General features: G+C 47.4%; 4 protein-coding genes and 1 long non-coding RNA gene across 5 annotated transcripts; 3 read left to right on the top strand and 2 right to left on the bottom strand.

Moving 5' to 3' along the window:
- The first annotated feature begins 3,996 nt into the window (after positions 1–3,996).
- On the top strand, positions 3,997–4,374 carry LOC135804586 (uncharacterized). Its single transcript, XM_065318487.1, has one exon. It carries the CDS (start codon positions 3,997–3,999, stop codon positions 4,372–4,374), a length of 378 nt encoding a protein of 125 aa, XP_065174559.1.
- A 2,205-nt stretch (positions 4,375–6,579) lies between these two features.
- Positions 6,580–12,655, top strand: LOC135806991 (uncharacterized). The gene is made up of 3 exons (XR_010551404.1): positions 6,580–7,430; positions 8,465–8,986; positions 12,199–12,655. It is a non-coding gene; the product is annotated as an uncharacterized LOC135806991 (long non-coding RNA).
- A 16,057-nt stretch (positions 12,656–28,712) lies between these two features.
- LOC135825151 (transitional endoplasmic reticulum ATPase-like) lies at positions 28,713–45,144 on the bottom strand. Its single transcript, XM_065337883.1, has 27 exons — positions 44,952–45,144; positions 44,756–44,858; positions 44,601–44,672; positions 44,120–44,223; positions 42,618–42,698; positions 41,530–41,597; positions 41,187–41,317; positions 40,834–40,911; positions 39,747–39,800; positions 39,446–39,504; positions 39,213–39,256; positions 38,353–38,622; positions 37,813–37,925; positions 37,088–37,159; positions 36,753–36,845; positions 36,472–36,594; positions 36,095–36,149; positions 34,576–34,667; positions 34,263–34,328; positions 33,942–34,026; positions 33,323–33,416; positions 32,429–32,507; positions 32,118–32,168; positions 31,672–31,746; positions 31,353–31,433; positions 30,595–30,749; positions 28,713–29,631 (listed from the first exon to the last, which is right to left on the bottom strand). Exons 1-27 carry the CDS (start codon positions 44,978–44,980, stop codon positions 29,472–29,474), a joined length of 2,487 nt encoding a protein of 828 aa, XP_065193955.1. The 5' UTR covers positions 44,981–45,144; the 3' UTR covers positions 28,713–29,471.
- Positions 45,145–45,829: 685 nt separating this feature from the next.
- On the top strand, positions 45,830–48,028 carry LOC135825141 (MAP3K12-binding inhibitory protein 1-like). The gene has a single exon (XM_065337876.1). The coding sequence runs from the start codon at positions 46,076–46,078 to the stop codon at positions 47,132–47,134; it is 1,059 nt and encodes a 352-aa protein (XP_065193948.1). The 5' UTR covers positions 45,830–46,075; the 3' UTR covers positions 47,135–48,028.
- Positions 48,029–48,684: 656 nt separating this feature from the next.
- On the bottom strand, positions 48,685–63,592 carry LOC135825133 (N-acetylglucosamine-1-phosphotransferase subunit gamma-like). The gene is made up of 11 exons (XM_065337868.1): positions 63,398–63,592; positions 61,558–61,627; positions 61,137–61,164; positions 60,731–60,822; positions 60,068–60,151; positions 59,273–59,372; positions 58,740–58,854; positions 57,739–57,821; positions 55,916–55,985; positions 51,713–51,807; positions 48,685–49,626 (listed from the first exon to the last, which is right to left on the bottom strand). Exons 1-11 carry the CDS (start codon positions 63,465–63,467, stop codon positions 49,270–49,272), a joined length of 1,164 nt encoding a protein of 387 aa, XP_065193940.1. The 5' UTR covers positions 63,468–63,592; the 3' UTR covers positions 48,685–49,269.
- Between the last annotated feature and the right edge of the window lie 7,710 nt (positions 63,593–71,302).

Genomic DNA, 71,302 nt, shown 5'->3' with positions numbered 1-71,302 from the left:
TGGGTTGGAATAGCAAACTGTGCATATGTGGATGCATCATGGTGTACTTCATCTTATGACATCATTGTGTTGGTTATCCACTGCTCTTCAATCCGTTCTCTTTACGTTCCTCTGTCTACTGCAAAAATGATGCCTTTAGGTAACATTTGCTACTGTTGCCCGAAACTGTGCGCTCTGGTGTGTGCATGTGTGTATAGTAAGTCAGGCCGTACCCTGCATGCTTTCTATATTCACTTGCCCCTCAACCTTCCTTTTCCCTATCTTTACTTATAAAGAAGAGGCACCTGTGACGTGTGTCTGTGTGTGTGTGTGTCACGCTCCTTATAAAGAAGAGGCACCTGTGACGTGTGTTTTTGTGTCACGCTGAAGCGCTGCGGAGCAGCGCTGCCCTGAGCACGCGAAGCGTGCGAACAGTGTAGCACAGTGTAGCTAGCGGCCGCAGAAGCACTGAGCACGCGAAGCGTGCGAATCGTGTAGCTAGCGGATCGCGGAAGCAGCCACAGAAGCACTGAGCACGCGAAGCGTGCGAATCGTGTAGCCACCACCACGTGCTGAGCACGCGAAGCGTGCGAACAGTGTAGGTGGTAGCAGACACGATCAGTACGAGTAGCAGTAGCAGCCGCGCGCAGAAGCACTGAGCACGCGAAGCGTGCGAATCATGTAGCCACCTAGCCTAGGTACTAGGTAGCACTAGCAGCCGCACAAGCGCTGCGGACCACGTGAACCGTTCTCTGCAAATAGAAACATCTGCAACAAAAGGATACAAAAGATCTGCACTGACTGCACTCTGCATCTGATCTGCAGTGAAGAGCGCATCGCACTTTTGTTCGTGAGTTAATGAATTTTTTGAGCCGCTTCATCCGCCACCAGGTGATGGACAACCCTGACCAGCCTCCCGAAGGCGTAACAGACGTCCCTCCTTCTCCTTCCAACCATGAAGAACCTTCCTTAACCAGGACTTCAGCGGCCTGGCCACCACCACGTGCTGAGCAAGTGTGCTGTTCATGTACTTGCTTCACCCGCATGCCACATTCGGCCAGGCAACGCTGGCCTGGGGTGCTGCTAGTAGTGCACGAAAGGCAACCGGGTTGACTAGGGAAACCAAACACCACAGTTGCGCCACAAACTCGCATTGCGCCACATTTTGCTGAGAAGTGTGTTGACGATAACTCTCCCGTGATGTTTGAAACCTGTGAGATATGGAGATGAATGGATCGAGATTGATGTAGCAAGGGTGCCGTTTTGTTGAGGTGGAAGGACATCTATGTTCTTTTCTTCTTTTTCTTTTTTGGACAAGCCCAAAGATGAACAGGAATTTTTGAAGACTTCCCTTGAGGCTCATTTGCTAAACTTGTTTTCAAGTTCTACTTTCTCGTTTCCAATTCTATGATGTCTAACTTGTTTGTGTCTATGTGTGATTTGTATGTTGTCCCATGCAGGATATTGACACAGATCAAGTACAGCTTGGCCCACTTGTATGCATTTGATTTGGTATCACGTACATGCTTTTTAGGAAATAAATTCTTATTGCGTATGGCTTTTGAGTTGGTTTGTGTGTCCCCTGCGGTACGTAATGCTCCACCACATCGCAATCTGGATGATCCGGCTTTCATCAGTTTACTGATTCCTGGCCGAGAAAAATGGGCTGAATCTGGTTCCGACCATATCCTCACTATAAATAGGATACTGCACAATGACCTGGTTGTATTGTTCGGATTGTGTCCTTGTTTAAGTGACGGGTTTCGATTTGTTCTGGTATGCATACTTTCTGTTTAGGTTCCAATTCACGGTATAATTCTGTAACATGCTATTCCTCCCACTACCAAGATATGCATGCTAGCTTGTCGGGGTCTTGCACCCTGTTTTCCTACCTCAATGTGGCACCTCTGGCACCTGGAGATCTTGGCAATTGTGCGGTGTGTGTGTGTGTGTGTGTGTGTGTGTGTGTGTGTGTGTGTGTGTGTGTGTGTGTGTGTGTGTGTGTGTGTGTGTGTGTGTGGGCTCTCTGTCTTCCACCACCGATGCATCCGCTCAATCATGGGAGTGTCTCGCCAAGAATGCTGGGATGACCACATCACCAATCACCAACTACGTGTAAGGTGGGGTGATCCCGACACCATCCGCACGAAGGTGGAGCACCGCCGCCTTGAATGACTCGGGCATGTTGCTCGGATGGAGGACCACCGGCTGCCGAAGCAAGTTCTCTTTGGCACGCTTCCGTCGCGTCGCCCAGCTCATGGCCCTCGTCGGCGCTGGAAGGATTGTATCATGTCTGACCTTCGTTCTCGCGGCCTCGAGGGGGATTGGCGAGTTGAATGCGAGTCGCGTTCCACCTGGCGCTCGGCGTACTCATCACCGGTAGATGCCCAGCATCCCCCTCCCGTCACCTGCTACACCTGCGACCGACAGTTTGCACGCTCCAGTGATCGCGCACGCCACAAGTGTAAGGCTGAGCGTGCGAAGCCGGTTGCGGAGCAGAAAGGTGCATGCCAGTGTGGAGAGTGTGGCCGTTGGCTGAAGTCCCGTGGAGGTCTGGCAAGGCACAAGTGTACTTACCCCCAGTCAGCAGTTGGTGCGCCACTGCCGCTGCCTGCTTCTCCGCTGTGCTGCGTCGCTCACTGCCAGGCTTGTGACCGCTGCTTTGCGTCTACACGTGGCCGCGCCCGTCATCGCTGCTCACGGACTTGTAGTCGTCCGACCGTTTAGGACCGTCAGGGTTTCACGGGTGTTGCGCCTGCTCCCGCCGATTTCGCTTACCGCATCACCTGGATCGTCACAGGGCTGTGTGCTCCTCCTCTCCTCTCACTCAGCTGCCCCTTCGGGGCCCACGTAACCTTCATGGCAGTGGCTCAACAGGACAGGACAGGTGTGTGTGTGTGTGTGCCAGCTAGTTCGGTTGGTGGGTACACTTATGCCTGATTGTGTTGGGTCTGTTGCCAACGGGCTCGGCTGCTTGAAGGTGTAATGTTGTACTTGCCAACTTTGTTGGTTCCAGGGTTCATATACTTTCTTTGAAGTATACATACCTGTTAACCATGGACTGCTTCTGGCTAGATTAACTCTTGTGTAATCGATGGTGTTTGTGATGTCTAAATCAGATCCAGCCTGATTTAGCCACCCGCACTAGTAGCAAGTATTACCTTTCACTGGGGGAAGGGGTAACTGCAGTTGGATCCCAGGACGGATACCCTGATGCCGTCAATCCTTTTTCTGCACCTTGTCCTCACCCACTTACTGAGGTGCGGTGAGCCCATAAGTGGGATCATTTTCAAGTCCACCCAGCGTTTTGGGGATTTCAGGGGGTGTCGGCCATTGGGCGGTTCAATAGCCAATTTTTCCAAGATTCCTTTTGAGTCTCTCTCCCCTCTCCCGGGGAGACCCACGTAACCAGTTTTGGCAGTGAGCAACAAGTACAAGTGTGTGTGTGTGTGTGTGTGTGTGTGTGTGTGTGTGTGTGTGTGTGTGTGTGTGTGTGTGTGTGTGTGTGCATAATAAAAAAGACCAAAAAGTAGGGATTCACTGGCCAGAAAAAGCCACTTCATAGCTGTGTGGTATAGACCAGGCTAGATAGTGGCGGTCAATTCTTCAGCCTTGCAAGCTGTTGAATGGTGCAATCCCAGCACAAGTTGCTATGGCTGTAGCATCGCTATCATCGCCTCCGGCGATGGGCGTCCAATGGTCCAATGGTGTGTGTGTGTGTGTGCGTGCGTGCGTGCGTGCATGCATGCGTGTGTGTGTGTGTGTGTGTGTGTGTGTGTGTGTGTGTGCATGCATGTGTGTGTGTGTGCATGCATGTGTGTGTGTGTGTGTGTGTGTGTGTGTGTGTGTGTGTGTGTGTGTGTGTGTGTGTGTGTGTCAGACCATCACTGTGTCTGTGTGTGTAAAACTGCATGTGCACAGTGTGTTTATCACACTCCAATGTTTCTTCAAACATGCAGGAAAACTTACTACATGCAAGCTTGCATCAGCCATGGTCATCAGCCATGGTCATCAGCCATGGTCATTAGCCATGGTCATCAGCCATGGTCATCAGCCATGGTCATCAGCCATGGTCATCAGCCATGGTCATCAGCCATGGTCATTAGCCATGGTCATCAGCCATGGTCATCAGCCATGGTCATTAGCCATGGTCATCAGCCATGGTCATCAGCCATGGTCATCAGCCATGGTCATCAGCCATGGTCATCGGCCATGGTCATCGGCCATGGTCATCGGCCATGGTCATCGGCCATGGTCATCAGCCATGGTCATCAGCCATGGTCATCAGCCATGGTCATCGGCCATGGTCATCGGCCATGGTCATCGGCCATGGTCATCGGCCATGGTCATCGGCCATGGTCATCAGCGTCAGCTCGCTTGACAACTATTGGTTAGCTGTATTATGAGTTTGTGGGATAGGTGTGCGCACGTGCGGGGGGGGATTGTTTAACTGGCAGTACCTCTTGGGATGGTGTCGACCAGGGCCTAGGTTACTGTGGCATGCCCATAGTGTGTACTGATGCTTTGTTCCACGCCATCAAGGACTACACTTGTGCACTGTTCGAAATTTGCCAGGAGGTGAATTTGGCCATATTCAATGGATCTGCCATCACTGAGGTGCACAACAGCATATCGTAATGCTTAACACTAATTTTGGCTTGTTAAACGCATTAATGAATCCAACAATATTCACACCTCATTGCTTCTGTAGGCAGGCATAGAGGAATGGTCTAGGACCATGATTGAGAAACAGAGGGTACCAGGTTCAAGTCCTGCTTAGAAGCGGAAGGATTTTTCCAGCCGTGCTGCGACCCACAGTTAATTGGGAACTTGTGGCCTGGCACGAGGAAAACATGGATGCAGTTAATGGGATTTTCGGTCTTTGACTACTTGCTGGTGAGCTGATCTACTCACCTCCCACCGCTATAGGAGCTGCATCTGCACCTGGATCCTTGAACGGTGGTGGCGTTCCTACGGATGCGGAAAACTCGGCCTCTAGCCGAGTCTGACACGAACGGTCATTTTTTTGCTTCTGTATACTCCAGCTGATTGTTGTGTGGCCTGCATGAACTAAACATTCACTGTGACGCGTTCAAGTGAAGTTGGACAAAAAGGTAAGCTGCTGCATATTGTACTGATATAGAGAGCACACATCTATTTCCAGTGTACAACGTACAATGTGCCAAGGCATTCAACTGCTATTATTATACTTATCTTAACTCCCTCCTCTTCCTCCTTCACCTTCTCCTCTTTTTTTCTCCTCCATCAAAATGGTTGTATGCAAACCAAGATGCTAATGTAAGTTTCCCGGCCTCTTCTTTCTTCTCGTGGAATGTGCGATGTGTATGCGTCTACTCCTGGTGGCCACAAATGTGTAGAGATACAACATACATGCATCATTATTTTGTACAGAATGATGTCAATGCTGAGTTCGAGGATCAAAATAGTAAGGAATCCATGGTCAATATCCAGTTCACTTCATTTTTGCCACACCATTACCAGGATAACTGACAATAAGCTGCTGCCAATGGAAAGTTCTCTGATTTGATAGAGCCACTCCAGTGACCACTATGAGTACTTAGCAGCAGAGCGCTTGTCTAACGGTACTTATGGTTGTTGGGCGCTGTGTGCAGTGCGACTGTGCATGTGCTGGATGTGGTGTCTGCATGGCTGTGTGTTTGGTGCATTTGCTTCTGTTTATCACCTGGTTGTGTGTTTGGGTGCATTTGCTTGTGTTTATCACCTGGCTGCTTTGATATGACGCATCTGGGCAAGTGAATCGCAACACTGCACTGGTAAGGGCAATAGTCATCCAGTGTGAGTGTGAGAGTAGCAAGACACTCGAACTGGGCGGTTGGGCTTTTTGCTCCTCCATTACTCTCTAATTTTCTACTCAAGTGTTCAATTCAATCGGTTTCAAACCTTTTTATTACTTTTCTTGTGGCATGTGGAGTAGATTCGAATAGTTTGCTTCCTTCTGGGCTCGCGCAGTCCGCCAGTCCTTCTTCCAGCTGGCAAATCGGCCATTATAGCCCTTGGTCCATGCTGGGCACATTTGAGCATGACAGACCTTGGGCCCTGGTTGAGCTTGCTTGCTGTGCATACTTTGCGGTTTGGCCCTGTCCTGTCTGGTTGGTGGCACAGTGCCGCGCTCTGGATGCAGTCACCTGGTCACCGTGCCTGCATGGTACAACTTACAGCCTGTTAGGGCGACTTCCTGTCACTCGAGTTTAAAACCTGTGCGATAGTTCAAATTGAGTTGAAGCCTGCAGGCACGGTGACTGGTGTACGCATGAGCGAGTGGACCATCTATTCAACCATGTTCTTTTGGGAATAAGGGCCGAACGCTGCATCGCAGCCTTCTCGTAACAAAACCAGTCGACTCGGCGTCCAAAAGACTAGAACATATGGGCCAATCGCGGTCATCCGTGCTGTTATAAGAATGAAATGGCTCTTTTAGTGACATTTTGCATGCAAATCCCCATGTAGTAGGGCGCAGTCACCCAGTTTCGGTGGAAGTGGCGAGTTCGATTGGGAATAAAGGAGGAAGGGAGCGTCTCGGCTTCTCGGACCAAGACCACTCGACTCAGCACCCCGAAGGCTACAACTGGTGAAAAATTGATTTTAACCTTTACTTCACCATTAAATATGGCAAAGGAGGCTGCCTGGCAGCATGCTGCTGGAAGCGAATTCCACCTGTCAGCGGCCTGATAGGGTAAAGCGTAGAAACCATACCGTGAAGAGGCATTAGATAGGGCTAAATCAAGGGCTGACTGTCCCCTGGTCAAGGCATCCGTATGGTTGCTATTCGATGTAAGTACAAATAGCTCGGCTTGTGGCGGTGACAAATGATGGCTGTTGGGTGGCATGGTGGGTAGCCAAATAGCCTCAGGCTACGCTTGAAGCATCGAATGAGTTTGTTGTATCGGGTTGCTGATATGGTGTGATCGTAGCAGCTACTAGCGTACTCCATGGTGGATTTGAAGATGCTTGGGTAGAAGGAACGTTGTGCCTGGGCAGTGATGTGATGACCTGTTCAGCATTAGCGTGATGTGAGTTTAAGCTGAGACCAATCTATCAAACTGTAGAAAGAAGTCAATCATTCCTCCTTGACCTATCTTCCGTCTCCTTCCTATGGCATGTCATCACTGAATGAGTGTGTATACGAGTGTTTTTAGGTGACACGAAATCCTAATCGCTTTCCGTGTGCGCGTGTGTGTATGTCTGTCTGTGTGTCTCTGCTAATGTATGTATGTATGTGTGCATGTATGTCTGTGTATCTCTGTATGTCTGTGTGTGTCTGTATGTATGTCTGTGTGTATGTGTATCTGTGCGTCTCTGTGCGTCTCTGTATGTCTGTGTGTGTGTGTGTTTCTGCTATCTGGCCATGAGGGTATAATTATGTGTATGTGCAGCACACACCAAGATTCCTTCTGCCTGACACTTGCATGGTAAGAAAGTTGCCGTGATGACGTTTATTCTCTGTATATACACTCTCGTCTCCTGATATAACGAAACCATTGTGCAAGAGAAGTAGCAGTTCTCTATAGCCGAAGTTTTTTTTATACCCGGAGTGCACTCACACCATACAAGCAAGAGTATATAACCCCCCAAGAGTGTGCAACTCTGCATATGGCTCCGACGGCGAAAACTCACATCACGTGTCTCAGATATGTTCGTACTACGTACAAACGAAGGATAGCGTGCGCGCAATCCGCCATGATCATGCTGGGGATTTGCATACGCGCAGTGAGTTTCTGTCAGAGAGTGCTTTTTTTTATTACTCCGCTGCTCGCTAAAAACGGGCTGGAAACGTACAACTGAGACACTGCACCACGTGATGTGAGTTTTCGCCGTCGGTGTACCCCATAGAAAGGGTATCAAGAGTTGCACACTCTTGGGGGGAGGGGGGGGGGGGGTTATATACTCTTGATACAAGCAACATGCCATGCCTTATATGTGGCCCATGACAATAGAATTGCACGTAGTTGACATGCAGCCCTACAAGATATGGTGTGTTACCGTGACACAAAAACTGAGGTGTGCGTTTGGATGGGAACCAGTAACTGTGTGTGTGTGTGTGTGTGTGTTTGTGTGTGTGTGTGTGTGTGGGTGTGGGTGTGGATGTGGGTGTGGGTGTGTTTGGCGTGCATGTTTGCTTTGTGTTACTGATTTACCAACGTGGATTCCTCGCTGGACTGAACAAAGTCTGTATCCCCATATGTGGAAGATAAGCACAGCTATTCAGAGCGCATTCATGTCAGTTCAACCTAAGAGTAATGGCATTATTATGCCATGCAATGCAACTGTATGTTCTCCTTCTGTTTGCACCCCATCCTACCCGCTAGCTAGTAGAGTACTGCCGTGTGAGTGGTATCTGACTGAGTCTCCTCTATCTTGCTTTCTCTGATTATGTGCCAGTGTATGCAACTTCTGGTGGCTGTGTCATTTTATGCGTGAATTTGCACACATATTATGTCCTCAGGTTAAAGCTAACGGCCGAAATCATAATCAGTAACAGGAATGCGGTAAGAACTACAAGAGCTTTTTAAAAAGATTTTACTATGTTGTATTAATGTTCTGTTGTAAACTTGCTGTTCATAAAAATTGCAACAATGTTCTTGTCAGACCACATGTACAGTGCTACTCTATGAAATCCAGTCGCGTCACTCAAGTACGCGCCAGGCGTTGCACAGCCCTAGACCTACGAACACTGAGCTGCAAAGTGGTACAAGGAAAACCCGAGCCAGTGACAAATGCAGCACTGTAGTTGTGGCTGCATTTGTTCCTCTGCTCATCGTGGTTCTGTGTGCTTGATGTATGTTTGTGTGTATGTATGTGTGTGTGTGTGTGTGTGTGTGTGTCAGTGTGGTTTTTGTGTTGTCCGTGCATGCCGGGGTGGTTGTTGCATTCTTCTATCCACGTTTGCTTGCATTTACTGCCAACATGGGTGTTCCTTTCCAAACCATCGGGACACTTGGACAATCCTCCGTCATCCTGAGCTAAGGTAAGCAACATCATTCAGTGCAAGGTCCTTTCAAAATGATGTGGATTGGAAGAAAGTATTGAAAGTGATATCCCAACTTAGTACAGTTGCATGCTGTGCATTTCAGTCCACCCAACTGTCCTAGGGTTAGAAGGTTCTGCAAGCAGAGCGGCAATAGGGCGGCACAACGCAGAAAGAATGTGTGGAAAATGCAAAGCAATGTAAAAAGAAGGTGCGGTGGATAATATAGAAACACAAAGCAATGCAAGAGAAAATTTGAACGCAATGGTGGAAAAAGTGAACGCAATGGTGAAGGTGGATAAAATGTGAATTGTGAAAAAAGGTGAGACTGTCCAAGGAAGATGTGGTTATAAGCTTATTTCGGTACTATTAAAGGAGTACCTCATCAGACCAATGGAGTCTAAAGTGGTGGAGCAGTCTCTTATCAATATAATTTTGGTGTGTGGGTGAAAACAACAAGGGGTGTAAAAAAAGACAGCTGGGTAGGTGCGATTCTCAGACATGTTTGTGTTTGAGATGGCTAGCCAGGCTTTTCGTCTTTTTCCAGGCGATAAATGGTGCCTGGCCTAGGATGGTGTCAAGTCTGTGTTTAGTCCACAGGGTTTTTAACACCTTGTTTAGATCTGTAAGACCTGGATGATAGGGGAGTATGAGTGGCGGTGTGGTGTTGTTTTAAGAGTGAGTGGGTCATTTGCGGTGTGTAGAGGAGAGAGCTGCGCTAACTACTGACCTGGAGTAACCACGTTCGATTAGTTTAGCTGCTAAAAAAGAACGAGTACCTAAAGAAGTGGCTTCATTCGTAGATCCTCTACCCGCTCTGATCATCTCTCCAAGTGCCACTGCCTTCCAAGTATGGGAGGGGTGGGATGATCTAGCCGGGGAGATATATTGAAATTTGTTTCGTTTAAAGTTGATTTTGGATTCAATTGCGTTATTATGGATACTAAGTTTGAGATCGAGCATAATAATTTCTATCTTACTCGTTTCATGTGTGAACCTAACCGGACAATTAGTTCGGATGGGTTCATCAACTATTTGCTTAATCCGTTCCTTTATTGTGATGGCGAATAGGTCATCAATGTATCTTTTTGCCAGAAGAGAGGAGGCAAAGAAGGTCGTTAGGTGGTATTTCTCCATCCGAAACATCCGAAACATAACAAATGTTGGCGTAAGCCACTGCTGCTGGGCTACCCATTGCTGTGCCCTGGAGTTGGTGGTAGGTGGAACCATTAAACATAAAGTAATTATTCATAAGAATTATACGAATGATTTTAATTACAACTACTCGCCACGGACCGGGTATGTCTTGCTGACGGAGGTGCCAGGCAAGGGCTTGGAGACCATGAATGTGTCCATGGTATAAGTATTGAATTGTGTGTTAGAGGCAGGTTCCGTGTGTTGGTGAGTAGATCCGTGGAATTAATAAGTGTGGATGGGTGTTTAATAATTGTGGGCCAGAGGGTGAAGTGGATAAAGAGGGCCCAATAGTAAGTGGGTGATAGGATGGAAGATACAATAGGTCGAATTTTGAGTGGGTTCTTGTGGAGTTTAGGTAGGCCGTAGAAGTTAGGAGTACGGGTACCGGGCGTGCGGAGCTGTTTAGTGAGACGTTTATGTAAATCATCCTCGTTAGGAAGCAAGGCTGCTTCGAGGGCCGGTTGGGTATCCGGGATGGAATCAACGATCTCATATGTGTCCTTATTTAGAAGGTGTTCCAAACATAGGGTTTTGTAGTTGTCTGTTGTCATAACAACAGTAGTGGAACCTTTATCCGCTCTACATACCACAAGATTAGAGTTACGAAGAGTATTGAGGGCTTTTAGTTCGGGTGGTGTGAGATTGTTTTTAATGGGTTTGGGTTGATAGTGTTGTAGAGTAGTGTCAATGTCCATGCTGAGCTGAACTCAATGAGTTCCATAGGGATGGAATTGGGTGGTGGTGTCCAGTTAGATTTGGCAAGATCTTGATTTTTAGTGCTTGGTTGCATTGCATGGCATAATAATGCCATTACTCTTAGGTTGAACTGACATGAATGCGCTCTGAATAGCTGTGCTTATCTTCCACATATGGGGAAACAGCCGCCCTCAGCCAATCACAGTTCAGCAGTGTTTTCTTCTTGACCTGCTGATCATGATGGCTGAACTCTGGTTGTTTCTGCATGAGGAAGGAGAAACAAGCCGGAAAATCATACCGGAGAAGAAAATCTAAAATAATTCTGCCATATAAAATTCTCTGTTGAAGCAATAATTGATTCTCCACCTTGCTCTTTTCACCTGGCACCTGTGCAGTGGTCTTTTAAGACAAATGGGCAATATTCACTCATTACATGTAGAGGGACGGTTTCAAATAGGAACGGTTTGACAGAAAACTTTTGTAGACCCAAACCGATCATCAGCGTGGATTGTTCACTCGAAATATGTTTGTGGAAGGAAACTGGCATGTTGAAGATTCTGAGGCTGAGCCACTCCTTTGGGTTGGCCCGTTGCCTCCAAGTTGCCCCGTTTTTCGTTTCAAATTGAGGTGACTCGGAAAGGTTTTGGAGTGCACGTCAAGTTCACTTGAGTTCTGGAATTAGATACTCAGTAATCGCTACCGCTCCACGAAGGCCAGTACAGTGCAACAATCCTCGTGTGTGCTTCCATTAGTTTTCATTGGTATACGACGGTGCTTTATTGGCGAGAGGCGAGCCGCTGCTGGTTTACCTGCGACAAGAAGTTGCCATGATTTTTAAAAAGACGTAAAACTCAAGCCTCAGTGCGAAGCAACACGTCAAAAACTCACCCCTTGGCATGGCGCTTCTGGTCATCGCAGAGCCATGAAATTTGGGCTCGGAGTAAAACACATTGTAGTCTCACTGTGACATTATGTCTTCTAATGAAAATACCAAGAGAGGAAATGAATATTGAACCCTTTCCGGTTTGCAACCTATTTCCTATTTGAAACCGTCTCCAGCGGGCCATCACCTTCACTGAATCCAAGCTGTCTGCATTACCAGATATGATGCCAGGCAACAATGTTTTTGAAGGACAGTGCTGCTCAACGAAATCCGATTGCACAAGTCGAGTGCCCCACACTCGTTTGCTTACCAGTGTTTGCAGGTCTAGGTGTGCACGGCGCACATCGTGTACTCGACTCGCACAATTGGTTTTCATTGAGCAGCACTGTAGTTGTCCCAGTATTCAAACTCTGTTCATTTCCTCTTCTGCTTACAGTTGACATTGTATATTCAACTGAACTCGGCTTTCACTGCACTGGCAGCATCGGCAGGTACAATGCACGTTGGTCACCTGTACTCTTAACCCATTTCCACCATACTTAAGTCATGGTGGCCGGGCTCCATTGGTATTTGGCACTATCATTGCATCTGGCTTTGTTGTGCATGCCCTATACCCAGTGAATTCTGTACTGTATACCGTCTGTCTAATTTTGTATTTATCCCCATTGATCAATCCCACCTCCCCTCTACTATCCACTCTCTCCTGCCATGTCCTTGCCTCTCTACTCCTCTCCTTCTTTTGATCCCCCCCCCCTACTTTCCTCCAGACTTTCTCTACTGCTTTAAAAGTCTCTCCTCCTATTCTTGTCCCATGTTATTATTCTGACAATATACCTCTCTCCATTCTTCCACCCACACCTTGCTCTTACTTCCAAGCGCCTTTCTGCCCCCCCCCCCCCACACACACTCTTCTCCAGGCTCCAAAAACGTTTCCCACTCTACTCCAGTCTTCTCCTCACGTTTCTGTGCCATGTTATTATTCTGATAATGTACATGGCAATTCACATTACTTTCTAGCCGTAACCTGGCGTGTACCTCCTCTCTCCATACCAAGTTTAGTTACGCAAGAGAGAGTTTGGAAGCTTTGTTACAACTCTGAGTTTCACGTATTACTACGATCATCAGGCAACAAGTTGCCTGATGATCGTAGTAATACGAGTTGTAACAAAGCTTCCAAACTCTCTCTTGTGTACAAGACAGGACAGTGAAGCACACCACTTAAGTTTAGTTAGTTAACAGTTTCGAACCATGCACAGCACATGATTCATTCTTTTCTTATTTTGTGTACTCATAGAGAGAGATTCCCATGATCCATTTACTACTTTTATTTCTATACCCTCACTTTGCAAACTAGATATAGATGGTAGTTGGTTCAAGCTGATGATTTCCTGAGGTCATATTTGTTGCCTTCAGCCAATAAAAATATTGCCGCTATATTTCTGAATACCGGCGGCAGTGAGATGATTATCGCCGTAAAACTTGGTCCGGGACTGAGTATTACTGCCCGACCTCTTCGGTGTGCCCAGGCTTGGTGTATTCTTCTACACGTTACGCGCGGCTTGGTGGACTGTAGAATTGTATTATCTATACATTTTTTTATTTATATTTCCAATAATCATGCCAGAAGTTGTGTGCCAAATTGTATTATTGTAAGGTGTCAGTAGGTTCTACTCAGAAGTTGACAAGAGTGCTAGTATTATCACTTGACTAGGACTAAGGTGTGTGATCAAGGGGCGTGTGTGTGTGTGTGGTGGGGGGGGGGGGGTAATACCGAGATGATGGTACAGATTGAAAACGTACCGCGGATACTGTAGTATGAAACGTGGGACTGAATTGATGTCACACTGCATGCAGTACAGCTTCAAGGGGAAGTGCATCGATTTTTCGAGTAGGGTCCAGAAGATAGACAATTTGATATCGGTTCGAATGGCATATCTGTCCAGAAGATAGACAATTTGATATCGGTTCGAATGGCATATCTCTCGCTTCCATACAATAAGCCAAACTTGCCAAATCGCCACTTGTATACTCACGTTGCCATAGCGACCAGTGCAGTGATGACGTATGAAAGGCTTAGCTCCACCACAGAGAAGGCCGATCACTGCAGAAATTGGTGATTTTCAATTGTCTTATTGTATTCACGATGTGAAAGAAGTGCTGTGTTCAATGCTGTTAGTGCCGTGAACTGTTTATCGGCCTTCTCCTGCATTTCCCTAGGCTGACTGTGCCTAGGAAATGTTTTCCTCTAGGAGAAGATGCTTGGTATTCCCCTTCTCTCCGGAGACATTTTCAGCAAACGTTCAAACCTATGACATTATTTCATTCATCAATCTCCACCACCCGTCGTCTCACCTGGCTTCAGAAGATGTTATGAGAGATAGGAAGCATCACATCCATCTTCAGGAAGTGGAAAGAGCAAACGGCATGGTCCTTGGTTGGGGTAAATGCTGAACGTCTGATTTGTCCCAAGCAAGATTTCAGCATTTTGTTCGTCACTATTTTCGCTTGTCTGCTGATGTCTCCGCACTCCAGCTTTCTCCTGCCGGTGTCACGTCCCAGTACACAACCGAGAGGACTAATATTAACAAACAGTTCACTGCACTAACAGCACTGAACACAGCCCTTCTTTCACTTCGTGAATACAATAAACCAATTGAAAATGACCAATTTCTGCATGTTGAGCTAAGCCTTTCATACGTCATCACTGCGCTGGTCGCTATGGCAATGCGAGTAGTATACGATTTGGCAAGTTTGACTTATCGTATGGAAGCGAGAGATGTGCCATTCGAACTGATATCAAATCGTCTTTCTTCTGGACCCTACTCGAAAAATCGATGCACTTCCCCTTTAACCTATGGCATTGTTTGTCAGCTAAACAGAGGGCCACGTGAAAAGCATAATAGTATAAATAGTCGAGAACATGATTGTACTACTATTGTGCTCCTGACTACAGTACTGTCAGGAGCTGAAGAACTGAGGGAGGGGGTCAGGGGTCAGGGTTTTCTAGCCTAGCCCGTTCTTATTTTTAGCGAACACAGCAGTTTCGTTCATAATTCGATGGTACAGTATTACATGTACATTTATGCAGAGTTATACGTCTGAGTGTACATTATAGTGTAGATTACGGTTTCCGTTCTTATCTGCAATAAATCCAGCCTACACCGTTCTTATAAACTGTGAATTTCTAGCCTGGCCGTTCTTCGGTGCCCGACACTGGCGACAGTACTGATTGGCCCATGTGTTGTTGTCTTTTGGACACCGAGTCGACTGGTTTTGGTCCAAGAAGGCTGAAAAATCTAGTATAGAGATTTTTTGGAATATGAGATTTTTCAGCCTTCTCGGACCAAAACCAGTCGACTCGGTGTCCAAAAGACAACAACACATGGGCCAATCTCAGTCATCCGTGCTTTATAAGAACGAAATGGCACTTTTAGTGACATTTTGCATACAAAATTACAAATCCCCTTCTAACTGTTAGTAGGGCGCAGTCACCCAGTTTCGGTGGAAAGCGGATTTTGGTACTGTACTGCTGGAAGTAGAGAGTTCGATTGGGAACCGATAGAGGAATGGAGCGTCTCAGCTTCCTGGGCCCAAGACCATTCGACTGGGCACCCTGAAGTCTACGAGTAGTGAGTATAATAAGACTCCCTGATCGAAACCCTGCACTGGTTGCGACCATATCCCGGCAACAACACGCAAAGTCAATGTCATGATGGTGCATGTACAGTCCTAGCACTACAGTGCTGGCAACTGAAATCCGACCCCTGAGCGGTGCGCTCACATCGCAAAGACCCAACACAGGATGGTAACACTACGAAAATTAATAGAGACCGCCCAGGGGTCGTATTTCAGTTGCCAGCACTGTATAGTACAGGCACAGACGCACACATAAACTTTCGGTAAAGAATCTTAGATTGCATGTCGGAGTTTCCGGTGAGATATAACTATGTCTAGCCCTCGCGATTTACGCGATTTCATGCTCGAACACAGCATTTTTTAAAGTTCAATATTCTAATGAAGCTGTACTTGATGCAGCTCATCCAAGGCCCTTCAGGCCTTTTTCATGCTCGAACAAGAAGTGCCTTGGATATTTTCCTCTCACCGTCTTAGACTCTTGGCGATGGAGAAGCTTTTAGAGTCTTTGCGTGACGATGATCAGGCGGCTCGCCGCCTTGCCCACGTGCCGGCCGATGCGGTCGAAACCCCCTGAGCCGTGGATGCGGGCGTGTGATGACACCCCAAGATGGGCCGGGTGCTTTGAGTGTTTTGCGTCCACGCGAGTCACGCCGTGACTTTGGGTCGTGTGATGTTTCTGGCGAAGCCAGGACACGAGTGGCTGGTGGCTCCAGCCCGGCACCTTGTCGGCACCATAGTGCGTCCTTAAATGTGACGAGCACTACCGGCCTAAACGGCCTGAACGGTCTCACGACCTGCTTGGCCTAAGTGCCTACGAGTCCGGAGGACACTGTTGGCAGTGTTGCCAGTGCCTCCGAGTGTGAGTCTGACTGTTCTCAGTCAAAGACCGGCATACTCCGACTCAGATGAGGGTGAGCACTACTCTAGTCTCTAGACTAGTCTAGCTCTAGTCAGAGCTCAGATGCTAGTGCCGACTCGGAGTCCTCACATCAGGACAGTGTTACTTGCCACCACCTCGGGCGTAGCACGCGGGCCAAACGGTCCCAATCACATCCACATCACATGTCTGCTGTATTGCTGCTACATATACATTGTTGCCGCAGCGGCATCTTGATGTGATGGTCTGATGTTGTAACAGTGTACCCATTTGCTAGGCCAGCTTGGTGCGTTCCCGTGGAGTTTGCCGGGGCACCATATTTGTAACGGCGATTCCGTTTGCTGTTGCCGTGGCTGTGTTTGTCACATGATTGGTGCATTCCCGTTGAAGTTGCCCAGCCGGGCACCACGTTTGTCAGTTGTGCCTGTTTGAAGTTGCCAGGCCAGCTTGTATTGGTGCGTTCCCGTTGAGTTTGCCGGGGCACCATGTTTGAAACGGCGTTCCCGTCTGCTGTTGCCGGGGCCGTGTTTGTATTGGTGCATTCCCGTTGAAGTTGCCCAGCCGGGCACCACATTTGTCAGTTGTGCCGCTTTACAGTTGCCAGGCCAGCTTGCATTGGTGCGTTCCCGTTGAGTTTTCCGGGCACCATGTTTATAACAGCTTTCCCGTTCGCTGTTGCCGGGGCCGTGTTTGTATTGGGGGACTCACGTTGAAGTTGCCGAGCGGAGCACCACGTTTGTCAGTTGTGCCTGTTTGAAGCTACCAGGCCAGCTTGTATTAGTGCGCTCCCGTTGAGTTTACCGGGGCACCATATTTGTACCGGCGTTTCCGTTTGCTGATGCCGGGGCTGTGTTTGTATTGGTGCATTCCCGCTGACGTTGCCCAGCGGAGCACCATGTTTGTCAACTGCGCCTGTTTGAAGTTGCCAGGCCAATCCTGTAACGTGCACCCGTTTGCTGTTGCCGGGTGACATGTTTGTCAATTGTGCTTGTAGCATACTGCCGTGATGTGCGATTAATAACAGGCCGCCGGAGCTGGTCAGGTTATTACCGGACCAACTTTTCAGCCACGAACACGTGTTTCCTACTGTGGAGGGCAGGTGTACCCGTCATACCCTACACAAAAGTATAACGGCCATGATACTACCGGACCACTCAAACGCTGCATCCGGCGGTCCTGAGTAAGGCGATAATAATTACGGGCCATGCATTGGTTTGTTTTGCCAATGGCTCTTTGTGGTACACGGCAATTTGTTATCATTCGTGACATTTCACAGAGTGACGAATGTGAGAAGACAAAACAAAAAAGGGGAAGGCAAGCGCAACGAAACTTTGGTCTTACCATAACCTTTAACAAAACAAAAAGAAAAGAAATAATTTTAATAATGGCAAACCCCAGCCCCCACAATTATCAACCTCCGAGCGCTGAACAACTATCTGTAGTATCACCACTTCGCGCTGGCGTCATTGAAGACAGTGCCGGATCACCTGCAGCTAGGGGATGTGATGATCGGGATAGACTTAAAAGATGCTTATTTCTCCAGTCCAGCGGCTCGATCGTCAGTTTCTCCAGTTTTCAGTGGTATCAACAGATTTCCCAGTTTAACTGTCTACCGTTTGGCTTGCGCAGTGGTCCCAGAGACCAGAGTCTTCACCAAGACTAGCTCTGCACCCTGTGGTGAAGATGGTACGTCCGCTCGGCGTACACCTGGTGATTTCCCTCGCCGACGTATTTATCATGGCACGGACAACGTTCGACCTGTTTCGCCCTGTTGCTACCATTCTTCATCTGCTGATTGGTCTTGGGTTCGACATCAACTGGACGCAGTCGTATCTGATTCCCACCAGGCAGATACAATACCTGGGTATTCAGGTCAACTCCGTCACCATGGAGTTCTCATTGCCAGACTCGAAAGCATCCACGCTTCAACAACAATGTGCACGTCTGGTGGCTGCTCACACCGTATGTCTTCGGGGTATTGCGTCAATTGTGGGCATGATGGTGTCCACCATGGTTGCCGTGGTTCCTGCATCACTTAACTATCGTCGCTTGCAGTGTTTGCAGACCACGTTCTCACGGCAGGGTCCCCTTTACACTTACCGGCTTACTCTCAGTCATGAGTGCCATGCCGAGATTCATTAGTGGATTCGGCATCTCCAGCTGTGGAGTGGGCGACCTGTACGCCTTTCTGCACCGGACCTCGCCATCCAGTCCGATGCACCCCGTGCAGGTCATTCGGGGTGGGGCCCGGTGCATATTGTACCAATGTCACCACAGGCGGCTGATGGACATCTGCCGAGAAGCAGCTTCACATGAATGTCCCGGAACCGCTCACAGCCCAATATGCTGTCCAGTTGCTAGCGCCTTCTCTATACCAGGGCAGTATTCTCCTGCAGCTCGACTAACGTGTGGCTGTTCCCTGTTTGCCCCGCACTGGCAGCCGTTCATCACCGACATTAGACAGGATAGCTGCCACGCTGTGGGAGTGGTGTCAGTGTGCTCAGAGATATCACTTTGATTCCCAATATCTACCTGATGCAGTGAATACAGTTGCCGATTATCACTCTCGCCATCACACCGATACCGGCGCCTGGATGCTCGACCGGTCAGTTTTCCAGGATCACCAGATCATGTGACCGAGTACCTGCCACCTGTTTGCATCTCGCACTAAATTTCGACTGCACACGTACGTCAGTTGGCGCCCATATGCACACAGCCCGCATGCCTTCCGCCTCGACTGGTCCTGCCTGCAAGTCTATGCCTTCCCTCCAATCTATCTGATTGGCAAATGCCCGGCCAGGGTTGTTCTACAGGAGATCCCATCCATAGTCTTGGTCACTCCGCTTTGGCCCGGCCAGGCTTGGTTTCCAGCTCTCTTGGCACTAGTGGTGGACATTCCGCGCGTGCTTTTCAGCCTCTCCGGTCTTGTTCGCTGGTCCAGATCACAAAGTTCACCCGTCAGTACAGTCAGCTCACTTCACCCTGGTCGCATGGAAACTCTCCGGGCTAGCAACAGCCGCAGCGGAGTTTCGGGCGACACTGCCAACCTACTCTTGGCGTCATGGCGTTCATGGCAATGACGCTTCCTCCCATCGATGGCGTTGTGGTTGGCCCGCATCCTCTGGTGTCTCATATGCTCCCCGGTGCATACCAATCCCGTCCTTCTCAGCCGTGCTATGGCAGCATGTGGAATGTACAGGCAGTCCTGGATCGGTTCCGGAACATGTCCTTCACGCATGAGTTTCTCAAAGAACTGCCTCTCAGGTTGACTATGCTGCTGGCTCTGACGGGTGCCTGGCGTTGCTCTGAGCTGCAGAAGCTCGATGTTCGTTTTATGGACATTATTGTCAACGCTGCTTCATTTGGGATCCCCACTTTTACCCAGAATCAGCGCGTCGGTGATCCAGCCAAGCAGTTTGTCTTCCCTGCTTGCCCTCAGCACCCTCCGTTGTGTGTGGATGCTCTAAGGCAGTATTCTGCTCGCACAGAGAGAGAGAGAGAGAGAGAGAGTTTCCCGCCCGCTGCCGCCGCGTCTGCCAACCCTCTGCTGCTGTCGCTCCGACGTCCTCACAAGCCGGTCTCACCAAGCACCGTTGCCGCTGAGGTGGCTCCTCGCTTCCATGTCGGATGCTGGTGTGGACACCATCGTTTTTCACGGCGCATTCCACACGTAGTGCGGCCACCTCCACTGCCTGTTGGAAGGGAGCCTCTGTACCCGACATCCTCTGGGCCATCGCCTGGGCGCAATCCTCTATATTCCAGAGGTTTTATTCTCGTGATGTTTCACTCTCCTCCTTCTGATGGCACCACCTTCGGTGCGACTGTCCTTGGCTGACAGTCTGTTATTCCGCCGCTCATGATTGCGGCCGATAGGGTCCACGGCTTCAGTCCGCCGTGTTCTTTTCTCCTACACATTTGGGTTTTTCTCAGACCTTTTCCTTTCCAAAGGTCCTGTATATACCTGGTGCACCAGTTTTTCCCAGGTGTTCCCACTCTGGAGTTTGCATTGTCCGTTAATTCTGCATAGTTGACAATGCTAAGTCGTATTCCATTTTGGTATGATCTACTCCACTCGCCGTTCCGTGCGTAAGTTTTATGCTAATTCCATCTGTACTCAGTGATGGTCATTCGGTGGTCTGTGCCTGGCATCGTGTGGGCTGATTATGCTTGTTTCTCATGCCACGCACCTTTTTACTAGAACTTTCACTAAGTCCTTGTGTGGACAGTGTGATAGTTTCTTGTTTCCGCTCAGGGTGCGGAACCGACTTTAAACAAGACATAGTTATATCTCACCGGAAACTCCGACATGCAATTTCCCATTTCACAAGCAATGGAAAATTGTGTAGTGAAGTGGGAATTGTATAAGGAGTTGGAGGTGAGATATAACTATGTCCCACCCACCCACCCTGTTTGGGTTTGTTCTCCATGAAAATAGGCCTGAAGGGCCTTGGATGAGCTGCATCAAGTACAGCTTCATTAGAATATTGAACTTTAAAAAATGCTGTGTTCGAGCATGAAATCGCGTAAATCGCGAGGGCTAGACATAGTTATATCTCACCTCCAACTCCTTATACAATTCCCACTTCACTACACAATTTTCCATTGCTTGTGAAATGGGAAATTCAAACCTCCATCTCCGGGCTCCTGTACTGTAGGCTGTATGACTTCCACTCCAGCTAGCTAGGTCAGCCGAGTCACCAGTCAGCGGTGGCCGTGCTTCCGTCTACTAGTATCTACTGCTGGAGTACCTGTGTCGGGAAGACTCGAGTGGACTGACTTTCAGGCATGGCTTCCGCTTCGAATTCACCTTAGGCTAAGGGTTTGCAACTAACTTTGCAAGTAAGTTTGGCCCTGGAAATACTGATGGAGCGGCTTCAAACCTTGCAGAATACCAGTGCTGCCTTGCTTATGCCGAAATGGTAGCTTCTCTCAGAAACTTCGTCGGGAGAACTACAATGAACATACTGTACAGGACTGGCTGAAATGAGCATGATTTCCGAGCGGCACAGCGTCTTGATCCTCAGTGCATGCCATGTTTAGCCCTGCGAAAACAACGCTGAGATTAGCACAGCGCGCTCTGAAGACGTGAAGTTTAGTGTTAGCTGTTCACCAGCCTCCCAGTCTGAGGCCTGACGCAGCCGCAACTTCTCACCTCTTCCCAGTTCCCAGCTTTATAAATTAATTATGTCAAACTAACTACTAGTACTTACTTGGCAATGGCGCAACAATGATAGATTAGCACCAGGTTATAGCGCCACAACTTGCACAAGCGCCATGCGACTACCCCGGAGACACCACATCTAGACACGTTGTAGAGGCTAGCAGAGCGAAAGAAAGCTAGCAGGGTGTCCTGCACGAGGTAGAATCTACTAGAACTATATGAGTCATGTTCCGAGGAATATTGGAGGACTCAAACGACGGTACATGTTCCCTTGCCAATTGGATTACCGGTATGTAACGACTACGGAGCGTGGTGGACTGAGGTGGCTTATTATTATTATAGACAACACCTCATGGCATGAAAAGAAAATCAGCCAGTACGGGAGATGTGGGTGTTAACCAACCATGGTGAATAAAAGAAGAAAAGAAGAAAAGTAATGGTCAAGACGGAGAAGCATGGGAGGGACAGGTGATGGTGAATCTAGTGAGCAGATTTAAATGCGTCCAGGGTACTGGCATTGCGCGTAGTAGCGGGCAGCGCAAGACAAGCAGAGTAGGCAACAAAGAGTGGAGAGTGTACAAGGGAGGACGTTTTAGCCAAGGGGAGGGCAACAGAGCATCTTGTCTGAGAGCCATCTGTGATTCGGAACCAGTTATACACGCTAAGATGAGGAGGATGTAGAGCTAGTTTAAATTTGTGAGCAAAAGTGCAAATTAATTTTTGACGGTGGGTCGACAGTGGGCAAGCATTTGCAAGGACATACAGGTAAGCCGAAGAGTAGAGAGGGGACTAAACAGACTAAACAGACTAAACAGGATACGAAGAAGTTTTCTATGGTGGATTTCGAGACGCTCAGCGAGAACCGAGGACAAGCCACATCAGCTCATGAACAGCAACGTACATGAAAAGAGGCAGGATGTACAGTTTGTAAAACAAAATTTTGCATTTGACAGGAAGATGGAAACAATGGGGACGTATAACACCTAGGGCAGAGCTTGAACGGCTGCAAAGAGCATCAATGTGGTAAGACCAAGAGAGACGCCGGATCATCAAGCATTATTCCCAGGTGTTTATGGTTGGAAACAACCTTTATGGGCTCTGGGAAATCAGGATGGTGTAAAAGTGACATGGATGAGATTGGGGGAAGGAACATTATTTCGGTTTTAGTCAGGTTGGGTCGCCATGTTTGCATCCAGCGTAAGGACACTGCATATCTGAGCCGACACTCGAGGTAGAAGAGCCGCTGAGGACCGGCTACTCAGATAGGACTCCAGCCAGGACAGAGCAGGGCCAGACACACCAAAGACAATATGTAGCTTGGCAAGGAGGCCATGATGCCAGACAGTATCAAAGGCTTTATAATAGGCTAGCTATTCAGACTTTAAGGGTAAGCGGATTATGCCGGCATAATTTTTGGCATAATCAGTCCTTTTTGAGAGGGAACATAAAAATTAATGGCATCCGAAGTACAAGGGCAGATGCCTAATGATTAATGAGGCTGTTATACACACCTGCTATTGAAGGCATACATGTACACGTAATTGAAGGCATAAAAAAATTCACGCTTCGCGTGAGACTCGGCCAAAGGCCCAGTTTTCCGCATCCGCAGAAACGCCACCACCCTCTTGGACCAAGGGCCATTCAAGGCGCAGATGCAGCTCCTAAGCGGTGGGAGGTGATCAGACCCACCACAAAGTGGTCCAAGACCGAAAATCCCATTCACTGCATCCATGTTTCCCTCGTGCCAGGCCACGAGTTTCCAATTAAAATCCTTCCGCTTCCAAGCAGGACTTGAGCCTGGTACCCTCTGTTTCTCAATCATGGTCTTAGACCATCCCGCTATGCCTGCTTGAATGCATAATCAGATCCTTTTTGAGAAGGAGCATAAATGGCATCCGAAAAACAAGGGCAGATGCCCAATGAGGCTGTTATAAACTTATAATACACACCTGCTATTGAAGGACCATACATAGCGCTTCTTGTCGATTTGGAATAATATTTTAGCAGCCAATACAGGACCTCTCCCAAAAGTTCAGCGTTGGCTTGTGAATTTGGTATTCCTCTTGCATATTATTGTCTTGTACTTCCACAAAGCTCCCAGTCCACATCATGACAATGGTCTGAGTCCTTTTTCATGACAATTATCTGTTCTTTTGGTCTTTTTGGTGAAGCATATAAAAGCGTAATTGGCTGTTTTCTCGAGCATCCTGCGAGCATCCGCTAGAGCATAATCTGGTCATTTTCCAAGCATAATCCGCTTGCCCTATTCAGACTACGGCCAATAACGCCTATATTTATAAAGGATTTTGAAGAAGGGCTGAGGCTTCCTGCAGCTTCATCTGTGAAAAGAATTCGGGTGGACACACCCATTCCCATAGCGCTGCACATCACATCCGAACCAGTTCCGTTATTTTACAACGTTTCGGCACTTAGCCATCGTCAGGTAATAACAATGAATACCGTGGAAGCCACACAAGAGCAGTAAATACGCAGAGTGTAGCGCCAAAAAGGATGCGAATTATGTCACCTAGTATGCAGAAGGGGGGGACAGAGAGAGAGAAAAGGCGCAACTAGCACATCACGGAGGAGAAGCAGCAGAAGGTAGCGCGCATTGTGCTGTGAATGGCGTTACGCAGAGTGTAGCGCCAAAAAATAAAATGATGCGAGTTATGTCACCTCTATACAGAGGGGGGGGGGGAGAGAGAAGGTGCAACTGTGCACATCACGGAGAAGAGGAGCGCGCCGTTGTGCTCTACGAAGTGAGGGTACATGCCAAATAATTATGGTGTTAATTCTAGCACAGGAGGGGAGCACGGAGCCCCATGTGTCAATGCACTATGAGGTTAAACTTCCATGCCAAACTGTTACCACCAGGGACGCGACGAGGCATCAGGAACAGAATGGATTTGAGTGACCCGCCTCATATTATAAATTATAATTATTCAGTGATATCGAAGTAGCAGCAGGGGAAGCTGAGAAAATTCACAACAAATCCCATCCGGTGCTTATGTTCACATGGGGCTTGGCATCACGAATCTCAATCGCCTCGCGCAGTTTGCGACGGGCTCGATCAGGCTCTCTTCCTATTACTTCAACTGCAGAGAATGCACTTTGCCCATAGTTAAGCTTACATCCAGGGTGAGTGGTACGAAAATGTTGGCCCCATGGCTTGTCGAGTTCCTGTCGTCTTGCCTCACCATTATGTTCTTCCAGGCGAGTTTCCAGAAAGCGGCCAGTCTCACCAACATATTGTTCCGGAAATTCTTTGCACTTCAGCTGATATACAACATTCTTCTGCATACATACATCCTGTCCGGGCTGTCCCCCGGATATACTGGTACACGAGATACACGGCCCCTTTGGGCGACCTCTCTTTTTCGGTTGTAGCGGATTTGCAGCCTTGACACATAGAGGAGGAACGAGGGCGGAGCGACACAATGTGCGCCTCAGGCTACCAGTGTGCTCATATACCATGTATACGACCCTAACCGGAATTTTATACGTAGAGGATATAACCCGAGTCAGAGGGTTATACCGGCTGAATATAAATCCAGGTACCCCTACGCATTTCCAGAACAACGAACCTATTTGGAGATCTCCTACATCATCATGCAATACATGAACATCTTCTGATGGTTATCAGTTGTCAATTGAAAGAATGGTCGAGCAAGGTCAGAAGAAGATTCCTCCGTGGATGTTTGGCATAAGATTTCCTTTCAGTTCCAGTGCATATTGTAGCATCTTCATGATCTTGTCTTGAGTCGTGAGCGGTGCGGAAGGCGACTGAATTGCTGCGGTGCTGGAGTTTGTCGTTGAATCAAACTACCGTCACTAGTTAGATTACAGCTTGGACTCTTTGGGAGTAAGTGTTACTATAATTATGGTACAGTGCTGATTTTCACATGCGGCATCTCATAATCAGTTTTGCTTGCAAGTAGATGCATTTGCATACACTGTTTTGTATCACATTTCAATCCAATCTATTGTAGCCTTTTCCAATCGGGTTGAAGTACATGTACACTGGTATTTGTACACTGGTATTATAAACTTATTTACGAAGGAGACAGTCTGTTGATGATCTTCAACTCTTCGAAGTACAATGTACATTGCTGACCCATTCGGGATACTTCGTGGTTATTCGACGTTCTTTATCCTCAGATTCAGTATAACAGAATACTCTGTAGACGAATTCCAGGTCATTCTTCTTTTCCATTGTGTACTGTTCCTCGTCAGTGTGCCGTTCTGTGTGGAGTGTACACGTGCATGTGGTGTCCGTTGTGTCTGTTTATGTATGGTCCGTGCGCTGGAGTACTGCCGCCGTACAAGTTCACTGCCTTTCAGGCAGTGAACATGTACGGTGGCAGTGCCCTAGCGTACGTACCGTGCACCGGGATTTATATTCTATATAAATCCCGCGCGGGATTTATACTGGCCAATATAACCATGGCTAGACGAGCGCTGATTGGCTGAAAACAGGCCCTCCGTACCGTACCATGGTATAATTTCTGATTGCTTTATTCACTGCTTGATGTACTTTATCTGACTTATATGGAAGCTTTAGAAATGCGCAGGATGGGTTGGCATGGCGACGACGCTTTGGCCTTATGGAGGCAGTGTGTGCCTCTTCAATGATTCTCTCCGGGTAATTGTTCAATCTTTTAAATTGTTCATGAACCCTCGCTTCACTTTCTGCACGCATTCTGGTATTCGATGAGAGCCTCTGAGCTCTTAGGAATTGTGACGAAGCAACTGCTTTTGATATGGTGGGGAACTGCCGAAGTATAATCAATGAGTAGACCACTAGCACATGCCTTCTGGTACAGCTTGTATGCCAGCTTGCCTTCCTGGATCATAATTGTGATATCCATATAATTTATGGAGCCACTCACCTCGCTGAGCTCATATGTGAAGTTGATACTTGGTGTGCAGAGTTGAAATGCTGCACAAACCGCATCAAGCTCTCTCTGCCGTGGGTCCATACTGATAGCAGCAGGATATCGTCGATGTAGCGTTTGTAGAGGAGCGGTACTAACGGAGAATCCTGCAGAAGCCTGGCCTCAACCGTATGCATGAATAGAATCGCAAATGGGGGTGCAAGATTGTTACCCATTGCAACCCCGTCCACTTGGTGATAGATCTGATGGCCGAATCTGAAATAGTTGTGGCTGAGAACAAGCAGCAGCAGATTCCGTACCCCGCTCACACTCAGCCCAAACATGTCGATCCGCTGGGAATACTGCTGCAGCATATCCACCACTGCCTGAACGCCCTCCCGAATAGGTATGCTCGGATATAACCCGACTACATCCATGGACATAACAATGGTGCCATCGGGGGCGTTCAATCCCGGACATGCGTCACAGATGTGGGTTATTGCTTCCGTCGTGTTAGCCAGGTGGGCCGGGACAAATTGAATGAGCTGCTGTAGGATGCGCTCCAATACAATAGATACTCCAGTCGTTGGGCTGTCGCACGCTGCTACCACGGGTCGCAATGGTAAGTTCTGCTTATGGTCCTTTGGAAGACCGTACTCGTACCACTCGGGGAACTTCAAATCCTATAATTAAAGAGGAAGTTAAGGCAAAAATTAAAATTTCACCAGTTGTAGTCTTCGGGGTGCTGAGTCGAATGGTCTTGGTCCGAGGAAGCTGAGACGCTCCCTTCCTACTTGAATCCCAATCGAACTCGCGCACTTCCACCGAAACTGGGTGACTGCGCCCTGCTAGATGGGGATTTGTATGCAAAATGTCACTAAAAGCGCCATTTCGTTCTTATAAAAGCACGGATGACCGCGATTGGCCCATATGTTGTAGTCTTTTGGACGCTGAGTCGACTGGTTTTGGTCCGAAAAGGCTGCGATACGGCGTTCCTCCTTTATTCCCAATCGAACATGGTTGAAGAAGCGGTCACGTGCTCCTGCGTACACCAGTCACCTGGTCACCGTGCCTGCAGGGTACAACTTAGGCTGTGTTTACATGAGAAATTTCAACCCGGGTCGAGTTCAGCCCGGGTTGAAAGTCTGTACGATAGACAAAAGAGGTGAGCGTTTACATGAAGGCAGTTGACCCGGGTCAAATACTGATATGCCGCCAAAAGTCCACTTCTACAGTCCTGCATGGTCACGTGAATCCGTTCGCGCGAAATTTGCATCTGCAGTGCTGTTCAAACCTGGCGCGAGATACACACAGAAGTACGTTTGTACGATTTTCTTGACCCGGGTTGGTTTCAACCCTCCCCTTGGGGGGAGGGTTGAAATCAACCCGGGGCGAAATTTCAACCCGGGTCAAGCGCAATGCGTCATGTAAACGCGCCATTCACTTTGTGCACATGGCGGGTTGAAATCTGACCCGGGTCGAACTCAACCCGGGTTGAAACGCTTCATGTAAACACAGCCTTACTAGCCTGTTTGACCTTTTTTGGGTGCAGTCCTGTCACTCGAGTTGAACCCGAGTTGAACCTTGGTGTGAAAGTTGTCACCTGCTGGCGTGGTGACAAGGTGATTTGGGCACCCAGGACCACGTGACCGCTTCTTCAACCATGTTCGATTGGGAATAAAGGAGGAACGCTGCATCGCAGCCTTTTCGGACCAAAACCAGTCGACTCAGCGTCCAAAAGACTACAACATATGGGCCAATCGCGGTCATCCGTGCTTTTATAAGAACGAAATGGCGCTTTTAGTGACATTTTGCATACAAATCCCCATCTAGTAGGGCGCAGTCACCCAGTTTCGGTGGAAGTGCGCGAGTTCGATTGGGATTCAAGTAGGAAGGGAGCGTCTCAGCTTCCTCGGACCAAGACCATTCGACTCAGCACCCCGAAGACTACAACTGGTGAAATTTTAATTTTTGCCTTAACTTCCCCTTTAATTATAATAGGATTTTTGCCAGCAAACAGATACATAAAACAGTAGGCATGTAATTGTATTTGTACAAGTCGAGTGAGTCCAGGACAAAGAATCGAGTCGAACATGTTAAAATTCCCTTCTCTGGCTCGCTGATGGCTGCAGTTCTTCCTCAAGGCTCATGCAGATACAACAGCACTTGCTGAACTCTGATTGCTTGAGGGTGGTTGACCAATCATTTCTGGTGTGAAGTTCACAGCCAGGATAGGAGGGAAGGTGGTGGGGGTTAGGGATGGCTAGAAATTTAGAACTATCTTCTCCTGCTTGCTTCTTCTTGGCTTGCAGTTAGCAAGAAGAAGCACCCCCCCCCCCCCCCAAAACCGGATTCCTGACCGGCCAAACAGGGATATTGACACACCAATAGCAACAAGTAACTAGATAAACTACATAAAGATCCTCATCATCTATTATACACTAGACTAGCCAACAGCCAGAGCAGATGGTCCTACTACAGTTGATACACACGTAATTGCCGGAATATGCAAGATGAATACCAACATGGGGTGATAGATGATTCATTGCAGCTGTACATACAAAAATAAACAGAATGAACTCGCGAGACCACACAGAGAGGAGGTGCCAGGCATGCATGCATGATAGCAGCAAACATCTGCATCAGACCACACAGAGAGGAGGTGCCAGGCATGCATGCATGATAGCAGCAAGCATCTGCACCAGGCACCCATTTCAGCCGGGAATAAAATGGAATCATTGGGGCACGCAACCTAAAATCAGAAGGGAAAGCGGGGAAAGGATGAGAAAGGAATGAACTGTAAAGTCCGGGCCAACACAAAAGTGAGGGTGAAAAGAAGGATGAGTCGAGTATTGTACAAGAGAAAGGGCAACACAAGATTGCATCAAAAATTAAAAGAGTGCAATCTTACTAACAGTTTCCATTCAGTTTGCACGCAGCGGTTCAGTGCGAGTAAGAAAATGTTGAGCATGGAGAACGGAATCTTTTATAAAATACATGCAGCACATCCAGGCGAGCTAGAGTTAGTATGTTATATCATTGTGCGTGCGCATGCAGTGTTGCTTGCTGCTAGCTCAATTGATAGGGCAACACCGACGGACACTATCCCACTCAGCGAGAGAGCAAGGTATGACTTGCCAGGCAAACGAGGAGCGGCTGAGTTAGTTGTACAGGTCGTCCTCCCCATCCTCATAAAGACTGTCACCAGCTGCAGGAGCAGCAGCAGCTGGAGGTGCTGCAGAACCGGTAGGAGCGGCACCGCCAGGTGGACCAGCTGCAGGAGCGGCGCCTCCTGAGGAGGGTGCCATTCCAGCAGGGAATCTATTCCAAACAGGAGACAAACACAAGTTGCAATAGACAGGGATGAAACAATCACGCTGATTACATGTCACTTACTCGTTATGGTTGTACTCAATACTTGCTCACGGTGCGTTCAGACTACAGATAACAAGTGACGGAATGGGAAAGCTTCCAAGGTGATTTGATCACGTGACGTTACTGGCACTTGGCCGGCAGAAAAGTTTTACTGCATTGGCTGCCGTGGCAGTAAAAAAGGTGCTCAGGCTGGGAGTACTAGTAGGGGAAAATACCATCTCAGAGCTGCGGTGAGAGCTGCACAAGTAACGTTAGCTCACTGGTGGTGCGAATGTCCTTCACGGTTTGACGGGGTGGTAGTCTGAACGCGCCCTAACAGTTGAAAAATGTGCATACCAAGTACTGGGAAGGCGTTTCAGCCACCAAAATGCAGTAAAACAGGCCGGCCAAGTCACTCACAATCCCAATCATGATATCTTCAATGCAGAACTGTGATTTCCAAGCAGTCTGGCATCCTTGGCCTCACTTCTCTTACGTGATTCGCTATTATTTTCTCACAAAAGAGAGTATAAGTAGCACTACTTCAATGAAATAATTGAACACCCGAAAAAAGTCGCTATAACCAACAACTCGATCGCTAACAAATACTGTAGTGTCTTGTATAAAAGCCTGTCACATATAGAAGTCTGTTTTGAAAGCAAGCCAGATTTTTCATGATGCACTGTCAGCACATTAGCCTGGCTTTACTAATGACACACACATAGAAATACCTGGTTTGAATACCACCCCGATTTGAATAGAAGCCTAGCCCTAACATCGGTATCTACAGGAATAAGCCCGGCTTTTATACGCGACATTACTGATACTAGGTAAATCGATAACAAATTTCAGCTATCGTTTCACCCCTAGCAAAAGATTTAAAAAAATTCTTTGAAGTGACAGCAAGCACAGCAATAGTTGCAAACCCACCTGAAGTTACCACCGAATCCACGACTCTGCTGAAGAGTCTGTGCGAACATTTCATAGCGGCGGATGTCAGCATCGCTGACAGAGCGGCGAGCGAAGCGCATGGCCTCCTCGAAATGATCCCGTCGCAACTCAGGAACAGGGTCCTCCTCGACATCCTACACACACACACGAAAGCACAAAAGCATTGTCAAAGGCTGACATGCAAAAACGACGGGATGAATCAGACCAAGAGTACATAACCCCCAAGAGTATGAACTCCACTATGGGTGCTGTCCTGACAGAATTTCAAGGTGACGTCATTTTTATGATGCAATGCGCATTGCACACGTATGATGAGACGTATCCTGGACATGTGGTGGACAAGGTCGGCTTGATCTTGCTTTGCTTGTACAAGGAAACACGTGTGATACCGTTTACACCCCGTACAAACATCGTAAATCACTCATGCGAAGACCATTGCATCATAAAAATTGACGTCAACTTGAAATTCTGTCGGGACAGCAGGGTATGTGGGAGTTGCACACTCTGGGGGGGGGGGGGTATGTACTCTTGATCAGACTAACTGAACACAGGAGCAGTCTGTACATTCCATCGGACGACTTAAAGTGGTGTGACAAGACAGCAGCAGGGTTCGATAACTCCTAGTATCCTTGGAGAAATTCGGAAAAATCAAAGATCTCATTGATGCACTATTATGATAGGTTCAAAAAAAGAAAAGAAAGAAAGGATCAAAAGCATTACGACATTGTATTACTTACCATGTCATCTGGGTTTTCTTGCAGCAGTCGTTCTCTCTTGATATCCTTCTGGATGGATTCACGAATGGCTAGCTTACATGCCTGAAACAGCCACGGTGCACACAAATAGACCTCATTTCTACATTGTGCTCATTCTAAAGGTACGTGCGTCTCAAGATAGCCCAGTTGGTCTCCCACAAAGCTATACACGTGGCCATAGTACATACGGGCAGTCAGGGGACAGGCAGATCCTAGGGGATAATTTAATAAAGCAAAAGCGGCTCAAGCAATACAACCAAATACCAATGATGCATGTCGACAATATTCTTAAAGAGCTCACCCGCTGGCAGATTTCTGTCAAATCAGCACCAGAGAAGCCTTGTGTTACTTTGGCGAGGTAAGTTAGGTCAACATCCTGTCACGGGCAACGACAATAAAATGAACACTAAATGTTATACAGCGTAGACAGAAACACTAAGAATGGTAATTGGTGGCAGCTGAACCTACAGTGATGTCCAGCTCAGGCAGAGTTTAGACAGTCCGCCCAACAACAACAACAACAACAACAACAACAACAACAACATCGTGAGAATAAAGAATTCAAAATTCAAAAAACATCAAAGATCAAAGAGCCACTATAGTGTTCTAAAAATACCACCATCAAACAGGCACAGCATAGTCACTAATCAGATCAGAGTGACACCATTCAGACCCCCCCCCCCCCCCCCTAAAAACAAAAAACAAAAGAGAGAGGCAAGCCAGTAACAATCAAAGTTTCTCACTTACCCCTGATACAGGTGACTTGCGAAGATTGGCCTTCAGAATTCCAATACGCGACTATTGAAGGGAAACAGCAGCAGCAGCAATGCGAAACCAACAGCAAACAATTACACATTGAATGTATGAGTGTACATGTACAAGTATACACAGCCAAACCATATATTAGACTCAGCAGGATGAGTAAAGGCAATTACAACAAGCACTACAAGTCTGACTGGAGATAGTACAAGATAGATGACAGTACATTGTCAGTGACCCAGTCAGGGCAATACAAAGACCATCCATCGTTAATGCTGCCACTGCAGCTGATATCTTACAGGCTCGTCCGGAAGAGGAATGTAGATCAGCTGATCAAGACGTCCCGGGCGAAGAATAGCCGAGTCAATAATGTCCGGTCTACGACAACGCCAGAACAACAAGACTTTGAGTACGGTCTACACAATACTACCGGTACAAAACCTACCCAACAGCTTCACATACCCCAATTCACACCTTTCGCAAGTGAATAGGCTGTTAAGGTGTACATAAGTGGTGGTGGAATGCGTTACGTTTGCGGTTCATGTACACCCAAACACAATTTCAGGCTTTCACATAAAACATCAATGCGAGCCTTATTTTAGGCCATGCGACGCCTTTGAGTACAGTCAGACCTCGCTTAACCGCACACATCTGTTTTCCACAAAAATATCCGGATAGGCGAGGGAACCGGATAACCGAACACCGTTTATGTTGGATGCATCACGTATGCTGCAAATATGTAACCAGCTATTTTCTTCCGGATGGCAAGGGATCCGGATAAAAGAGGACCGGATAAGCGAGGTCTGACTGTACTATTTTTTTTACCCCGCCAATCAAAGTGACTGGCATGTACGACAGTGCACGCCAGATACGCGCTGAAAACAAAGGTCATGCATGAATACACAAGGTGAATTACACTGCTGGTATGAAACCCAAGATACAGGGGAAGCCAGGCATGTACATGTACGCACAGGGGACAAATCAAAGCAAACTACACGTACCAGGCTGAAACTACACGTGATAAGTTCACAAACAGCAAAGGAAAGCAAGCACAACACTTGGGTACAAAAGCAGAGGACGGAAAGAGAGGAGCGAAGAAAGAAAAATGGAGAGGGGGCAGAAATTGCGTAAGCACAGTTTACGGCGGACACCGTCGTATCCACAAAGGGTAAACAACAAGTTTGAAAACTCACCGATTGGTGGCGCCAATGATGAAGACATTCTTCTTACTATTCATACCGTCCATCTCTGTCAACACTTGGTTGATGACTCGGTCAGCGGCACCACCTGGCAATAATAAAAACATAACAAAACAGAGGAGCTATGATGATACTGTATGTGGTGTGTGTATGCGCACATCAAGATAATAGTACAGCTAGACACACAGCAACATTACTCCACACGGTGGCAAATTACAACCGTGTTGTGAAAAGCATTAACCTGCATATTCACATGGTCTGCATACCCTAATAGAAGATACACTGTCTGACAGAGTAGCGCGTTGTGCACGTGTCTGTCCTTGTCTCTTCCTTTCTTTCCCACTCTGAACAGTACAGATAAGTAGTCTACATACGACGTAGACGCCACACCAGGGTCTGAAGGCCCGAAAAGCATCACATTTATAGATTGAAATTTTTTTCACGGTTTGCGTAGAGACTCAGTTACACTGAGTTCACCACATCCACAGGAACGCCACCACCCTCAAGGATCAAGGCACAGATGCAACTCCTAAAGCGGTGGATACCTGCAATAATTAATGTGTGACACAGGAATAACTAGCTAGACACACAAAATCACTAGTGCATATCGTACCTCCATCACCGGCACTACCTCCACGAGACTTTGCAATGGAATCCAGTTCATCAAAGAACAGTACACATGGTGCAGCTGCACGGGCCTAATGAACAGGATCATAAACACAGCAACGTGCAAGTCAACAGGAGAATAAAGACAGGCATGTGAACATCAATGGAGAAGCCTAGAAACATCGCATCGTAGGCTTGCATAACATAAGAGGGTGAAGTACTAGTTGCCAGCCATGTCATGTTCACCTGAGCTAGTCGTACCGGAAAAAAGGCATCCAGCGTTTATTTCAGAGAGAGAGAGAGAGTTGATCTGAGGATAAGGGCATACCTTGTCAAAGACATCACGGACATTGGCTTCTGATTCTCCAAACCACATGGTCAAGAGCTCGGGTCCCTAAAAAAGAAAATCACGAATACAAGAATACAATGTCATTGAACAGACACACAGGAAAAGACTGTAGTCTAAGGCCACATCTCTTCCAGAATACACAGCACATGCCACACTCTACACACACCAGATACATAGCCCTAGGCCTAGACACAGCAGCGCATAATATATTGTACAAAATTCCAATGAACATAGACCATTCAATAGTTCACAAAACTTTCAAAATGTGAGACGATTGGTGCAATTGTCTTACCTTGATGGAGATGAAGTTAGCCTGGCACTCGTTGGCAATAGCCTTTGCCAGCAGTGTCTTACCACAGCCAGGTGGACCATAGAACAAGACGCCTGATACAATACGCACAGACACGTGGACACACACACACACCACACACACATTCGAAGTTGAGGTTGGAGTTGGTGCCCTTTCCAAGGCCCCCATACCATGTCTGCACCCCAGTCATCTGTTTTCTGATGTCATTCTCCCCTATAATAAAGAAAAGAAGTTTCTAAAACTACAGTACATTTCAAGGTAATACAAGCCAGCAATCCTGGTGATCGCAAAGCAAGTTCGAAGCTATATTGCACGAGCTGCAAGAAAAATGGCTTTGAAAGGAGAAGTTAGATGGCCGTGGTCCTGTGAAGTCCGCTGCCGTACGAATTACCCTCGCAAGCAAGATTGCAATGTCAACTGTCAATAGCCTTATTTCAGGCCATGAGAATCAGGCTGCTCAAGGCACATATCGAGCTACAGTAAAACCTGTAATGGCGACCACTTGGATATGGCGACCACTTTTCCTTGCCACGGACGCATTCACATTCAAAACACCTCGGATAAGGCGACCACTCGCTCAACGCGACCCACGACCACCCGCCCGCGACCGTGTTGCACAGTGCTAGTCATGTAAATGTACGCATTGCATGGTGCACCAGGCATGGTAGATCTACACATCAGTGCAGGAAGTGTAGATGTACGTGGTGCATGCACGACATTTGACAGGTCTGAGGACCCCAGGCACATGAGTCGTGCTAGAGTAGCATAGGTGTGTGCACTGTGATGCACTGATCAAAATGATGTATCATATGTGGATATGGTCAAGTGACCCACTGAACCTGGATAAGAAGACCACCTAACCACGGCGACCACTTTTTCTCGTCCCTTGAGGGGTCGCCTTAGACAGGTTTCACTGTAGACCGTGCCAGGGCAACTACAGAGTCACGTCCACCGAGTCCGAATGAAATGATGAATACAAAGTTCAAAAACTCTAAATAAATCGTTCCTCATGTACACCGGTCTGTTGTCGGCGTCCCCACATAGGAGGCGAAGAACGCCCCATGAAGCTCCTTATGGGAAAAGAAAGGGAATGATAATCCTGCGCGCTGGTCAGAAAGGTGGCTTTCTACCAGGGTGTGATTTGATGTTGGTGGGAAACGATGATTATCAGGATGGAATTAACAAAGTGACCAAGCACTTTGTTGTTCTATTTTCCATTTTTTTTTCATGCATTGTTTGTCCAAAGCCCGTTTCCTTGTACTAGTAAAAAAAGTCTTAGTATTTGGAATGTCCGTATGTCCATATACCGGCATAAGTTTGTGTGCCGGGGCCTGACTAGCAAGAGCTTTGCATAACTAGCAGGCCTCCTTCGATCGACATAAAGATCAAGGAAGGATAAGAAGACAGCGCTATAGAAACACACACACACACACACACACACAGACACGCTGTTTGGCATGCTCCCAAACCGCCATCTCAACATGCACACATCTTTGCTTACCCTTTGAGGGGGTCATGCCAAACTTGAGGAATTTGTCTGGATGCTCGACTGGATACTAGACAAGCATAAATCACAGTTAGTACACAAGAAACAAACTAGAATTAGAGCAGGCGCTACATGTGCACAAGTGTGTACACACCACCACAAAAGTAATAGAGTTACAACACCCATCAGCACCAGATGCAAGTGTATTTGGTGTGGGTGCATTTGGTGTGCGTGAGAGAGAGAGAGAGAGAGAGAGAGAGAGAGAGAGAGAGAGAGAGAGAGAGAGAGAGAGAGAGAGAGAGAGAGAGAGAGAGACAGAGAGAGAGAGAGAGTGAGAGAGAGAGGGACAAAGAGAGAGAGAGTGAGAGTAGGGAGAGGGAATTACAACGAACCTGGACGAGCTCTTGAAGTTCCAGCTTGACAGACTCCAGACCACCAATATCGTTCCAGGAGACGTTGGGTACTTCTACGACTGTCTCACGGAGGGCCGCAGGACTGCTCTTGCTCATTGCAAACTAAAGCAACAAAAGAGAAAAGCAATGTAGTACAAGTAGCCCACACATCTATGCATATAGCAAGCCAAATTGTACATTCTCGATACAAGCCATCTGCATGAGGGCAGTCACAACAAGTAGCCACAGATCATACTGACGGCACCAAGCGACGGGCTTACTCGGAAGTTGTCCATGGAGACAGCAAGAGAATTGAGCACTTCAGCATCAATGGTGTCATCTTCCAAATCAATCAGATCCATCTTCTCACGAATCTACAGTGGAGCAACAAACAAGAACACAGCAATTGCTTCAACCTTCTGATCAGATAAACAACGTTGTGAGCAACACTGGCTTATGCTCAACTGGTGCAATTCACACAAAGCTGGCCGAGGGAAAGATTTTCAACGTTTCGGTCACTGTAACTATCATCAGTAATAAAGGGGGCATGGGGAAGCAAAACAATAATTTTAAACTTGAATCCCTACACACATAAAGTTAACAGGCACCAACTCACCTGTTGGAGCGCAGCCTCAGAGCACAAAGCTGCCATGTCGGCACCGACATGACCATGCGTTTCAGATGCGATCTGCAGACCACATGGATGAAAGCCACCGAGACACAACAATTCAATACATGAGTATTGCGCTTTCAGCCACCGCCTCTCTGGGTGCACATATGACCAGCTTTAAATAGTTGGAGAATAAAGCAAAAATGTGCCAGCTTCCTTGCCATGCTCACCCGTTGACCGGTGCGAATCAACATATTGAGTATAGTTCTGACGAGTGGAAAAGAAGCCACACTCAAAAAGAAAATTCCAATGCTGACAATTCCACATCAGATGAGAACAGCCTCAGGGCAAGATTCTCTGCACAAAGGATGCTTGGACGGAATGGCTTCAGTTCAAGCTGCATCCATCCTTCAGGGATCACACTTTCACCCAACACACAACAGCCATAAAGCTCAATACTGCACTGGACTTCGAAAAGGAGTTCAAAAGATGATTTGGCTTCCTGCATGAATTCACACAAAACCTGAAACATGACTACAATGTGAATGTTCATTTCTACTACTACCGGTACTAACTCTAGCAAACATATTATACTAGATCAAATTCAGAAAGAGAAGATACGTCAGAGCCCAAAAGATGGCAGAGAAAATTGAAACAAGGAAAGCTGCTCGCATCTACTGTTTCAACACAGACTGCAGTGCACACACAAGGACCAACGTCAGCAACATTACCTGTTCCAAATCGACTTCCTCGTCCAGCTTCATGTTCTTGGTATGGATGCGAAGAATCTCCAGGCGTCCAGTGGCATCCGGAATACCAATGTCGACTTCACGATCAAAGCGACCTGCGGTTCACAAAACAGATGACAATAGCACAAACCAATGAACAGTCAATGTCAGATGACAGTGAGAATGCTAGCCCATTGCCTACTACAATCCACTAGAATAGCAGGACAGACAACACGGCAACACCGACATTGATAATGAGAGATACAAGTAACTGTGCAAGAGTAGAGGATTGTACTACAACAATATCAACTAGTCCATGTATCACAGTTTCTCCTACGCTTTCTTCTCGAATGTTCACGCCATTTATCCTGGCAAGCTGCATTCGCTGTTATTCATACTCCTTGGTACCTGTTTCTGGTTAGTTTCACGGCAATCTACATTTGCCGCCAACAAAGTGTGGCCCGGTCGGTGGCTTCAGTGTGGAACAGGCAATGACTGCAGCACTCACTGTACACTATATTACAGTCTGGTATGAAAACTTACCGAAACGTCGGAGAGCACCGTCAATGGAGTTAGGCCTGTTGGTGGCAGCCATGACTATGACGTGAGAGCGCTGCTTCAAGCCATCCATGAGCGTAAGCAGCTGCGATACAATGCGTCGTTCTACTTCACCGTGTGTCTTCTCACGCTTTGGAGCAATGGCGTCCAATTCATCAATGAAGATAATGGCAGGAGAATTCTTTTCTGCTTCCTCAAACGCTTTTCGCAAATTGCTCTCGGATTCACCGGCCATTTTGCTCATGATCTCGGGACCTAAACAGGAACAAAACACAGGTGTAGAGCTTTGAGAACAAGCAATAACAACACCCGGTCACAAGGCACCAGTACCAACACTGGAAATCTATACCGTGCAGCCGGCTATCGACCAAGTTGCCAACTGCACACAGCTCACAGATGTTGGCACTGGCGACCATAGTGACAGGGCGGCCACATGTCTTAGAGGATCACTACAACCAAGACCCTGCAGTGTATTTCCACTCATGTGACCCTGGAAAAGGGGACCGCATTTCGGAGTTCCCGTGAGCGGTTCACTTAGACAGTTTCACTGCCGTGTATATTTGCAGAGCGATCACTACGAGTCGAACACGACACCCGGTCGTACGCCGTTGCGTACTGTCAAACTCTCATTCCATAAACCTTGCCGTTGCATCCGTGCACTTCAGCATACTCCTTGATAATTGGAACTAACTGCATCCCATCTTACTGGACCACTGCGGCTTATAGTGTATAAACCAAGCGGTGGCACAGCTGCTGTTGAGGCCTTAGTGGCTAGGTAAAAGAAACAACACTTCAATACAAACAACTGCTAGTCGGTAGGCCCGGGCCATATCGTGTCAGCCTACCGTTAATGAGGAAGAAGAAAGCGCCGGTCTCGTTGGCCACGGCCCTGCATTCATGACACAAAAAAGCATAAAAAACGTACTAAATGAAGGAATACAACTGAGCAGTGCACTAGCTTCTCAGTGAACAACAAAGTCAGGGAGGGTTACCCAAAGACTCAACAGTATAGAGGATTGCATAAAAAGCAAACACATCATCCAGAAGAAAATTCACTGTCACAGTCATAAGCACCTACCTGGCAATAAGAGTTTTACCGGTACCCGGTGGGCCAAACAGAAGAATTCCACGGGGTGGCTGCAGGAAATACAAGCAAAAATATATAAGCCACGTACGCCATGCCATGCACCAGGCAACAGTCAGCACAAGAGAAACATACATACAAAAACACACACAGGCGCACACACACGCACACGCATGCATGCACACACACACATACACACACACACACACACACACACACACACACACACACACACATGCTACCCAGAAACCAGTGTGTATTTGTGTGCACTTCACAGTAACATGAGCGGCCATACCTTGACACCAATCGTTTTGAAAAGGGCGGGATGTCTCAGAGGGAGCTCAACCATCTGCAGCCAACATCAACAAATACAATCTTTTAATGTCATTATATGCTCGTTCATCGAACAAAGAAGCAGAGATAAGCAAGTTATTCAACTAGTGAATAATAAAAGAAAGTTTGAAAACAAATTAAATATTTGAATAAACGGTGAGGAGACAACAATTTTAGTACCGCAATCAACAAGACAAGCCAGGTGGAGCAGTCCGGGACGGATGGAGCGAACATGAAATCGACAGAGGAGGTGGACGGTGATGAATCCAGTGAGGAGTCAGGGAGCGAGGAGAATGGTCAGGAGAGTGGCCGTGAGAGTCATTGTGCTGTACGCAAGTTTCGTAGTAGAAAATCTTCACTATTAAGTCATCTTGTGGCTAGTCCCGATTGTTGCAATTCGTATTCTAATTCTTGTTTCACTGTATAGGGTATTGTGCCGTGGTTGTCATGGACATGCAATTTAAATTAAAGTGTTGGAAGCCATATATCAGCATCTGTATAAACCTAATTTGTGCGTACAGAAGGATAATACTATTACGTTGAAATTGTTCAAGTAACACGTTGCGTTTGATGCGGCCAAGCACGGCCGTTATTGTTCTAGGTGAAATGTTTTGCTGTTTGTATTAGCACTTTGTCCTATTCGATTTGCAAGTTAATTGTTAACACACGCATTGGTGTTTGCTCTTGCCTTTCCTGCTACAATTCACACTTGTATTATTTCAGTGCTATAGTTTTAGGTGCATATCTATGGTGTCATATCTTACTTTCGTTTTTTTTATAATAGCTCAATTGAGTCGTAATGTCCTTTAGTACAACGAAGATTCCTGATGAGTTCATTTACATGTAAAAAAAGCCAGTGTTTGGCAGAAGTATGTTTCATTTGAAGGTCAGTGAGAAAAACAGACTTGGTCCAGGTTCCAAAAGGTCGAGCACATTGAGAACATGTATGGTGCAATGAAAATAGGAACTTAAAAAGGTGCACTGACAACGTTTCACAGCTCAAACACAACCAATTTCCAAAGAATTTATAAACAGCATCATTGACTTGCCTCCTTGATCTGAGCCAACTGCTTGCGGCAGCCTCCAATGTCATCGTAACCAACTTCGTTGAGGCTGTCTTCTTCCTCCTACCAGCAGCAGTAGTTAATACGACAACAACACATACACACACAGCACACAGATAAATGCCCGTACCAATGAAAGTGGACATGACAAGAATGGAACAGGAGTTTGTCAGGACGTGTGCCGGGTAACTGCCCAATCGACATAACTAGCAAAGCAATATGGATCGAGTCCCAATGCACACATAACACATGTGCACATACAAACAGGCAATTTCACGCACAAACATACACACACAGTACATGTGCCATACTTCCCATGGTGGTATATCACGACTTACTTCGCGCTTAATCGGGTCACCATCGCAGTGAATGACTGTATCCGGGGCAACAATGCAAAACGGAGCTGGGTCTGTCTCAATGACCTTGAACTCAACTGGGCGCATACCGGCACGGCACAGGAACACATCACCTGCACACAATAAAATAAAATAAACGAGAGAACTGGCTCAGGATCCTGCGCTACTCTTGCCGGGGCTTTCAGTCGCTGAACCCGGACAAGAAATGATGGAATTACGAAGGCGTTACTAACAGATCCAATGTGATTATTCTTTTTTTATTGTCAGCCGGTACAGGGTTAATTTTCACAGTATAAGCAGCACGAAGTAGAAAAAGGAAGCATACCTTTTCGAATAGGACGATATGCCTCCATGAAATACGGCTTGAGGTACACCTCAAACAGGTTACTGTCCCTGAAGCGTAGAAGCATAGAAATGGACGGGACATGTTTACAAGCTATCAAGCTCAATGCAAATACATGTAGAGACAACAGAAAAAGCAAAATCCCATAACTAACAGTCTAACGTGTAAATGCCACTTTACAAGCGTTGTGAATGATATCACGAGAACCTGTTTAGAGAGAGAGAGAGAGAGAGACTTTAGAAGCATGCATACACGTTAATATTTAATATATGGCATTGTTTGTGTAGTGAGCTTGTGGTTCTCCGCGGGTACCTGCGCCAGCTCCTGGCTTTGCTTCCGGCTTTCTTTTCTATGCATTGTAAACATGCGATATTTGACACCTCACATGTGCACCGTGCCTGTAGATGCCTGGAACTGAGCCATGAACTGCCGTGCATTGTTTTTCTAACTGTGTTATATGCATAATTTACTGTTTCGCTTTCCACTGAGCGCAGCTACGCCGTAAGCTGCCCATCGCACGGCTGATATGCTAGCTCTTGTGTTGTATGATATTTCCTTTTCCGCTACCCTGCACCTCACGCCGGTGCTTATCTAGTTAGTAGTAGTGCCTGAACAGTTCTTATTTCAAAGTCATTACTACCATTACCAACAGCAGGAGCACTTTGGCCCGCTCTCCCAACAAAGAAACCAAAACAATGGCATTCTGTGCTGTGGAGGTGGGCAGTAGTGGGTAGGTGTAAGACCATGACTGAGAAACAGAGAGTACCAGGTTCAAGACCTGCTTGGAAGTGAAAGGGAGTTTGGTGAACTTGCGGCAAAGCACGAGGGTAGCGTGGATGTAGCGAATGGGAGCGAACGGGACCATTCCGTTAACATCGCACCATGAGATACGAGTTACGCAATCAGAGAACCCCATAGCAAACCCATACAGAGTTGCACACACCGAGGAGCTTATTTTTACTCTTGATACCAAGACAGATTCATCAGGGAGGGACCTTCGCCAGCATTGCTCTAACCACTAAGCTATGGTGTAGTACTACTATGAAAGGGAATTTTAAACAACTCCTCACCGGCTCAAACCTTCCACTGTGTCATCAATAGGCAGAACATGAATCCTCTTCCCATACTTGACATCAGGACATGGCTGCACACTGGAAAAACGGGAAAAAGTGAAACATCCAAGAAAAAAGAACACATCATCTTCCAAATTCCTGAACTAATGGGACAAACGAATATTCTCTTTCAGAGAAAATCTCTTCAATCATGCAGGACCAGCATGGGACGTACAGTGTATGTAAACTGAACTGTGCAAAAAGGAAATTGAATAATATACAAGCAAAGGAAATAATGGGAAGTCCATTGGTATCAAAAAACAGATTCCACAAGTTTATGCCATAGCAACAAATCACACAGCAGAAGCATCGAGTTACGCCAAAGAGCAAACTTGAATTATGGAGGCCGAAAGGAGAGTTACCAAATGAGACCATTAGAGCAGCATCTTCAATTCTTCACACGCCCTCCTCTCAACTTGGCTTGCAATGAGAAGCTTCTTTTTGAAAAAGGATAAAATTTGAAATAGCTGATAAAAGTAGTCTCATTGAACATAGCGATAAAAACACACTTACTTGCACACTCTTTCAGGCCCATAATTTCCATTTTGGGAATTTCTGCGATTTGCTTCCCCCAACTACTAGCACCAGTATCTACCAATTTTTACCTATTTCCTGATCCACACAAAAGTGGTGCTATCCACCCCAGCAAATTTAGGGATATCAGCGAACGCACTGCGCAGCCCATCTGCGCAGGTCAGCCTGGCCCATCTACGCGCGGCCGACAAGAAAACTCATGAACACTTCCATTTTTTTGCAAAATAAATCGTGCAAAGAAGATGCACGGAATGGCTGAAAACTAGGCTGAGGAATAGTAGCATCCAGAGACTCTCAAACAAATTCATGGTCCATCGCTTCTGACAATGGCAGAGAAGACATCAGGGAGCTGATTGCAGCAACTCTCTACCAAGCGCGACGCTGGTTACTCACCAGGGCAGGGCGCTTCCATCGCGCAAGAAATGGCCGCGAGCGAGAAATGCAAGTCCGATTTTGGAACGATCCTACCAGGGAAATTCCTTGAAAATTGGCCTGAACACCTCTCATACTGGTGTTTCACGATGTGCAAACTTTCAGAGAAATCGACCGGGGAGAACGTGGGTCCTCGAGTATCGCGTATGATTTGAATGGTCGCGGGGACAGAAGAACAGTAATTTTACGACTCCTAGCGGTGCAAACAGACCGCGGCCATGTTTTCTCTGTCGGCCGCGATCACGTTCAAAAAATCGATGACGCACTGCATGCGCAGAGGCCTGCGCAGTGCGTTCGCTGACATCCCTACCAGCATAGTGAAGCAGTTCACACTGTCGTGTTACACAGTGAACGCTGGGTTGCAATCCGTACTTCATTCTTACTGGACTATTCAGCAAACTGTTTCGAATGAGTGAATTTAGCAAATTGACTTCTGGAATATTAGTGAGAATCGAATAAAAGGTGTTTTCGCATCACACATTCACCATACATACCTGACAACGTCGCCGGTGCGAACTCGTAAGTTTTGTCTCACAACACGGTTCATACGGATGCGCTCTGATGATGTTGCCTGCTCATCAGACAGAACAATGCAGACCTAGGAAGCGGTAGAAAACAGACGTGATGCACAGCCACTAAAATTAGACTTGATAAAACCAATCTATAAGACTATAATGCTCAAAAACTGCTGGGGTCCAAACGGATTTCAATATGGGGTACATGTACGTAAGAAAAAATTGAATGAGGGTCAACCCAGCTGGCTAGCACTCGAGTATTTGAAATGGTACGTGCGATTAAAAAGTGAAGAAATCACTGTAGCCATATCCGTTAATTATATCCAAGCATCATCTGTCGCACTTCAAACAGTCTCCGAGCTACAATTAATTCATAATTATTACTGACAATACTATTCGAATTTTCGGGCCAGAACTCCGGCTAAGGAGCGAGTCCGATAAATAAACTTAAAATACTGACCGTATCGCGGCGCTTCTTTCCTTTGATGAGAACAGTATCACCTCTGAAAAGCTGAAGTTCATCCATCTTTTCCTGCACAATAAAACAAATACATTGAACACCATCCAATTAATATTATTTCTTTCATTGTGGAATGGAAGTTGTCGCTTGCGTACCTGAGAAAGAGTGACGACTGAGTTATCGTCATTGATGGCATCATCCACAAACAGCCTATTAGGCTTTGCTTTGCGATTGAGAATGGCCGTGGCGACATCGTCTCTGAATTGCGGCAAGAAATAAGAAGTAGAAGAGTAAAATAAATAGAAAACTCAACAGCGAAAAATCTTCTGTGCTATCCACACTCGAACATACTTTGGATCAGGAGCCTTTATTTCAGCCATGATGAACAAGGGGACACAGTTGTGAAGCGATACAGGAAAGAAAAGCGCACTAGCACGAAATTAATACAAAGAACGAGGACTCTCTCAACTGCAGCAAGGCAACAGAAAAAAAGCCAAGACTGAACAGACTGAAAGACTTTCTACCCAAACAGGGAAAAGATAGTTCAGGGTCCAGATCACACTGTTTTCGCTTGCTCAGCGACTTGGCCATTGGGTAGCGTCGTGATAGCGGCCATTTCTAGATATGACGTAAGGTTAATCACAGTTCACACGTCACGTAGTCGATGACGAATTATTCTGGAAAATGCTGGCATTACTTCCCCCCGCGCCGCCAACAGTCATGTACGTACATATGGTATAATGCGACAAAATAAAAGCACGAGCGGTGTGCATGCGATATATGCGCATATGTGTGCTTGCATGTACATGTACACGTACGTAGCTCTACTAGCTACGTACACTTATACCAAGAGTAGATAAACAAGAGTGTGCAACTCCGGATGGATTGGCCCACGGCGGAATTTTTTGTTGACGTAATCTTTTCGACGACGCACGCGCTGCGAGCCTTTTGGAGAGTTTTCCCTCGTGCACTTGGCTGGGCTTTACACTACAAGGTCGGTGCCCAGCACGTGCTCTCACACTGCTCTGCGGCAAAGCCGCGTTTCTCTGAAAAAAGGTGACGTAAACAAAAAATTCCGCCGTGGGCGCGCGGTATCTGCAGATTGTGCAGGAGAGATCCGGAGTTGCACACTCTTGTTTATCTACTCTTGCTTATACGTGTATAGTCTACGTTTAAACGTCAAAAATTTGAAAAAATATTTCGCCAACTCAGAACTCCTACAAGTTAACAGTCACCAGTCACGTACTTGTCGCCAATTATTATAATAATGTTATCAGGACTCGGAGACTCGGAGTCCATGGACTCTTGATGTCATGCGTTTGCAAGCACTAGTTGCACTGTGCATGTGGTTTGTGGAATATGAAACTTCTCTCTCTGTTATTCAGGTACCAGTACGTTTGTTACTGAAGCGTTTGTTTTCATAATTGTTTATATTAATAAGACTTACAATTGTAGTGAAACATTTTTAGTATCCCATGGCACCTGGAGTGGAAGCCGTCAAGGCCGTCAAGGAATTCCTGGACTGCCTGAACTTTTCCCTTGCTCCACGGTGCATTGAGAGTGAGCTGAACTGCTTGACCGGAATTCTGGCAACTACGAATGTTTCGTTCTTCATTGAAGGTCTGGTAAAACGCCTGACCCAACTGAATCCTGATGCAGAGTGCTGTAGAAAATGTTCTTTGGCGGATGGGGAAGCTAACAGCACGCCACTGAATCGGATCGACCCAGCCACTGTTCAAATACAGGCCTCCAAAGCTGAGGTGGATGCCCGGATTGCTGCATTCATATCCAGAAAGAGAATTGAAAATGACGACAGCAACGTGAAAGAATTCACAGATGTGTCGCGAAGTAATCATGCTGATGGTATGACTTGTGCTAGAGCGCGACCGAGTGCTCTACCTCGCCGCCGCGCCTATGATGGCCGTATCAAATTAGCTCGTGTAAGACCTTGTCCGGTGTCTGTGAGTAGAGTAAGCAGTGTAGAGGTAAAGGTTACCTCCAGTAACGACGTAAGAGAAACTCCAGCTCAAGCGAAGATGTTGACGAGTGGTGTCGCTAAATCTGTCGTTAGTCAGCGGTGCAAACAGTTGGAATGTCATCTGGGAATGATGTCGGATTTGCCTGAAGGCAATCCTTATGAGCGTTTGAAACGCATTGAAGAGCGTGTGTTACAACTTGAAGCACAATCACCTGAATACATCTTGCCATTACAAAATAGAGGCCCTGAAAGAGCAATAATGGCAACAACCTCATCTACAAGTCTGCTCAAATCAAGTTCAGCTACTAAGGCTACATATAGCCATAGTCAGCTGCAGCAGCAGCAGCAACGAACCCACTATCAACAGCAGCATGCAGCTAACAGCCGTTCACTGCTGACCTCTCATCCGTACGGCCAAAGCAGATGCAGCCTTGTTGCTACCCAGTGCTCATCTCCACTGTCCAGCAGGTGCAGTGCTGATGAAGAGAGCAACTCGGTGTATGCATGTCGGTTACGAGATGGACTTGGAATGAAGCCATTTGATGCTGTGACTTGATAGCAGTTGTACACTACCACAGCGCATGCAAGCAAGCTTTACTGGTACAATGTGACGTAGTGGTGCTGTTGTATGAAGTTGTATCTAGCCATCAACAAGAGTGCTCTGGGAAGGCTGTACCGAGTAGTGCCACCAGTGTAATATCACCATTCAGCTATTCATCGTAACTGGACGAGTTGATAGCGCCTTTCCTGTAGGCGCTTCAAGTGGAAATGCCGACGCAGTCAAGTCGATCTAGTCTGTCCTCTCAACTCAAGACGTGTGTCACTCTGTGAGTCCATCAAAGTTCTCATATCAGAATGCAGTTTGTCCTGCCGGGAGTAGTACAGCACACCTATCCTCGGGAGAGTAGCAATACCACATAGATCTGAGCCCCAGGACTACTTCTGTTGTTGTCGTCTTGTGTGAGCACTGGTGTCTGGGTAGCTGACTGGCAGCAGCAGGTGTGTGCCAGAGTGGAGGCAGACTGCAGACAGATGCCCAAGTGAATACTGTGCGATAGTCAGCTAGTGCTATGCATGATGACTGGAAGTTGACCGGTGTTACCCGTGTAGAAGCGTAACAGTTATTGTGGTGTATTCGTTCAGCTGAATCATGAAATGCCCTGCCTGGCTTCGTAGCATTCAAGTAGGACCCCCTGTTTTACCATACGTTTTAGTCCGCTTTCTTCCTACTGCAGCACTGGTGGTGTTCTTTGGATTAATCCTGTAGACAGTAGTGGACTTGGAAGAGTTTTTATACTTCGAAGTACCTATTCTCCTCTTGGGAGGACAACTGCGCTTCCCCCCCCCCCCCCCCCCCCCCCCCGCGTGGGTAATGCAATCTTCTTCAAACCATTTGTTAGGTATTGTTTCATGACAACATACTCAAGTGCATTACACTCTCTGAAATGTTTCCCCTTCAGGTGTTGAAGTAACAAGTACAACTCTTTACAGCATTGCCGAATTAGTCCGACAGGACTCTTCCTTCGATATGCCATAGTACGAGGTAGAACCGTTACTGTTCTTCTTCTGCAAGAATTTGTGTGTTGTTGAATTGTGAGTCTTTACATTCCAAGGCTGAGTGTCTTGCACAGTACTCAGTAGCCAATGCATGCATGCATATCCCGCTAGGAGTCATGTACATGCACGAGTGTGACTTGGTACTTCACAGCCCTACAGTCGAGTACCACGACCAAGGGCGTTGTTACCAAGGGCGTTGTTTCCAAGGGCGTTGGAGCGTTCTATTTTGCAGCAATCTGGCTGCGTTCTTAGGAGGTAGAACGTTCTTGGAAACAATTCAACGTTCTTTGGCGCGTGACTCTACTGTAAGCATGCGTCTCTGACTGGAGGAAAATCGGTTGGAGCAGATGTCAACGAGCTCTTGGAGTGCAGTGCGTGAAACGCATTTTTGCTTACCAGTAGCAAGATGACGTACAAAGTCCAGACCCACCCAATGTTTCTTTGCTAGTACAGGCATATATACATGGAGTAATCGATTTGGGGTGGGTCTGCCCGTGAAACAAACACTGACTTCAGCTCCAGAAGGCTGCACACAGAAACCATGAGCAATCGTGATGGGGCACAGATCGAGCTGTGACTGGGTTTGCAAGGCAGAAAACACCCTCGGCCTAGTGCTTCCTTGTCCACTGCCCTGGTTAGTTGCGTGGTCACGTCGTGCAGTGTCTCCTATTCCAGGCCAAAGCCTACATTGTGACTGGCACATGTTGAAGGATCATTAATAAAATATCACCCGCAGCCAGATTGCTGTGTATTGGCAATATCAGTACATGTCCTGGTGCATGCCTTGTAAGAGTTGCTTGACGTCACATGGTCAAATGTCAACGACACCCAAGCCAACTTTCATAATAAATAAAAAACCTAAAACTTTATAAAGGATCTAATGGATATGAACACGGGTGACCATCTATGAAGATAAGCATACTGTGTAGCATAGCTGAGAATAGAAAACAGCCCAAGCGGCTAAACATCCCAGCAAGCATGCGCTGCCAGTCAGGTTGGAAGATGCCACCGACCAATCAGCTGGTGGGCAGTCCAGGCACTTGGTCACAATTACTGGATCATTCCAGAGGTTCGATAAGATGAACAAGCTATTTCCTTTCCCATCACATTGTCATCGTCATTGTCCTGTTCATGCTAAGTGTCAGGACCTGGCTGATTTTCCAACGACTTGTGCTGCTTCTTCTGATCCTGAGCACTAGGGAGCTGTTCGTTTCCATTGTCCTCTTGTCGTTGTAGATTATTGGACTCTGCCACTACATCGTTGTTCGTCTTCTCAGAGTGGTGTAGCTTGGAATCTTCAGCTGCATGATGTTCAGATCTCTCACTATCACTATGGCGGGGAGATCCCTTCACAATGGAAGCATTTACTTTAGAGACTGGATGATTAGAGCTTGTCGCATTCTTCTTCGTAGCATTCAGCGTCCTATTCGGCCTCAAAGTCGCAAGCTCAGCCTCCAGTCGCTTGACTTTCTCCGCCAGCTCGCCATGTGCCTGGGTATTATTAGAAGCACACAGCCGCAAAAACACATCAAACACACACACACACACACACACACACACATACACACACACACACACACACACACACCTTTGACCTTTGACCTTTGACGCCCATCGCCGGAGGCGATGATAGCAATGCTACGGCAGAAGCCATAGCAACTTGTGCTGGGATTGCACCATTCAACAGCTTGCAAGGCTGAAGAATTGACCGTCACTATTCAGCCTGGTCTACACCATACAGCTATTTGAAGTGACTTTTTCTGGCCAGTGAATCCCTATTTTTGGTCTTTTTCTTTTTTCTTTTTTCTTTTTTTTCTTTTTTTTTTTCCCACACACACATCACACCACATACTCCGGCATGCACTGGCTGTTGGTAACCACCCAGGAGAATGAAAGAAAAGTCAGGAAGAGTCTGAGAAAGAGAAGAAAGACGTGTGTGACCACACACACACACACACACACACACATACACACACACACACACACACACACACACACACACACACACATACACACACACACACACACACACACACACACACAAACTCATGCATGCAGGCGCAGGCATAAACATAGCAGAACCAAGTCATTCCATGCCGACTCAAAGCACACACTGACATGCCCAAGTTCAATACATGCAACTATAATTTAGTATAAATGCTACTTGTACATAATATGTACAAGTATGCTGGGTCCATGACTGGGCTAGTAACTACAATGGCTGGCAGAAAGGCTCGAACAAAAAAAGAATATATCCTGCTACAATACCCCTTATTCTGATTGGAAGGGTGTTCATGTATACAGTCCTGCAAATGTCGTACATCCTGCTTGAGTGTTTACCAACTTTACCTACCTACGTACCTACCTACCTACACACACAACAGAGGCGAAAGGCTGTGTTAGCTGTAACTTAAAGTTTCACGCATCGGAGCGATCATCAGACAGCAGCATTCACTATCGAATTCTCTACGAGCAGGCCTAGATATTTGGTGCTAGTGTAGAAGTTAGTGCATATGTGCGAAGTGAAGACGTGGCATTGTACCTACGTACCTACCTACTCTGCAACTCTGGCCAACGCAGGGTAGCACCCCAAAGCTGAGCTTTGGTCATGCAGTCCAGTTTTCAAAGAATTCGCACAGTTCAACCCAACCATTTGCACACTTTTCAATCTCAAGTTCTCAACACACATTCAGGGTGCGTTCTCATTTTCTCCTGGTTCTTGGAGGGATCTCTCTTGGGAGACGAAGAAACAAGAAGAATAAAAGAACGGATCTCGGCGTCTCGAGTGCAAAACGGGCAGCGATCTTGAGAAGCATGCAAGCATTGTACCTACGTACCTACCTACTCTGCAACTCTGGCCAACGCAGGGTAGCACCCCAAAGCTGAGCTTTGGTCATGCAGTCCAGTTTTCAAAGAATTCGCACAGTTCAACCCAACCATTTACACACTTTTCAATCTCAAGTTCTCAACACACATTCAGGGTGCGTTCTCATTTTCTCCTGGTTCTTGGAGGGATCTCTCTTGGGAGACGAAGAAACAAGAAGAATAAAAGAACGGATCTCGGCGTCTCGAGTGCAAAACGGGCAGCGATCTTGAGAAGCATGCCATGTATATGATATTTTTTTGGTCGCGCTTGGCAACACATGATTTTGTAAAAGTTTGGAGAGCTTTGGAGCATCCCCCATAATTCTGAGAGGATACTTATAAGAACACTTCTCCAACTTTTCGCAGAGGCTTAGACATTTCGGAGAGGATTTTAGAATGTACAGTCAACTTCGCTTATAACGACACTCGGCGGGGAATCAGAAAAGTGTCGTTATTCACAAAGTGTCGTTATACCCGAAGTCTCATTATATGTATTACAGTTGGATGGGACTTTGCTCTGGGCATGGAAATTCTGTCGTTATTCGCGAATTGTCGTTATATCCGCAGTTGTTATTAGCGAAGTTGACTGTACCTAAAATGTCTCTCTACTGCGAACAGAATCCTCCTTCTTCACCAGAAACGACCCATTGTCGGGGTGACCTATCAAGCTTGACGAATGCGAGATACCAGTAAACTGACATGTCAGACGCACCTTTTCACAAGCTGAGAATGAGGAAAACTGAGATGATCCACCAGTATCAGACTTGTGAGCAACATCTTCTTTCTTTGTATCAGAACCATGGTTTTCTGTGCAGTGAAAATACCAAAACAGGACACAGAAGGTGATGAAAGATTTCAAACTTATACAACAGCAGGAACGGCAACAACGACAACAACAACAACAACAACGGCGACAACAACAACAACAACAACAACAACAACAACAACAACAACAACAACAACAACAACAACAACAACAACAACAAAAACAGCAACACAGAGTGCTAGTACCGGTACTTGTTTGCTACTTCTCTACAAACAGCCATCTATTCTAACTGTCATATGACCACCTATCCCTATGGCAGCCAACAGTAACCTCTTAATGGAAACCATGCAGTTACTGTACTCCTACTTGCTTGTTTCACCAAATCATAACACAAAAATGCAATGCAGCACTGTAGAACTGTTACAAGCCAAAGTGAAACTGAGCCACTGTGTGACTACAACAAGATTAACCCAGTCCTAGTGAGCTTACCGTGAAGTACAGTCATGCACTGTTGATCCCCCTCCCCCCCCCCCCCCACACACACACACACCATGTCGCTTCCCAGCTGATCATTCGCAGTTCATGCGTCAGTTCAACACCGTATTCTGACATACATGCTGAAGGCGCTTGACAGATAGATATTCGACAGGCAGTGAAAACGGGCGGATCAACGGCACTTTAAGAAGTTTCCATCACCAACCCTCAACGCGCCTACAAAAAACATTTATAGCTCACGTCGCTGCTGTGTGCGACCTGAGCTGGGCGCCCTGCCGCGCGGCATGGCACAAGGGGGTTGCCCTCTGGCCAGCGGCGTATTCAGCAGCCATGTGTGCTGCCTACAGGATCCCAGTTACGACAAGCCTCAAGGAAGCCTCTGGGGCTCAGGCAGCCTGCAGGCGTACCGTATACAGGTATGCGTAGGCGTAGCAGCAGGGAAAGATGCATGCTGGAAGCTTAGCATCATCCGGCCGGCCTCATGGTTGGCCGTGGCCTTACACAACCGGCACTTCTTACTGTTGTAGCTTGCAGAACACCAGTTTTTTTCCTCTCTCGTTTGTTCTAACCTGAAAGTAGCTCTACGTTAGTTAGTCAGCATGGATCTTACTAGGCAGCAGGTCGAGGCCATCTCAGAGGCCACCGCAGCGGCAGTAGCGTCCGCACTAACAAATGTGCGCTCGGGTGCGGAGAATCGGCCTTCGGCGAATCACGCAGGTAAGGACCATCATGATGTGCATGCCGAGTTGTTGGTAGGCGCCAAGCTACCTGCTGGGGTGGCGCATGCGTCAGGGGAAACAATTAGGAAAATACTGCGGGTAGAATATGTGAAGCTGGCCACACTACTCCCTTCCCGCTCTGCCCACTCGGAGCCTGAAGCCAAACGCTTCAAAATCAACCAAACAGATGGCAACGAGATCGTCCTGGCAAGTGCCGCTTCCAGCAAGCGGAAGATCGAATCGCTAATTGACTGGGTTGAGGCCTGGTCGATATTTAGTACCATTGTGTCGTGTAACATGCCTGATACTGCAAACGGGCTCATGCAGCATCAGCTGAGGGTGGAGCAGGCTGCCCAGAAGTATCGTTTGTCGGCAGTCCTGGATTTCGACATCCGGGTCCAACAAGCAATCGCTAAGGACTCCTCGCGGTCCATTGGTGTGATGGATACAGAACTGTTTACGCAGTGTTTTACCGGGCATGCACTTCCCGTCTGCACCAAGTGCCATAAGACTGGCCACGTGGCGCCTTCCTGTTTCGCAGGGCGCAGAGAAACGTCCATTTTTCGCGGCTCCCAACCAGCGAAAGGTGGCCAGGACCAACCCATATGCAGGTGGTTCAACACCGGGTCCTGCTCATTCACCGATTGCAAGTACAAACATGTTTGCTCATTCTGTGGAGGCTCCCACACAGCAGCCAGCTGCTCAGCCCACCAATCGGCTTAACCCGCCACATGCCCACCAGCCTGTCGTCGTTCCCTTATGCATTCCCCATGCACCACACACGAACTGGGAAAGGAGCTCCAATTCCACCCTGACAGCCACCTGGTACAATCAGTCCTGTCCCACCTGCGGCATGGCTGCCGGGTCGGGTTCACAGGCAACCGTGAACACTCGGCCATCGCCAGTAATCTGTCATCAGCTCACAGGTTCCCCCCAGTAGTGAGCGAATACCTGGCCAAGGAGTGCACTTTGCAACACAAGTGCGGTCCTTTTGACCGGCCACTATTTCTGCCCTTCCGCACTTCAGGCATAGGAATCGTACCCAAGGAGTCCGGAGGTCATCGGCTGATCCTCCACCTGTCCGCGCCAGCCAACAACAGTATTAATGACTTCATCAGCCAAGATGACCGCACTTTCAAGATGCTATCAGTTGACAATATCTGCGACCATGTCAAACGCATCGGGCCTGGAGCGTTACTAACAAAGGTAACTTCTCCACAGCAATGGAAACCATGCAGTTACATGTACTCCTACTTGCTTCTTTCACCAAATCATAACACAAAAATGCAATGCAGCACTGTAGAACTGTTACAAGCCAAAGTGAAACTGAGTCACTGTGTGACTACAACAAGATTAACCCAGTCCTAGTGAGCTTACCGGGAAGTACATGCACTGTTGATCCCCCCTCCTCCCCCCCCCCCCCCCCCCCATCCCACACACACCATGTCGCTTCCCAGCTGATCATTCGCAGTTCATGCGTCGGTTCAAAACCGTATTCTGACATACATGCTGAAGGCGCTTGACAGGTAGATATTCGACAAGCAGTGAAAACGGGCGGATCAACGGCACTTTAATGGAAGTTTCCGGAGGAGGAAACTTTACGTTACTTCCTTCTGACTTCTTACCCGGCACCTACCATAGCTACATTTAACCCTTTAAGAGCCGCCCCATACTTGAATGCGTCGTAAACGACGCATTCAAATGCAAAACTTCAAAAGATCGTAACTCAGTCCAATCTCGCTCAAATCCAGTGATCGAAATATCCAGGGCGAAGAGAAAACTCTCACCTGTCGGGAGAAACAATTCGCGAAGCGCTGCGAGCAACGGTTCCTGAGATAAATCACTCGTAAGTTGAGCCGCGATCGCGGCAATTTCAAAAGCGCGCAGTGCGACTTTAGTATTGAGAATTTTGAGACTTTTCGTCACGCTGGTTTACTCGAATTTGCACGGGTTTCACTGTTGATATTGTCAAGAGTACACAGCGAAAAAAATTGGAACTCCACGATCGAGTAAAATGAAATATCTGGAGCGGGACGCAATTGGACGCATTTGGGGCATTTTTCGTACTGTCGCTGCGATCTAGCGCTGGATAGACGGTGTGCTGGCTATCATGATCGACCTCATTCTCTTCCTCTGCGGAGACCTTTCCAGGAAGCCCGAGGTTGTGAAGATTGAGTGAGTAGAACTGAAGCTATGATCGAAGGAACACGAAAAAATGCAGAATTCTGAAATTTTCCTGTGGCTCTTAAAGGGTTAAAAGTACTATTACTACATATGTTGCGTTCGTCACACATGCACTAAGGGGTCGTCGCAAAGTTTTTTGTCGTCACATCGTTCGTTTCGTACTCGGACCCCCTCCCCTCCCTCTGAAACGAACGCAGCTTGCTACGCTGGACAACGAAAATTGCATGAATGTTACCATTGTACATGGCGGTCACTACATGCACATATGTACAGCGTCGGTTGACTTGCGATTTTGGCTTGCACCCCTCCCCCCCCCCCCCCCCCCCCCCCCAGACGGACAATGTTCGTTTCACGGACGACAAAAAAACTTTTGCGACGACCACTAACTTTCCTATTAAGAATGGACTCGGATGGAGAGCCAAGGATTAGTATTATAGAAAAGAAAAAGGACCAAGGAACTAACGTCGGTCAATGTCGTGCAATGTTATCGCATGAGCTGATTGTTTAGCAGCTGGTGGTGTTAGTGGACATTATAGCGTAACTTGTAGTTCTTTGGTCCTTTTTTTCTCTTCCTGTTAAGGTACTGACTCTACTGAGGAACATCAAACCACTGTTGTAGGATAGCCCAATGTCCATGCACACACACACACTCTGCACAGCTATAGGCTACAGATGAGTGCAATGTGGCATGAAACTTCAGAGTAAAGGCAGTTTGGCTTGACATTTCCACTGGACCTAGGTGTGAACTTACTTGTAGAATCTTCAGGAGTGGGAACTAGACCGGCTTGGATATATATCTCATCCATTCGTCTTGCCAAGCCCTGAAAGCCAAACATCGCAACAGCAAAACAACAGCAAAACAACAGCACCACTCAGAATTACATTTCGTAGCTAACTGTGGCTAAGTACCGTAAAAGTCCGTAAATAAGTACGTATTTACTTTCGAATTTAGTGACCACACCCGTACTAACTTTCGGGCGGGTACTGACTTTCGGGCACGAACTAACTTTCGGACCTGACTTGTGTGTAGTGGAGAAGTCATTTTCATGTCGATGTACATGCTACGTGCTGCATGTGCGCATCGTACCGGTACTTATTTCGGGCAGTATGTTTATCGGGCTTGACTTGACTTCAACAGACAGAGCCAAAAGAATGAAGGGGGTATTTCTTTCGGACAGGTACTTATTTACGGACTTTTACGGTAGCTGTGCTAAATTTCCGACAAACCAACCTAAACTATCAGACATACGGCAACGCGCATGCAGGAGTACATACACATCAAACGAGAACTGACAGAAACGCACAAACAGCTTCCTGCGATTTATAATCTACATGTACATGCACTTCTAACGTTGTTAGTACTTGAAGTACGCTTTTATTCCCGTAGCTATGCAGAAGACGTTACTTCAGTAACGTCTGGCGCTAGCCAGGGTCCACACAGCTTTAATTTGGTGTTTGTTTGTGTGTTTGTTTGTGTCACGCCTGGCGTTATCCGTATCTGACGGCAAAAAAGCATAGGATGTTATAAATTTTTCAATTCTCCTTTTTTTTCAGGCATATCCTGGGATTCGAACCCGCACAATCGCCCTACATGCATTCCCCCCATACATTTCGCATTCATACCCATTCTTCCAAGTTGCTTTACGTTATTATCTTGCGTTTGAAAGCCCTATTTGAATATTGCGGGCAGCTGTATGTGGCCAGCTGTGTTTGATGGTACGGTACGGTACGGGAGACGGTGTCGTATTACCCTCGATCGTACCTGTCCCGTCCCTATCCCCTACCGTACCGTGCCATCAAAGACGGCTGGCCACAATGCATATTCAAATAGGGCTTTCAAATGCAAGATCACAATGTGAAACAACTTGGAAGAATTAGTATGTATGCGAAGTGTATCGGGGGATGCATGCAGGGCGCGCGATAGTGCGGGTTCGAATCCCAGGTTATGTCTTTAAAAAAAGGAATTTTTTTAAAGAATTTATAACATCCATATGCTTTTTTTTTTGTCTAGGTCATCAAGGCAAAAAAGCATAGCGTAGGGCCCTGAGCTTCCAAGCTCTCTCGTATCGCAATCGATATCAATCCAGCATGTATCTTTCTCAACACTAGAGAGGTTCTGCATAACGTAATTACGTTAGTAAAAAACATAGTCGATCTACGGAAAGTCTTATGTACATACACTGCATGCGCATCCGTGTTCCGCCATACAGAGTTTTCAAATCACGTAGCTGCCCTTGGCGACCCGGAAAGCTGCAGTGTACGACCCGGGATCGACCCGGGGAGAGAGTCATAAATTTGTACCCCAATCCACTTACGGAGCACCTACGTTATCAGAGCCCTATCTACGTGCTCTACATAGACAACTTTCCGTAAGTGGAGTGCAAACTCGCGAATTCACGGGTTTTCCCGTTCACTAACGTAGAGTTGCTCAACTGTACGTAGTGTGGAACCTCCCTACTAGTGTTACAATGAAGAACTAATCATGCTAACAGCACACCATGCTAACAGCACACCATGCTAACAGCACACCATGCTAACAGCACACCATGCTAACAGCACACCATGCTAACACACCTTCAATGTTATTTCATTGTGGAAGAACAATTCTTGAACACCTCTCCAGTCCTGTTGCTGTGAAGAATTGAGTAGGTAATACACTGTGTGCAGGCACGCAGGCAGGCAGACAGGAAGGCAGACACAAACACGTGCATTCATGCATGTCAATGCTCACTAAAACATCGGCACACTTCGAATATCATTCAATGTGACCAAGTAGGCTGTTTCTTGTTGGGGGCGAGGGAGGTAGAGTTGTGCTACTTGAAAACAAATTCACGGTTCGCGTGAGACTCGGCCAGAGGCCCAGTTTTCCGCATCCGCAGGAACGCCACCACCCTCTTGGATCAAGGCGCAGATGCAGCTCCTAAGCGGTGGGAGGTGAGTAGACCAGACCCACCACAAAGTGGTCAAAGACCGAAAATCCCATTCACTGCATCCATGTGCTACTTGAAACTAATTTTAATATTCTCCCCGTGAAATAATAATAATTATTGATATTCTCTGATGGCTGGTTAGGACAAGAGATTCGGAACCAGCAAACCTGCGAGGACAAGAGATTCGGAACCAGCAAACCTGCGAGGACAAGAGATTCGGAACCAGCAAACCTGCGAGGACAAGGTTATTTGTTAAAGTATTCTGGTGCTAGGAGGAACATGGATAGCACATTCATGGATAGCACATTCATGGATAGCACATTCAGCAACTGTGATTAGCAGTACTAATACTACCGGTACCCGTACACAGCATCCAGGTCAGCAGCGCAGCGACTGTGAGATACCTGTGTTGGCAAGGCCAAGCTTGTCTATGACAAGATGCCCAGTGCAAACATCAGATGGGTTGAAGCAAGCCTATCTTACAACAAACACATAGTTATCTAGACTATAGCTTGATAATACCTGGAAATGAGAAAGCACTAGTATCACACTTTAGTATATGATTATGAATGGGCGAAGGAATTGTTCTAACCATTATCTTCAGTTTGAATTACTTCTTGTCACCAGCAGCACAGCAGCACTTACCGGCCATCAACGTGGAGTTGCAAGCTAGTGGAGTCTGGTATCTCAGCTCATAGTGACATGTGCTTGGTTCTGATGCGCTTGACAACTTGTGTTCGGCTGAGCAAATGAAGACCACCTACACGGGAGCAGTAGAAGCAACGGCAGCAAGATCAACAGCATCAATGGTGACAGCAAGAGCAGCAGGAGCACACAGTTACCAAAAACTCAAAAATAATAATAAACAGTTTGCACGTAGAGCATGAGTGGGGAAATAAGTAGCATCAAAAAACCTGAAGTATAGTGTCTGCACACAAGCGAACATGCCACTAGCATTAGGGGAACAAACACACACAGCAGAACAACAAACATACGTACAACCATGAGTATGTGTACAGACTTGTACACACACACACACACACACACACACACACGCATGCACGCAAGCATGTACGCACACATACACACACGCACGCACGCACGCACACAAGCACACACACACACACACACACACATTGGAGGAAGTGCATTAGCAGCGCATTGCAACACGATCTTACCTCAGCTTGCCTATATGTACCAGACATGCCGCAAGAGTCACCGTGAAGCATTTGCATGGAGTGCAAAGAGCCATTCACCACATTCCAGCCTTGATACACACTGGATTAGACACATGTACATAAGGTATGTCATAACAAAAACAGAAAAGAAGAACGGAGAATGGCCACAGTACAATCTCCAACGTGCAAACCCTCACCCGACTCACTGCTGCTAGGAGCCTAGGACTCAACCAAAATGGTCCCCAATGCATAAACGATGGGTGTAAGCAAAAGAAAAGCTCGGTGAACCCCAGTCCTAGAAACACAGCACAGTTACTGTATTAGTATACGATACCCAAAACAGGTCAGGGGCATTCCAGTACCAATCACAGGTCAGGGGCATTCCAGTACCAATCATAGGTCAGGGGCATTCCAGTACCAATCACAGGTCAGGGGCATTCCAGTACCAATCACAGGTCAGGGGCATTCCAGTACCAATCACAGGTCAGGGGCATTCCAGTACCAATCATAGGTCAGGGGCATTCCAGTACCAATCATAGGTCACCCGAGGACCACTTTTCATCTCAGCTGGTCAACCTGATCTATCTAGAACTGGTGAAAAAAAACGGGAAAGGTATTACCGATGTCAGAGAAATTGTCTACAAATGCGGACAGTCAGAGAGAACTTGAAGGGTGTACTGGTAAGTAATTTTCAGGGGCGGGGAGGGGCACAATCCCTCCCACATGTTGTCTCCATCGCACTAAAGACAAGTAAAGTCTTCATTCTATAGTCCTACACACAAGCCAGAGGCTTACCCGAGAACACCTTTGTATGCATTCCACCGTGATGACTGCTCGTGTTGTGTCACATTCTGGAAAGGACACACCTCGTACTTGTAACTATTAAAAAAACACATGTGCACCCACACCCACATGCACCCACACCCACATGTACTCACACCCACATGCACTCACACCCACATGTACTCACACCCATATGCACCCACACCCATATGCACATATGCACACACATCCACATGTACATAAGCACATGCACCCACACCCACATGTACATATGCACAAACACGTGCACATGCACCCACACCCACATGCACACACACACACATGTACATAAGCATATGCACACCCACTCACATGTACATAAGCACATGCACACACACACACACAAGCAAGTAGCCACGCGAATCAGTCAGGAGCAATGTCGCACTGGGCAGTTGAGTAGGCGGTACACAAACATGAAGCAGACTGGCTATGCTCCTATTAGCAACAGCACATCGAAGAGCACCCCGCCCCCCCCCCCCCCCCCCCACACACACACACACATAACACCACCAGATGAACAACATGACCACCAGTCCAGGCAGCAGGATCAGCAAGAGTGCAGACAGAGATCTGCTTCACTGTCGGCAAACCAAGAAGCACTACCACAAAACCATCACTAGCAGAATAATGACTCACTCTCCCTGCGTCAGATCTAAGCAAGTCCCGTTGAGATACATGAGTCCCTTTGGCCCGCGAACATTAGCAGGGGATACACGCGCAGTCAGCTTCTGCAGTAGACAGTAAAGAGAACACAATTCTGGAGTTGAGGATGGTGAAGGCACTTGCTACCAACATCGCCACCTTTTACTCCCCAAGCCAAACAGATAGCCAACACTTATTCGCCAACGCCACACTGTAAAGTGCCTCAAAGATGGAGAAAACAACAAAACTCACAGAGATTTGAGACATACATGAACACATGGTGCAATTTTCCACACACTCGTGTGCGAGAATGTACCGCAGACTAAGCTGTAGTGTCTAACTTATGATGGCCGCGTACAACAAATAATGCGAGTGCTGGGTTAACAGGTACGGGCATTACCTTGCTGTTAAATGTTGAATAGTAGGCACTGCGATCATGTCACCAATTCATGGTCATGGCCAGAAGAAAGAGTACGAGCAGAAAAAGCACATATCCATACACCCGCACACACACACACAAGCCCAAACACACGCGTGCACGGCATGCATACACAATTCAGTCAGTGCTTGGTTTACCGGTACATCATATTATAGCCAGATAGCAAGCAGTGTAGCGGTCACGGGATAGAGGCGGGTATTCTACAAAAGGTTATTTGAGCAGCAGTCTACGGGATCAAAAGTGAGTTGTCACATGGTGTTGGTACAGTCAGAGTGCAAGTTTCCATCAGAGATTGCACAGTGTAGATTAGTCCACACAGAGTTTGCATCAGAGATTGAACAGTGTAGATTAGTCCACACATAATGGCGTTGATCAGACTTACCGGCTCACCACAGGTGCATCGACTATCTTGACTGATTTCGTCTCTGCCGCCAATGTACCGCCATGATTACCTTGGCAACGAAAGCAACAATACAGTAAAGCATGCAGGAAGGACATCGTCCGTCACACATCAAGGGCGTCGGAACCGCACCGGCCAGGGCGGCCATGGCCGCCCCACTTTTTCGGCCGTTTTTTTGTTTTTTTAGCACACTGCAACAAAGCGCGATGATCTCAGCGCAAACGTGGCAAATTCTTGTCCCCGACCGTGGTTTGCTGCAGAATCAAAAGTCCATGTCCACTGAAATGGCACCAAATGCCTGGGAATGCTTGCAATTGGCTTCAATTTTTGAATTTTTTCCCGGGGGAGGGTAATGTTTGTCCCCGATCGTAGCATCTTCTTGGTTTTTTGCAGAATCAAAAAGTCTTTCATTGTAGTTACCGTACACTGAAATGGCATCAAATGCCCGGAAATGCTTGCAATTGGCTTCAATTTTAGAAATTTTTTCCCGGGGGAGGACCCTCCGACCCCCCTTCCATGGCCGCCCCACCTCCAAAGTCGGTGCGACGCGCCTGCACATCGTCCACACACTATCACAAGCAGAGACCTACTAAGTAAGCTAATTCACATCGGAGAGTTTGGAAAGCAGGTAAACTAGGCACTACTTGCTTGGTTAATATCCTACTCTGGCCAGATGATCACAGACCACCGTCTCCACTGCACAATGTACATGTGCCGGGGGTGAGAGATGAAATCCAACCCCAAGAACATCACAGCTCTGAGACCGAACGTGCCTAGTACTACCAGCACTGGCCTGTGCAGCGAACACCACTGTGACTTAGTCCTCAAGTCCACTATCACTTCCCATCACTCAAGAACTACAGTGAAGCTTGGATTACAGGGTATAGCGACCCTCTAGCAGGCAATGTTGCTACATCCAATCGTGGCACACTGGAAGCACTGTGTGGCGGGCAGCACACTTTCACCGCTATTGATGATTTTGCTTTATCTTCGGCCAGTATGGATACTACATGTACTGTATTGCCTTTGTCTTTGGGCTGAGACATGCGCAAGTAAGTAGCCATACTGGGGTGTAAGCTAGCCTCTCTACTGGGGTGTAAGCTAGCCTCTCGCCACCGGGAGTACAGTTCGATCGACACCGGCTCGACTAAGTGACGATGACCCACACCTTCATCTGGCGAGCTGCGCCGTGGAGATTTTGCTGTCAGATGCGCGACCGCGTGGGGCTTGCATCTGCGACCTCTCAGTTTGCAGGCGAGCGCAATACACAAATTGCTACAGGAGAGCCGCGTTATCAATGATCAGTCGTTATTTTTGATGTCACTATCCAAAGCTTCACACGTCAATCGCCATCTACATTCGCATGCGACCATTGACTGCATCTGAAGCAAACCGATACATGTATAAAGTACACCTTACCAAGTCACCAACCATACATCCAGCGGCATCACTCTTATTTTTACATTCACCAGGGGGTTTAATATTGCTACAATTCGGACATCATGTATAATGGGGAGAGTACTCTCAGTGATTCAAAACCAGGGTACAGGGTGCAAAAAGTACTACACTGCAGTACATGTATGGGCACTACTGACATGGCACTATGTAACTTAGTACACACGTCGATTCAGTCTATCATGGTCACTCTGCTACAATGTAGGGTTCGCAATTCTGCAACAACTATAATTTTAAACGGCACGAGCTTGGTCTTTCCACGCTTTCGTGCTCCTGTTACGATCACCCGCAGGAAAAAGCCAAAAATAATAATAGTGGGATGCCATAGGATTGAAATGCAGGACAAATTCTCAGTGTCTGACCTCACCTATACCAACAGCTACAGCAAGTACAACGACAGCAATGGTCTGGAGTGTCGATAATAACAGTAACGCCATCACTTCCACTTCATCATCAAATCATCCCGACAATCACCAACAAAGCAACAACTAACTAAGTTACTTCTCAACAAGACCAGATTTACACAAGGGTCATTCAAAATCAAATTCAACAAAACTACGAAAGACTGATCATGGTGATGCAGAAGCTCGAAGGGCTACAGCAGGGAGTCGTAAAATACCGGTATTTTACGACTCCCTGGGCTACAGCTACATTTGTAGAGCTAGCGCGGTGGATAGTGACTAGTGAGCTAGGTGTGTACATGATTGTGTAGCATGGCTATGAAGCAGGGCTGTGAAGCAGGCTATGAAGCAGGGCTGTGAAGCAGGGCTGTGAGTGTGAAGCAGGGCTTGGAAGCAAGGCATTGAAGCAGGGCTGTGAAGCAGGGCTGTGAAGCAGGGCTGTTGTTGTCGTTGTTGAATTCTTTATTCTCACGATGGCACCATCGGCCGGCCATCGCCAATAAGAGATAAATAATTATGAGAAGGTGAGATGCTGTGGGTGGGGCTGTGGGTTATGCAGTTGGGGGGGGGGGGGGTGTTGTTGTTGTTGTTGCTGTTGTTGTTGTTGTTGTTGTTGTTGTTGTTGTTGTTGCTGTTGCTGTTGCTGTTGCTGTTGCTGTTGCTGTTGCTGTTGCTGTTGCTGTTGCTGTTGTTGTTGTTGTTGTTGTTGTTGTTGTTGTTGTTGTTGTTGTTGTTGTTGTTGTTGTTGTTGTTGTTGTTGTTGTTGTTGTTGTGGTTGTGGTTGTTGTTGTTGTTGTTGTTGTTGTTGTTGTTGTTGTTGTTGTTGTTGTTGTTGTTGTTGTTGTTGTTAGTGTTTCAAATCTTTATTCTCTTGTTGTTGTTGTTGTTGTTGTTGATTTTTATTTTACTTCGCAAGGCCAAAAGGGCAATGGTGCCCAATTCTATGGAAGCGAATTTCAAAGGGGAGAGAGCGGGAGGGATGAAGGGAGGGAGGGAGGGAGGGAGGGAGGGAGGGAGGGAGGGAGGGAGGGAGGGAGGGAGAGAGAGAGAGAGAGAGAGAGAGAGAGAGAGAGAGAGAGAGAGAGAGAGAGAGAGAGAGAGAGAGAGAGAGAGAGAGAGAGAGAGAGAGAGAGAGAGAGAGAGAGAGAGAGAGAGAGAGAGAGAGAGAGAGAGAGAGAGAGAGAGAGAGAGAGAGAGAGAGAGAGAGAGAGAGAGAGAGAGAGAGAGAGAGAGAGAGAGAGAGAGAGAGAGAGAGAGAGAGAGAGAGAGAGAGAGAGAGAGAGAGAGAGAGAGAGAGAGAGAGAGAGAGAGAGAGAAGAGAGAGAGAGAGAGAGAGAAAGGGGGAGAGAGATAGCGAGACACAGAGAGGGAAGCAGTGAGGTTAGGGGCATCGGAGCGTGGTGGGCGCATCAACGTGTGGTTGGGGGTAGCAGCGAAGACCAAATTGCTATGTAATTTAGTCTGATAAGCGATTTTGCAGCGACAGCAGAGCGATTTTACAGCGTCAACAGAGCGATTTTGCTGCGTCAACAGAGGGAACACAAAGAGTTCATAGACATAGGTGCACAAGCACGCAGAGAAGAATAAATGACGTAGTGTGTGGACGGGCAAAGTCAGACAGAGCATTCATTGCAAGGTGTAGGGGATGGAGACAAGCTTAAATTCCTCGGCAGCCTTGATCTCCCTTACACTCCCCGGGAGTGCGTTCAAGGCCAAGGCTGCCTGAAAGGCCAGGCGAGATCTGCCGGCTTCTGATTGTGCGAGGGGACAGTGAGGCCCCTGGAAACCTGGTGCCCGGTGGTGCTACCAGCTGATGGTGAGAATAGGTCCTGGAGGACACTGCTGGATTTCCCATTGACACAGCGCCACACCAGGACGAGCCGCTTCCGGGCATAACACTCGCGAACTCTGTCCAGGCACATCCGTTCGAGCAGAGGCTGGGCAGAGGTGTGAGGGGGCAAACCGTATAGTTACACCGCTCTCGCCGCTCGGTTCTGCAGGACCTGAACTGAAGGCGATCAAGCTGCGAAACCTTGAGGGAGGAAGAGAAGGCGTTAGACCCGTATAGGAGGTCAGGCATGATGACTGACCTCACATACTGGATGCGACTACTGAGGCAGAGACATCTGCGGGACCGCCACAGTGCTCCAATCTTCTGCACAACTTAAATTTCTTTCTTCGCAATCGCGTCAACATGGGGTCCCACTTCACAGTGGCATTCAAGGGTCACGCAGAGATGGCGCAGGATGGGCTATGGCCAGTATGGGCCGCATGGCAAGGACATCACGGGTGTACGTGCTAAACAGGATCGGTCCTAGGTCTAGGAACGAGCCCTGAGCTGAGGTACCGGTACACCAGATGAGCACTCACTACGTGACTTAGCAGCAACACTGTAGTGTATGTAGGTGGGGCCAATTCACACTTGCTGGGTTCGATCGCTTCGGTACATGTAGCTGCAGAACCAGCGAAGGGAGGCATTGCCCAGGCCGAGATCGAATAGGTCCCGGACCAGTTGGCTGTTTTATTTTTATTTTTTATGCAATGAATATAACTAAATGCGCACTCATATCACAACCATAGGGACGAATAAGGTATTCAAGAACGTTTTCTTGTCACAATTATCAATGGAATTCGTGGCTAAAGAGAATGATGAAACTACAATAGGATTAATTTTATACACTCGGAGTGAAACAACGAGGATACAAATAGTAAGAAAAATAGAACAAACTTAGGAAAATGTTGCACAGGTAATAAAAACTATACAGGTGAGAAATGATAGGAAATAATTCAGCAAGTGCAGTGTGACAATGTACATGTACATGCATGTGCAAGTGTGCGTGAGTGCGAATTTACTGGAATAGTGTAAGTGCGGTGACATGTTCAAGGCATTGAAGCAGGGCTGTGAAGCAGGGTTGGGAAGCAGGGCTATGAAGGAGGCCTGTGAAGCAGAGCTATGAAGCAGGGCTATGAAGCAAGAGTGTGAAGCAGGGCAGTGATGCGGAGCTGCGAATCGGTGTTATGAAGCAGGGAGTAGTACAATACCTACTACTCGTAATAAAGCCTCTTGTACGGGCAAAATGAATTGCACATATCATCAAACCTACTTCTCCCTGATATTGCATATTGTACTACTCCAGCTCCCTGCTATGAAGCAAGCTGTGGCTACTTCAAGTACAATTTTTACAAAGCAGGGCTGTGAATCGGGTCAATGAAGCAGGTCAGAACAGGGCTTTGAAACAGGGATGTGAAGCAGGGCTGGGAAGCAGGGCTGTAAAGCAGAGCTGTAAAGCAGAGCTGTAAAGCAGAGCTGTAAAGCAGGGTTGGGAAGCAGGGCTATGAAGCAAGAAGGGCAACTTGAACGAAGGAAGACTGTGATTCTGAAGCAGGGCAGTGATCATGGACGGTGGTGATGCGGAGCTGTGAATCGGTGCTATGAAACAAGCAGGGCTGTGACCAGGTGACTGATCGGGTCAATGAACCAGGTATGCAGAACAGGGCTTTGAAACAAGGATGTGAAGCAGGGCTGGGAAATTGAAAGCAGCTCCTCTTCATGCCCAGGTCACACCCCTATACTTTACACCTTAGCCACACAGCCCTTCTTCATACTCATAGCCATGCTTCACAGCCCTGCTCAGAGCGGTAGCCCGCGCTGCTTTGCAGCCATGCTTTATCGCCCTACTTCATACATATAAGTTCATAGCCCTATAAATTAAAATTGTAAGCAGGTGCATGAACAATCAGCTCTGTGAAGCAGGGCTATGAGGCAAGGCTGTGAAGAAGGGCTGTGAAGCAGGGCTGTGAAGAAGGGCTGAGAAGCAGGGCTGAGAAGCAGGGCTGAGAAGCTGGGCTGTGAGGCAGGGCTGTGAAGCAGGGCTGTGAGGCAGGGATGTGAAGCAGGGCTGTGAGGAAGGGCTGTGAAGCAGGGCTGTGAAGAAGGGCTGTGAAGCAGGGCCGTGCAGGGCTGTGAAACAAGGCAAGAAGCAGGGTTGTCACTGTGTGAATTAGGGAAGTGTTACAGTGCTGTGTAGCAGGGCTGGAAAGAAGTACATGTGTGTACCATGAAGGAGGACTATGGCGCAGGGCTATGGAGCAGAGCTGGAAGCAGGGTTGTCAAGGATGGATTAGGACCAGGGAGTAGTACAATAGGACTCAGGAGCTGAGCTGCGATTAGCTTCGCTTTGCAGCCTGCGAAGCGAAGCTCTGAAGCAGGGCTACCCAGCAGAAGGGTCAAGAAATCTAAAGCAGGGCTGGCAAGCAGGGTTTGAAACAGGTCTGTGCGGAAGGGCTGTGAAGCAGGGCTGTGAAGGAGGGTTGAGAAGCAGGGCTTGAAAGCAGGGCTGTTCACCTGGAGTGTAAACCAGGACTGTGATCTGGTGATTCGTGTGAACATGGTGAAGCGGGGCTGTGGAATACTGGTGTGGTGGCCTGGAGTGCTATGCAGTACTGTCTGTGAAGCAGGGGCTGTAAAGCAGTGCTTCCGCGGCGAAGCAGGGTTGTGTCTTGTGAAGCAGGGCTGTGAAGCAGTGCTTTGAAACAGAGCCGAGTGTAAAGCTGGGCTGTAGACCAGGGGTGTGAAGGAGGGCTATGGGGCAGAGATGGGTGAAGCTGTGAACCACGGGCTATGAAGCAGGGCGATAGCATGGCTGTGAAGCACGACGGTGAACAGGGCTGTGAAGCAGGGCTGTGGAGGAGGGCCATGAAACATTGGCGTGAAGAAAAGGCTGTGAAGCAGGACCATGATTCATGAAGCCCTGAAGTAAGTTGAAGGCTTTGTGGCAGAGCATGGTACTATTATGCAGTGCTGCCAAATAATTTTCGCCCAAAATCGTTCTTCTCAGCAAATGTTTTTCCACAGAATTCAAAATATCGCCCTAAATTCCATGAAAATTCGCTTCGTGCCCATGGTGACCGATATGGCACTCCGAAGTTGTCATGAATTTTGTAATGCATGAGTGTGGTCACACAGTGTACACAGTGTACATCATGCCATCCAGGCATGTTTATAATTACATGTATGTTACTTTGCACTTCAAAGCCAAGCTAGCCTTTTTAGAAGCACATGTACAGTGATTTGTGCCTTCAGTTGTGCTGGTAACCATGGTAACTTACTTGTGATAAGTGACAACACAGGACTTCTGCATAGGCACTACTAGTACTACTACGTCCCATTGTCCTCCTGAACACCATCCGAAAAGTTTTCTCCCTTGTAGTGCTCTGCCAAATCGCAAAGGACGTTGCTCGTTATGTTGGTCCAACTCAATCTGGCTTCAGACAAGGCCGAAGTACAACAGATGAGATGTGGTATGGACACAGCGCTGGATTGCGGCCAAGGCGACTCGATACAACTGGGAATGCCACATGCTGGGGATTGACATGTCCCGTGCATTCGACACGATCGATCGCACCAAACTGTTAGACGTCATGGCATTAGTGACCGGCCCCGATGAAGTGCGCATGATCCAGCACCTACTGTTCCACACACAAAATCAGTGAAAGTAGGAAAGGCAACTGCCAATCCGTTTCTCAGCACCATCGGCACCCCCCAGGGAGATGGCCTGAGCCCTGTTCTTTTTATTTGTTACCTGGAGGCTGCACTGCGCCAAGTGAGAGCAAACCTTCCCGAACGCCCCTTTGGCCGACAGCCACATACCCGGAGAAACAGGTTACGCCGATGATGTGGCGTTGTACTCAACCAGTGAGGAGTGGCTGAAGCAAAGCCTCCCCATCATTAGCGCAGAACTCGGGGATTGGTCCCTTACAGTAAACGAGACCAAGACCGAATTCTTGCATCTGACATCAACTTCAGACTCCTGGCGGTCCAGCAGGCAGCTAGGGTCCCTCATTGGCGACAGTGAGGACTTGGAGCGGAGGAAAGACCTCGCTTCGACTTTCGAGTGCATACGGCAGGATGTATAGCCTCTGGCTGAGGCGTGGGAAGGTCAGTGAGCAGAGGCGCATCCGACTGTATAATGCCCTGGTTCTGCCCGTTCTTTTGTATAACTGCGGCGCATGGGGGCTCACGGCGGCACAAGCAGAATCGCTTAACGTTTTCCACCGGAAGCAGCTCCGACGGCTCACTGGCATAGTCTACCCAGCCAGGATATCAAATACTGAGCTGTATGAGAGGTGCAACACGGAACCACTATCTGACATCGTGGACAGGAGAAGATGGCAGCTAACCGGCCATATTCTCCGTATGGACAGGGATGCGCCGCCATGGATCGCACTGACGGGATATTTTGCAGGAGATGCCAAGGCTGGGCGTGGACGTCCAAGGACATCCATTGCGACGCGCATCACAAGCGGCTTACAGAGAAGGAACATCGACTTGAAGCGCAGCAATCAGCTGGGGAATGTGAGGGCCATCGCTCTGGACAAGCCTACATGGAGAAATCTGGCCGACAATCCATGATCTGGCGTCACAGGTCATCAGTGCACCGTATTAATAATAATCTTGATAATGGAATTTGATCATAGGACTAGGAGATAGGACAGAAGCGGAACGTATAATTATACCCACATAATTACCGGTATAATTATTATTACGTATGCTGTGGTATTATTAGTATTACTACTAGTACTACTAGTGTTAGATAGGAATACATACATTATGACATGCACATGTACTTGACTTGTTACACCAGCCTCACCTTCTATCCTCTTTTACATGCACTACTAATAATATACTATGCGCTGTATTCAGGTATTGTTCCCACACACTTTCGAGGTTGACCTTAGATAGCACACTGGAGACCTTTTGATGCATTTCACTTTCAACCCCTTTTAGTTATCTACACATACTATTACTAACAGCTGTACATACATCCTAATTCCCCTTTCAACAGTTGTCCTCCTGGTATTGCACACCTACATGTATACGATGTATTGTACACCCTTCTATTCAGTTCTTCCTCTACAACGTATTCCTCTTGCACAGGTGCCATGTCCCGACCTTTCCCATTCTTCTGCGCACACAATCATGTACCTTGTAGTTTGGCCTTTCTTCTTACTTCTCTCTGCTCTACGTATCCCCTGACCATAGGCTAGCTTACTTCTCTCTGCTTTACGTATCCCCTGACCATGCATAGGCTAGCTTACTTCTCTCTGCTTTACGTATCCCCTGACCATACATAGGCTAGCTTACTTCTCTCTGCTTTACGTATCCCCTGACCATGCATAGGCTAGCTTACTTCTCTCTGCTTTACGTATCCCCTGACCATGCATAGGCTAGCTTACTTCTCTCTGCTTTACGTATCCCCCGACCATGCATAGGCTAGCTTACTTCTCTCTGCTTTACGTATCCCCCGACCATGTGTAGTATCCCTGCCTTGCTAGTACTGAACTGTTATGTAGCTGACTACTACAATCTACATTATTCTACTGACCTCTAATCATGTCACATTTACACGTACACGCACTGCATGACTCTTGTCACTCCTTTGCTGACAAGCCTGCAAAGCTAATTATATCACTTCTCACCACTTGTGCTTCTCTTGCGCTTGCTGGATTGCATACTACATATCTTTGCTAGTTTAGATCATCGCACCTGTATGTACATGTAGAACTAACACCCACATGTTGTACTGTACCTCCCTGACCCTGACTGAGGTCATGCGGACAGTCATGACCCTTTCTAGATCCGGTTTGCATCCATTTGCCAATGCCCTCCCTGGCCTCTGTTCTCCTCCAAAGTTCCGTTTGCTTCTTTCATCCTTATACATTTAGATGCTGTTGCTATGCCTTCCCAAGTTCTGTTTGGACTAACACAACAGACTTCTGCCCTTTTTCATGACTCATGGCTCATGCAGACGCTATGATGATCTCCTTCCTTTTCGCCCTATAAAAGCTGCCATGCTTTACTCATTTCTTTA

Source organism: Sycon ciliatum, chromosome 1 (assembly GCF_964019385.1).
Source record: "Sycon ciliatum chromosome 1, ocSycCili1.1, whole genome shotgun sequence".
Lineage (NCBI taxonomy): Eukaryota > Metazoa > Porifera > Calcarea > Leucosolenida > Sycettidae > Sycon > Sycon ciliatum.
This window is presented reverse-complemented; position numbering and strand designations above follow the sequence as displayed.

Bases quoted from the DNA above. Each gene is read 5' to 3' on its own strand.
- LOC135804586 (XM_065318487.1), top strand. From the start codon at position 3,997: ATGGTCATTAGCCATGGTCATCAGCCATGGTCATCAGCCATGGTCATC.
- LOC135825151 (XM_065337883.1), bottom strand. From the start codon at position 44,980: ATGGCTGAAATAAAGGCTCCTGATCCAAA. The intron at 38,623-39,212 runs GTAGGCTGACAC...GTTCCTGTTTAG, and splicing joins TTTCTTCTTCCTCATTAACG to GTCCCGAGATCATGAGCAAA. The intron at 31,434-31,671 runs GTGAGCTCTTTA...TGGCTGTTTCAG, and splicing joins TGACAGAAATCTGCCAGCGG to GCATGTAAGCTAGCCATTCG.
- LOC135825141 (XM_065337876.1), top strand. From the start codon at position 46,076: ATGGCACCTGGAGTGGAAGCCGTCAAGGCCGTCAAGGAATTCCTGGAC.
- LOC135825133 (XM_065337868.1), bottom strand. From the start codon at position 63,467: ATGGCGTTACTGTTATTATCGACACTCCAGACCATTGCTGTCGTTGTA. The intron at 57,822-58,739 runs GTAAGTGCTGCT...GCCTGCACACAG, and splicing joins CAACTCCACGTTGATGGCCG to TGTATTACCTACTCAATTCT. The intron at 51,808-55,915 runs GTAAGTTCACAC...TTCACTGCACAG, and splicing joins CACTCCTGAAGATTCTACAA to AAAACCATGGTTCTGATACA.